Below are 58537 nucleotides of genomic sequence, written 5' to 3'. Positions count from 1 at the left end.
CTCTTCCTCTTACTTTTTTTTCACGTTTTTTTACGTTTTTCTCCTTTTCGCCTCTTTTCTGGGCGTATTATTCTTCTTTTTCTTCTTTTTTTTCGTCTAATGCATACCCCATCAGTGCAGCAATGCTTATTCAATACCGCCAGCAGATGGAGACACTGGGGGATAATTTTCTAAGGATTTATACTGATTTTTCCTGTCTGAATTTGTCGCACAGAAAGTTGCAGGCCAAATATGTGTGACATTTCTGCGACTTTAGCTTCTAGAGCATTTTTACAACATTATACATAGGTGCTGAATACATAAAAAGCGACTGTTCAGCGACAGACAAGTCGCATCGGCTGAAAGTAGGCCAGAATGTCAGTCCATGTTGGAGCAGGTTTAGATACAGTCTAAAGTATAGATCTCAAAGTCTGTGCACAGAATTTAGCAAGGGCCTCGCACCTTCTGATGCATCAGGTAGGTGCACAATAGCATAGCCTAACCCTCTGTACTTTGGTCTATATTGATGCGGGACATAGACAGCCAGCTGATGACCAATCCATTAGTGCAATGGATGGCTGGAAGCATTTGTCTTTGCCTTTGCAATACCACAGAAGCAATGCATGGTCAATGTACAGCAATGACACACCTGTGTGAACAGCCAGGAGACCCCCCCCCCCCCATGTTATGTTACATAGTTACATAGTTAGTACGGTCGAAAAAAGACATATGTCCATCACGTTCAACCAGGGAATTAAGGGGTAGGGGTGTGGCGCGATATTGGGGAAGGGATGAGATTTTATATTTCTTCATAAGCATTAATCTTATTTTGTCAATTAGGAACATTCAGCACCCACCCGCTATCAAGGCAGCTGCCTATCATGTCATGCCCTACCTGCACAGGTGTGCTGGCTACTCAAATGATCCAATTAAGGAGGCCATTTAGTCAGCAGCAGCAGAAGTCCTGTGCCTGGACGCTCCAACAGGGGCCAGACACAAGCAGAAGCAGAAGCAGCAGAAGCAGCAGCAGCACCACCTTTTGTTTTTTGGCTGCAGCAGCAGCAAGGCCCACAGGGCTGGCTAGCTGGCTAGCCAGCAAGCAGGTAGCAATGAAAGTAGGAATCTTTCTTTTTAACCCTGTAAGGGGGTGGTGCACTGTACCCGAAGATACTGCCATATCGGTCAATGCATAGGCGACGGAAGCAAGCTTGCTACGGTTAGCGCTCGAAATCGGCCCCCGTTCTCAAAAATCCATTTAATATATGGTCCCCAGATAGGGGACGTATCAGATATTAAACTGATAAGAACAGATACTACACTTGATCTTAGCCAAAAGGCCGAGAAGCGATAACCGTGAAAGGGGCGGGCCCAACAAGGTCCCCTTCATGGGCACTATCACTGCTTGCTGTCAGGGAGGCTGCCAGACAATTTTCCATGCACACTCTGGGCTGGGGGGCAGTCAACCACCAGTACACACAGCAGAACCTAAACCCATACCATTATTGCTAAGCAGCAAGACAGGGGCCCATTGCACTCCCACGGGGCCTTTTTAAATGCAATCCATAACCCGGATTTGCCAGGAACCCTTCTTACTCCTCCTACTTGCATGTGACACTGGGCTTAGGATCTGCATAGGAAACACACACACAAGCACACACCTACCTTTGTTGCCTGCAGATGCCTCCTTGGCTGTCCCCAAACGGTATCAAACCAACACCCACGGGAAGCTGTAAGCATAGAGGACATGCCTGCACCCCATTGGACTTACCTGTGTGGGTTAAATCCGGGTTATTTGACAACCTATGGCGGTGATGGTTCTGCTCAGGCAGAGCAGTGCTGATGCTCCTCATAAAGCTGTCGCTGCTGTGAAGGTTCTAGGTGACATCACAAATCCCTATGGTTACATACACAACAAAGCTGGGTTGTTGTTGTTTACACTCTGCAAGGCCTGTGGAAGTGAGTGACATCATAGCACTGTAGTTCTGAGGGTTCTAGATGGATGCAACAATCTCCTGTTGCTTCTATGAAGGCCATAATAGACGACATCACCAAACAGCTCCATAGTCACATACACAGCAAAGGAGAGATGTTGTTTACACCTAGTGATGTCAGTGGTATTGAGTGACATCACAGCACAGTGCTAAGGCTCCTGGGCCTGGACACAGCAGCGGCTGCAATATCTCAACGGAGAATACGTTTATATATATGTGTGTGTGTGCGCGTATATATATATATATATATATATATATATATATATATATATATATTTCTCCGCCGAAATCACTTTTAAACCCATTTCCACCTTTTTTTCCCTTCTCTTCCTCTTACTTTTTTTTCACGTTTTTTTACGTTTTTCTCCTTTTCGCCTCTTTTCTGGGCGTATTATTCTTCTTTTTCTTCTTTTTTTTCGTCTAATGCATACCCCATCAGTGCAGCAATGCTTATTCAATACCGCCAGCAGATGGAGACACTGGGGGATAATTTTCTAAGGATTTATACTGATTTTTCCTGTCTGAATTTGTCGCACAGAAAGTTGCAGGCCAAATATGTGTGACATTTCTGCGACTTTAGCTTCTAGAGCATTTTTACAACATTATACATAGGTGCTGAATACATAAAAAGCGACTGTTCAGCGACAGACAAGTCGCATCGGCTGAAAGTAGGCCAGAATGTCAGTCCATGTTGGAGCAGGTTTAGATACAGTCTAAAGTATAGATCTCAAAGTCTGTGCACAGAATTTAGCAAGGGCCTCGCACCTTCTGATGCATCAGGTAGGTGCACAATAGCATAGCCTAACCCTCTGTACTTTGGTCTATATTGATGCGGGACATAGACAGCCAGCTGATGACCAATCCATTAGTGCAATGGATGGCTGGAAGCATTTGTCTTTGCCTTTGCAATACCACAGAAGCAATGCATGGTCAATGTACAGCAATGACACACCTGTGTGAACAGCCAGGAGACCCCCCCCCCCCATGTTATGTTACATAGTTACATAGTTAGTACGGTCGAAAAAAGACATATGTCCATCACGTTCAACCAGGGAATTAAGGGGTAGGGGTGTGGCGCGATATTGGGGAAGGGATGAGATTTTATATTTCTTCATAAGCATTAATCTTATTTTGTCAATTAGGAACATTCAGCACCCACCCGCTATCAAGGCAGCTGCCTATCATGTCATGCCCTACCTGCACAGGTGTGCTGGCTACTCAAATGATCCAATTAAGGAGGCCATTTAGTCAGCAGCAGCAGAAGTCCTGTGCCTGGACGCTCCAACAGGGGCCAGACACAAGCAGAAGCAGAAGCAGCAGAAGCAGCAGCAGCACCACCTTTTGTTTTTTGGCTGCAGCAGCAGCAAGGCCCACAGGGCTGGCTAGCTGGCTAGCCAGCAAGCAGGTAGCAATGAAAGTAGGAATCTTTCTTTTTAACCCTGTAAGGGGGTGGTGCACTGTACCCGAAGATACTGCCATATCGGGTCAATGCATAGGGCGACGGAAGCAAGCTTCGAAATCGGCCCCCCGTTCTCAAAAATCCATTTAATATATGGTCCCCAGATAGGGGACGTATCAGATATTAAACTGATAAGAACAGATACTACACTTGATCTTAGCCAAAAGGCCGAGAAGCGATAACCGTGAAAGGGGCGGGCCCAACAAGGTCCCCTTCATGGGCACTATCACTGCTTGCTGTCAGGGAGGCTGCCAGACAATTTTCCATGCACACTCTGGGCTGGGGGGCAGTCAACCACCAGTACACACAGCAGAACCTAAACCCATACCATTATTGCTAAGCAGCAAGACAGGGGCCCATTGCACTCCCACGGGGCCTTTTTAAATGCAATCCATAACCCGGATTTGCCAGGAACCCTTCTTACTCCTCCTACTTGCATGTGACACTGGGCTTAGGATCTGCATAGGAAACACACACACAAGCACACACCTACCTTTGTTGCCTGCAGATGCCTCCTTGGCTGTCCCCAAACGGTATCAAACCAACACCCACGGGAAGCTGTAAGCATAGAGGACATGCCTGCACCCCATTGGACTTACCTGTGTGGGTTAAATCCGGGTTATTTGACAACCTATGGCGGTGATGGTTCTGCTCAGGCAGAGCAGTGCTGATGCTCCTCATAAAGCTGTCGCTGCTGTGAAGGTTCTAGGTGACATCACAAATCCCTATGGTTACATACACAACAAAGCTGGGTTGTTGTTGTTTACACTCTGCAAGGCCTGTGGAAGTGAGTGACATCATAGCACTGTAGTTCTGAGGGTTCTAGATGGATGCAACAATCTCCTGTTGCTTCTATGAAGGCCATAATAGACGACATCACCAAACAGCTCCATAGTCACATACACAGCAAAGGAGAGATGTTGTTTACACCTAGTGATGTCAGTGGTATTGAGTGACATCACAGCACAGTGCTAAGGCTCCTGGGCCTGGACACAGCAGCGGCTGCAATATCTCAACGGAGAATACGTTTATATATATGTGTGTGTGTGCGCGTATATATATATATATATATATATATATATATATATATATATATTTCTCCGCCGAAATCACTTTTAAACCCATTTCCACCTTTTTTTCCCTTCTCTTCCTCTTACTTTTTTTTCACGTTTTTTTACGTTTTTCTCCTTTTCGCCTCTTTTCTGGGCGTATTATTCTTCTTTTTCTTCTTTTTTTTCGTCTAATGCATACCCCATCAGTGCAGCAATGCTTATTCAATACCGCCAGCAGATGGAGACACTGGGGGATAATTTTCTAAGGATTTATACTGATTTTTCCTGTCTGAATTTGTCGCACAGAAAGTTGCAGGCCAAATATGTGTGACATTTCTGCGACTTTAGCTTCTAGAGCATTTTTACAACATTATACATAGGTGCTGAATACATAAAAAGCGACTGTTCAGCGACAGACAAGTCGCATCGGCTGAAAGTAGGCCAGAATGTCAGTCCATGTTGGAGCAGGTTTAGATACAGTCTAAAGTATAGATCTCAAAGTCTGTGCACAGAATTTAGCAAGGGCCTCGCACCTTCTGATGCATCAGGTAGGTGCACAATAGCATAGCCTAACCCTCTGTACTTTGGTCTATATTGATGCGGGACATAGACAGCCAGCTGATGACCAATCCATTAGTGCAATGGATGGCTGGAAGCATTTGTCTTTGCCTTTGCAATACCACAGAAGCAATGCATGGTCAATGTACAGCAATGACACACCTGTGTGAACAGCCAGGAGACCCCCCCCCCCCATGTTATGTTACATAGTTACATAGTTAGTACGGTCGAAAAAAGACATATGTCCATCACGTTCAACCAGGGAATTAAGGGGTAGGGGTGTGGCGCGATATTGGGGAAGGGATGAGATTTTATATTTCTTCATAAGCATTAATCTTATTTTGTCAATTAGGAACATTCAGCACCCACCCGCTATCAAGGCAGCTGCCTATCATGTCATGCCCTACCTGCACAGGTGTGCTGGCTACTCAAATGATCCAATTAAGGAGGCCATTTAGTCAGCAGCAGCAGAAGTCCTGTGCCTGGACGCTCCAACAGGGGCCAGACACAAGCAGAAGCAGAAGCAGCAGAAGCAGCAGCAGCACCACCTTTTGTTTTTTGGCTGCAGCAGCAGCAAGGCCCACAGGGCTGGCTAGCTGGCTAGCCAGCAAGCAGGTAGCAATGAAAGTAGGAATCTTTCTTTTTAACCCTGTAAGGGGGTGGTGCACTGTACCCGAAGATACTGCCATATCGGGTCAATGCATAGGGCGACGGAAGCAAGCTTCGAAATCGGCCCCCGTTCTCAAAAATCCATTTAATATATGGTCCCCAGATAGGGGACGTATCAGATATTAAACTGATAAGAACAGATACTACACTTGATCTTAGCCAAAAGGCCGAGAAGCGATAACCGTGAAAGGGGCGGGCCCAACAAGGTCCCCTTCATGGGCACTATCACTGCTTGCTGTCAGGGAGGCTGCCAGACAATTTTCCATGCACACTCTGGGCTGGGGGGCAGTCAACCACCAGTACACACAGCAGAACCTAAACCCATACCATTATTGCTAAGCAGCAAGACAGGGGCCCATTGCACTCCCACGGGGCCTTTTTAAATGCAATCCATAACCCGGATTTGCCAGGAACCCTTCTTACTCCTCCTACTTGCATGTGACACTGGGCTTAGGATCTGCATAGGAAACACACACACAAGCACACACCTACCTTTGTTGCCTGCAGATGCCTCCTTGGCTGTCCCCAAACGGTATCAAACCAACACCCACGGGAAGCTGTAAGCATAGAGGACATGCCTGCACCCCATTGGACTTACCTGTGTGGGTTAAATCCGGGTTATTTGACAACCTATGGCGGTGATGGTTCTGCTCAGGCAGAGCAGTGCTGATGCTCCTCATAAAGCTGTCGCTGCTGTGAAGGTTCTAGGTGACATCACAAATCCCTATGGTTACATACACAACAAAGCTGGGTTGTTGTTGTTTACACTCTGCAAGGCCTGTGGAAGTGAGTGACATCATAGCACTGTAGTTCTGAGGGTTCTAGATGGATGCAACAATCTCCTGTTGCTTCTATGAAGGCCATAATAGACGACATCACCAAACAGCTCCATAGTCACATACACAGCAAAGGAGAGATGTTGTTTACACCTAGTGATGTCAGTGGTATTGAGTGACATCACAGCACAGTGCTAAGGCTCCTGGGCCTGGACACAGCAGCGGCTGCAATATCTCAACGGAGAATACGTTTATATATATGTGTGTGTGTGCGCGTATATATATATATATATATATATATATATATATATATATATATATATTCTCCGCCGAAATCACTTTTAAACCCATTTCCACCTTTTTTTCCCTTCTCTTCCTCTTACTTTTTTTTCACGTTTTTTTACGTTTTTCTCCTTTTCGCCTCTTTTCTGGGCGTATTATTCTTCTTTTTCTTCTTTTTTTTCGTCTAATGCATACCCCATCAGTGCAGCAATGCTTATTCAATACCGCCAGCAGATGGAGACACTGGGGGATAATTTTCTAAGGATTTATACTGATTTTTCCTGTCTGAATTTGTCGCACAGAAAGTTGCAGGCCAAATATGTGTGACATTTCTGCGACTTTAGCTTCTAGAGCATTTTTACAACATTATACATAGGTGCTGAATACATAAAAAGCGACTGTTCAGCGACAGACAAGTCGCATCGGCTGAAAGTAGGCCAGAATGTCAGTCCATGTTGGAGCAGGTTTAGATACAGTCTAAAGTATAGATCTCAAAGTCTGTGCACAGAATTTAGCAAGGGCCTCGCACCTTCTGATGCATCAGGTAGGTGCACAATAGCATAGCCTAACCCTCTGTACTTTGGTCTATATTGATGCGGGACATAGACAGCCAGCTGATGACCAATCCATTAGTGCAATGGATGGCTGGAAGCATTTGTCTTTGCCTTTGCAATACCACAGAAGCAATGCATGGTCAATGTACAGCAATGACACACCTGTGTGAACAGCCAGGAGACCCCCCCCCCCCCATGTTATGTTACATAGTTACATAGTTAGTACGGTCGAAAAAAGACATATGTCCATCACGTTCAACCAGGGAATTAAGGGGTAGGGGTGTGGCGCGATATTGGGGAAGGGATGAGATTTTATATTTCTTCATAAGCATTAATCTTATTTTGTCAATTAGGAACATTCAGCACCCACCCGCTATCAAGGCAGCTGCCTATCATGTCATGCCCTACCTGCACAGGTGTGCTGGCTACTCAAATGATCCAATTAAGGAGGCCATTTAGTCAGCAGCAGCAGAAGTCCTGTGCCTGGACGCTCCAACAGGGGCCAGACACAAGCAGAAGCAGAAGCAGCAGAAGCAGCAGCAGCACCACCTTTTGTTTTTTGGCTGCAGCAGCAGCAAGGCCCACAGGGCTGGCTAGCTGGCTAGCCAGCAAGCAGGTAGCAATGAAAGTAGGAATCTTTCTTTTTAACCCTGTAAGGGGGTGGTGCACTGTACCCGAAGATACTGCCATATCGGGTCAATGCATAGGGCGACGGAAGCAAGCTTCGAAATCGGCCCCCGTTCTCAAAAATCCATTTAATATATGGTCCCCAGATAGGGGACGTATCAGATATTAAACTGATAAGAACAGATACTACACTTGATCTTAGCCAAAAGGCCGAGAAGCGATAACCGTGAAAGGGGCGGGCCCAACAAGGTCCCCTTCATGGGCACTATCACTGCTTGCTGTCAGGGAGGCTGCCAGACAATTTTCCATGCACACTCTGGGCTGGGGGGCAGTCAACCACCAGTACACACAGCAGAACCTAAACCCATACCATTATTGCTAAGCAGCAAGACAGGGGCCCATTGCACTCCCACGGGGCCTTTTTAAATGCAATCCATAACCCGGATTTGCCAGGAACCCTTCTTACTCCTCCTACTTGCATGTGACACTGGGCTTAGGATCTGCATAGGAAACACACACACAAGCACACACCTACCTTTGTTGCCTGCAGATGCCTCCTTGGCTGTCCCCAAACGGTATCAAACCAACACCCACGGGAAGCTGTAAGCATAGAGGACATGCCTGCACCCCATTGGACTTACCTGTGTGGGTTAAATCCGGGTTATTTGACAACCTATGGCGGTGATGGTTCTGCTCAGGCAGAGCAGTGCTGATGCTCCTCATAAAGCTGTCGCTGCTGTGAAGGTTCTAGGTGACATCACAAATCCCTATGGTTACATACACAACAAAGCTGGGTTGTTGTTGTTTACACTCTGCAAGGCCTGTGGAAGTGAGTGACATCATAGCACTGTAGTTCTGAGGGTTCTAGATGGATGCAACAATCTCCTGTTGCTTCTATGAAGGCCATAATAGACGACATCACCAAACAGCTCCATAGTCCATACACAGCAAAGGAGAGATGTTGTTTACACCTAGTGATGTCAGTGGTATTGAGTGACATCACAGCACAGTGCTAAGGCTCGCTCCTGGGCCTGGACACAGCAGCGGCTGCAATATCTCAACGGAGAATACGTTTATATATATGTGTGTGTGTGCGCGTATATATATATATATATATATATATATATATATATATATATATATATATATATATATTTCTCCGCCGAAATCACTTTTAAACCCATTTCCACCTTTTTTTCCCTTCTCTTCCTCTTACTTTTTTTTCACGTTTTTTTACGTTTTTCTCCTTTTCGCCTCTTTTCTGGGCGTATTATTCTTCTTTTTCTTCTTTTTTTTCGTCTAATGCATACCCCATCAGTGCAGCAATGCTTATTCAATACCGCCAGCAGATGGAGACACTGGGGGATAATTTTCTAAGGATTTATACTGATTTTTCCTGTCTGAATTTGTCGCACAGAAAGTTGCAGGCCAAATATGTGTGACATTTCTGCGACTTTAGCTTCTAGAGCATTTTTACAACATTATACATAGGTGCTGAATACATAAAAAGCGACTGTTCAGCGACAGACAAGTCGCATCGGCTGAAAGTAGGCCAGAATGTCAGTCCATGTTGGAGCAGGTTTAGATACAGTCTAAAGTATAGATCTCAAAGTCTGTGCACAGAATTTAGCAAGGGCCTCGCACCTTCTGATGCATCAGGTAGGTGCACAATAGCATAGCCTAACCCTCTGTACTTTGGTCTATATTGATGCGGGACATAGACAGCCAGCTGATGACCAATCCATTAGTGCAATGGATGGCTGGAAGCATTTGTCTTTGCCTTTGCAATACCACAGAAGCAATGCATGGTCAATGTACAGCAATGACACACCTGTGTGAACAGCCAGGAGACCCCCCCCCCCCATGTTATGTTACATAGTTACATAGTTAGTACGGTCGAAAAAAGACATATGTCCATCACGTTCAACCAGGGAATTAAGGGGTAGGGGTGTGGCGCGATATTGGGGAAGGGATGAGATTTTATATTTCTTCATAAGCATTAATCTTATTTTGTCAATTAGGAACATTCAGCACCCACCCGCTATCAAGGCAGCTGCCTATCATGTCATGCCCTACCTGCACAGGTGTGCTGGCTACTCAAATGATCCAATTAAGGAGGCCATTTAGTCAGCAGCAGCAGAAGTCCTGTGCCTGGACGCTCCAACAGGGGCCAGACACAAGCAGAAGCAGAAGCAGCAGAAGCAGCAGCAGCACCACCTTTTGTTTTTTGGCTGCAGCAGCAGCAAGGCCCACAGGGCTGGCTAGCTGGCTAGCCAGCAAGCAGGTAGCAATGAAAGTAGGAATCTTTCTTTTTAACCCTGTAAGGGGGTGGTGCACTGTACCCGAAGATACTGCCATATCGGGTCAATGCATAGGGCGACGGAAGCAAGCTTCGAAATCGGCCCCCGTTCTCAAAAATCCATTTAATATATGGTCCCCAGATAGGGGACGTATCAGATATTAAACTGATAAGAACAGATACTACACTTGATCTTAGCCAAAAGGCCGAGAAGCGATAACCGTGAAAGGGGCGGGCCCAACAAGGTCCCCTTCATGGGCACTATCACTGCTTGCTGTCAGGGAGGCTGCCAGACAATTTTCCATGCACACTCTGGGCTGGGGGGCAGTCAACCACCAGTACACACAGCAGAACCTAAACCCATACCATTATTGCTAAGCAGCAAGACAGGGGCCCATTGCACTCCCACGGGGCCTTTTTAAATGCAATCCATAACCCGGATTTGCCAGGAACCCTTCTTACTCCTCCTACTTGCATGTGACACTGGGCTTAGGATCTGCATAGGAAACACACACACAAGCACACACCTACCTTTGTTGCCTGCAGATGCCTCCTTGGCTGTCCCCAAACGGTATCAAACCAACACCCACGGGAAGCTGTAAGCATAGAGGACATGCCTGCACCCCATTGGACTTACCTGTGTGGGTTAAATCCGGGTTATTTGACAACCTATGGCGGTGATGGTTCTGCTCAGGCAGAGCAGTGCTGATGCTCCTCATAAAGCTGTCGCTGCTGTGAAGGTTCTAGGTGACATCACAAATCCCTATGGTTACATACACAACAAAGCTGGGTTGTTGTTGTTTACACTCTGCAAGGCCTGTGGAAGTGAGTGACATCATAGCACTGTAGTTCTGAGGGTTCTAGATGGATGCAACAATCTCCTGTTGCTTCTATGAAGGCCATAATAGACGACATCACCAAACAGCTCCATAGTCACATACACAGCAAAGGAGAGATGTTGTTTACACCTAGTGATGTCAGTGGTATTGAGTGACATCACAGCACAGTGCTAAGGCTCCTGGGCCTGGACACAGCAGCGGCTGCAATATCTCAACGGAGAATACGTTTATATATATGTGTGTGTGTGCGCGTATATATATATATATATATATATATATATATATATATATATATATATATATCTCCGCCGAAATCACTTTTAAACCCATTTCCACCTTTTTTTCCCTTCTCTTCCTCTTACTTTTTTTTCACGTTTTTTTTACGTTTTTCTCCTTTTCGCCTCTTTTCTGGGCGTATTATTCTTCTTTTTCTTCTTTTTTTTCGTCTAATGCATACCCCATCAGTGCAGCAATGCTTATTCAATACCGCCAGCAGATGGAGACACTGGGGGATAATTTTCTAAGGATTTATACTGATTTTTCCTGTCTGAATTTGTCGCACAGAAAGTTGCAGGCCAAATATGTGTGACATTTCTGCGACTTTAGCTTCTAGAGCATTTTTACAACATTATACATAGGTGCTGAATACATAAAAAGCGACTGTTCAGCGACAGACAAGTCGCATCGGCTGAAAGTAGGCCAGAATGTCAGTCCATGTTGGAGCAGGTTTAGATACAGTCTAAAGTATAGATCTCAAAGTCTGTGCACAGAATTTAGCAAGGGCCTCGCACCTTCTGATGCATCAGGTAGGTGCACAATAGCATAGCCTAACCCTCTGTACTTTGGTCTATATTGATGCGGGACATAGACAGCCAGCTGATGACCAATCCATTAGTGCAATGGATGGCTGGAAGCATTTGTCTTTGCCTTTGCAATACCACAGAAGCAATGCATGGTCAATGTACAGCAATGACACACCTGTGTGAACAGCCAGGAGACCCCCCCCCCCCATGTTATGTTACATAGTTACATAGTTAGTACGGTCGAAAAAAGACATATGTCCATCACGTTCAACCAGGGAATTAAGGGGTAGGGGTGTGGCGCGATATTGGGGAAGGGATGAGATTTTATATTTCTTCATAAGCATTAATCTTATTTTGTCAATTAGGAACATTCAGCACCCACCCGCTATCAAGGCAGCTGCCTATCATGTCATGCCCTACCTGCACAGGTGTGCTGGCTACTCAAATGATCCAATTAAGGAGGCCATTTAGTCAGCAGCAGCAGAAGTCCTGTGCCTGGACGCTCCAACAGGGGCCAGACACAAGCAGAAGCAGAAGCAGCAGAAGCAGCAGCAGCACCACCTTTTGTTTTTTGGCTGCAGCAGCAGCAAGGCCCACAGGGCTGGCTAGCTGGCTAGCCAGCAAGCAGGTAGCAATGAAAGTAGGAATCTTTCTTTTTAACCCTGTAAGGGGGTGGTGCACTGTACCCGAAGATACTGCCATATCGGGTCAATGCATAGGGCGACGGAAGCAAGCTTCGAAATCGGCCCCCGTTCTCAAAAATCCATTTAATATATGGTCCCCAGATAGGGGACGTATCAGATATTAAACTGATAAGAACAGATACTACACTTGATCTTAGCCAAAAGGCCGAGAAGCGATAACCGTGAAAGGGGCGGGCCCAACAAGGTCCCCTTCATGGGCACTATCACTGCTTGCTGTCAGGGAGGCTGCCAGACAATTTTCCATGCACACTCTGGGCTGGGGGGCAGTCAACCACCAGTACACACAGCAGAACCTAAACCCATACCATTATTGCTAAGCAGCAAGACAGGGGCCCATTGCACTCCCACGGGGCCTTTTTAAATGCAATCCATAACCCGGATTTGCCAGGAACCCTTCTTACTCCTCCTACTTGCATGTGACACTGGGCTTAGGATCTGCATAGGAAACACACACACAAGCACACACCTACCTTTGTTGCCTGCAGATGCCTCCTTGGCTGTCCCCAAACGGTATCAAACCAACACCCACGGGAAGCTGTAAGCATAGAGGACATGCCTGCACCCCATTGGACTTACCTGTGTGGGTTAAATCCGGGTTATTTGACAACCTATGGCGGTGATGGTTCTGCTCAGGCAGAGCAGTGCTGATGCTCCTCATAAAGCTGTCGCTGCTGTGAAGGTTCTAGGTGACATCACAAATCCCTATGGTTACATACACAACAAAGCTGGGTTGTTGTTGTTTACACTCTGCAAGGCCTGTGGAAGTGAGTGACATCATAGCACTGTAGTTCTGAGGGTTCTAGATGGATGCAACAATCTCCTGTTGCTTCTATGAAGGCCATAATAGACGACATCACCAAACAGCTCCATAGTCACATACACAGCAAAGGAGAGATGTTGTTTACACCTAGTGATGTCAGTGGTATTGAGTGACATCACAGCACAGTGCTAAGGCTCCTGGGCCTGGACACAGCAGCGGCTGCAATATCTCAACGGAGAATACGTTTATATATATGTGTGTGTGTGCGCGTATATATATATATATATATATATATATATATATATATATATATATATTTCTCCGCCGAAATCACTTTTAAACCCATTTCCACCTTTTTTTCCCTTCTCTTCCTCTTACTTTTTTTTCACGTTTTTTTACGTTTTTCTCCTTTTCGCCTCTTTTCTGGGCGTATTATTCTTCTTTTTCTTCTTTTTTTTCGTCTAATGCATACCCCATCAGTGCAGCAATGCTTATTCAATACCGCCAGCAGATGGAGACACTGGGGGATAATTTTCTAAGGATTTATACTGATTTTTCCTGTCTGAATTTGTCGCACAGAAAGTTGCAGGCCAAATATGTGTGACATTTCTGCGACTTTAGCTTCTAGAGCATTTTTACAACATTATACATAGGTGCTGAATACATAAAAAGCGACTGTTCAGCGACAGACAAGTCGCATCGGCTGAAAGTAGGCCAGAATGTCAGTCCATGTTGGAGCAGGTTTAGATACAGTCTAAAGTATAGATCTCAAAGTCTGTGCACAGAATTTAGCAAGGGCCTCGCACCTTCTGATGCATCAGGTAGGTGCACAATAGCATAGCCTAACCCTCTGTACTTTGGTCTATATTGATGCGGGACATAGACAGCCAGCTGATGACCAATCCATTAGTGCAATGGATGGCTGGAAGCATTTGTCTTTGCCTTTGCAATACCACAGAAGCAATGCATGGTCAATGTACAGCAATGACACACCTGTGTGAACAGCCAGGAGACCCCCCCCCCCCCATGTTATGTTACATAGTTACATAGTTAGTACGGTCGAAAAAAGACATATGTCCATCACGTTCAACCAGGGAATTAAGGGGTAGGGGTGTGGCGCGATATTGGGGAAGGGATGAGATTTTATATTTCTTCATAAGCATTAATCTTATTTTGTCAATTAGGAACATTCAGCACCCACCCGCTATCAAGGCAGCTGCCTATCATGTCATGCCCTACCTGCACAGGTGTGCTGGCTACTCAAATGATCCAATTAAGGAGGCCATTTAGTCAGCAGCAGCAGAAGTCCTGTGCCTGGACGCTCCAACAGGGGCCAGACACAAGCAGAAGCAGAAGCAGCAGAAGCAGCAGCAGCACCACCTTTTGTTTTTTGGCTGCAGCAGCAGCAAGGCCCACAGGGCTGGCTAGCTGGCTAGCCAGCAAGCAGGTAGCAATGAAAGTAGGAATCTTTCTTTTTAACCCTGTAAGGGGGTGGTGCACTGTACCCGAAGATACTGCCATATCGGGTCAATGCATAGGGCGACGGAAGCAAGCTTCGAAATCGGCCCCCGTTCTCAAAAATCCATTTAATATATGGTCCCCAGATAGGGGACGTATCAGATATTAAACTGATAAGAACAGATACTACACTTGATCTTAGCCAAAAGGCCGAGAAGCGATAACCGTGAAAGGGGCGGGCCCAACAAGGTCCCCTTCATGGGCACTATCACTGCTTGCTGTCAGGGAGGCTGCCAGACAATTTTCCATGCACACTCTGGGCTGGGGGGCAGTCAACCACCAGTACACACAGCAGAACCTAAACCCATACCATTATTGCTAAGCAGCAAGACAGGGGCCCATTGCACTCCCACGGGGCCTTTTTAAATGCAATCCATAACCCGGATTTGCCAGGAACCCTTCTTACTCCTCCTACTTGCATGTGACACTGGGCTTAGGATCTGCATAGGAAACACACACACAAGCACACACCTACCTTTGTTGCCTGCAGATGCCTCCTTGGCTGTCCCCAAACGGTATCAAACCAACACCCACGGGAAGCTGTAAGCATAGAGGACATGCCTGCACCCCATTGGACTTACCTGTGTGGGTTAAATCCGGGTTATTTGACAACCTATGGCGGTGATGGTTCTGCTCAGGCAGAGCAGTGCTGATGCTCCTCATAAAGCTGTCGCTGCTGTGAAGGTTCTAGGTGACATCACAAATCCCTATGGTTACATACACAACAAAGCTGGGTTGTTGTTGTTTACACTCTGCAAGGCCTGTGGAAGTGAGTGACATCATAGCACTGTAGTTCTGAGGGTTCTAGATGGATGCAACAATCTCCTGTTGCTTCTATGAAGGCCATAATAGACGACATCACCAAACAGCTCCATAGTCACATACACAGCAAAGGAGAGATGTTGTTTACACCTAGTGATGTCAGTGGTATTGAGTGACATCACAGCACAGTGCTAAGGCTCCTGGGCCTGGACACAGCAGCGGCTGCAATATCTCAACGGAGAATACGTTTATATATATGTGTGTGTGTGCGCGTATATATATATATATATATATATATATATATATATATATATATATATTTCTCCGCCGAAATCACTTTTAAACCCATTTCCACCTTTTTTTCCCTTCTCTTCCTCTTACTTTTTTTTCACGTTTTTTTACGTTTTTCTCCTTTTCGCCTCTTTTCTGGGCGTATTATTCTTCTTTTTCTTCTTTTTTTTCGTCTAATGCATACCCCATCAGTGCAGCAATGCTTATTCAATACCGCCAGCAGATGGAGACACTGGGGGATAATTTTCTAAGGATTTATACTGATTTTTCCTGTCTGAATTTGTCGCACAGAAAGTTGCAGGCCAAATATGTGTGACATTTCTGCGACTTTAGCTTCTAGAGCATTTTTACAACATTATACATAGGTGCTGAATACATAAAAAGCGACTGTTCAGCGACAGACAAGTCGCATCGGCTGAAAGTAGGCCAGAATGTCAGTCCATGTTGGAGCAGGTTTAGATACAGTCTAAAGTATAGATCTCAAAGTCTGTGCACAGAATTTAGCAAGGGCCTCGCACCTTCTGATGCATCAGGTAGGTGCACAATAGCATAGCCTAACCCTCTGTACTTTGGTCTATATTGATGCGGGACATAGACAGCCAGCTGATGACCAATCCATTAGTGCAATGGATGGCTGGAAGCATTTGTCTTTGCCTTTGCAATACCACAGAAGCAATGCATGGTCAATGTACAGCAATGACACACCTGTGTGAACAGCCAGGAGACCCCCCCCCCCCCATGTTATGTTACATAGTTACATAGTTAGTACGGTCGAAAAAAGACATATGTCCATCACGTTCAACCAGGGAATTAAGGGGTAGGGGTGTGGCGCGATATTGGGGAAGGGATGAGATTTTATATTTCTTCATAAGCATTAATCTTATTTTGTCAATTAGGAACATTCAGCACCCACCCGCTATCAAGGCAGCTGCCTATCATGTCATGCCCTACCTGCACAGGTGTGCTGGCTACTCAAATGATCCAATTAAGGAGGCCATTTAGTCAGCAGCAGCAGAAGTCCTGTGCCTGGACGCTCCAACAGGGGCCAGACACAAGCAGAAGCAGAAGCAGCAGAAGCAGCAGCAGCACCACCTTTTGTTTTTTGGCTGCAGCAGCAGCAAGGCCCACAGGGCTGGCTAGCTGGCTAGCCAGCAAGCAGGTAGCAATGAAAGTAGGAATCTTTCTTTTTAACCCTGTAAGGGGGTGGTGCACTGTACCCGAAGATACTGCCATATCGGGTCAATGCATAGGGCGACGGAAGCAAGCTTCGAAATCGGCCCCCGTTCTCAAAAATCCATTTAATATATGGTCCCCAGATAGGGGACGTATCAGATATTAAACTGATAAGAACAGATACTACACTTGATCTTAGCCAAAAGGCCGAGAAGCGATAACCGTGAAAGGGGCGGGCCCAACAAGGTCCCCTTCATGGGCACTATCACTGCTTGCTGTCAGGGAGGCTGCCAGACAATTTTCCATGCACACTCTGGGCTGGGGGGCAGTCAACCACCAGTACACACAGCAGAACCTAAACCCATACCATTATTGCTAAGCAGCAAGACAGGGGCCCATTGCACTCCCACGGGGCCTTTTTAAATGCAATCCATAACCCGGATTTGCCAGGAACCCTTCTTACTCCTCCTACTTGCATGTGACACTGGGCTTAGGATCTGCATAGGAAACACACACACAAGCACACACCTACCTTTGTTGCCTGCAGATGCCTCCTTGGCTGTCCCCAAACGGTATCAAACCAACACCCACGGGAAGCTGTAAGCATAGAGGACATGCCTGCACCCCATTGGACTTACCTGTGTGGGTTAAATCCGGGTTATTTGACAACCTATGGCGGTGATGGTTCTGCTCAGGCAGAGCAGTACTGATGCTCCTCATAAAGCTGTCGCTGCTGTGAAGGTTCTAGGTGACATCACAAATCCCTATGGTTACATACACAACAAAGCTGGGTTGTTGTTGTTTACACTCTGCAAGGCCTGTGGAAGTGAGTGACATCATAGCACTGTAGTTCTGAGGGTTCTAGATGGATGCAACAATCTCCTGTTGCTTCTATGAAGGCCATAATAGACGACATCACCAAACAGCTCCATAGTCACATACACAGCAAAGGAGAGATGTTGTTTACACCTAGTGATGTCAGTGGTATTGAGTGACATCACAGCACAGTGCTAAGGCTCCTGGGCCTGGACACAGCAGCGGCTGCAATATCTCAACGGAGAATACGTTTATATATATGTGTGTGTGTGCGCGTATATATATATATATATATATATATATATATATATATATATATATATTTCTCCGCCGAAATCACTTTTAAACCCATTTCCACCTTTTTTTCCCTTCTCTTCCTCTTACTTTTTTTTCACGTTTTTTTACGTTTTTCTCCTTTTCGCCTCTTTTCTGGGCGTATTATTCTTCTTTTTCTTCTTTTTTTTCGTCTAATGCATACCCCATCAGTGCAGCAATGCTTATTCAATACCGCCAGCAGATGGAGACACTGGGGGATAATTTTCTAAGGATTTATACTGATTTTTCCTGTCTGAATTTGTCGCACAGAAAGTTGCAGGCCAAATATGTGTGACATTTCTGCGACTTTAGCTTCTAGAGCATTTTTACAACATTATACATAGGTGCTGAATACATAAAAAGCGACTGTTCAGCGACAGACAAGTCGCATCGGCTGAAAGTAGGCCAGAATGTCAGTCCATGTTGGAGCAGGTTTAGATACAGTCTAAAGTATAGATCTCAAAGTCTGTGCACAGAATTTAGCAAGGGCCTCGCACCTTCTGATGCATCAGGTAGGTGCACAATAGCATAGCCTAACCCTCTGTACTTTGGTCTATATTGATGCGGGACATAGACAGCCAGCTGATGACCAATCCATTAGTGCAATGGATGGCTGGAAGCATTTGTCTTTGCCTTTGCAATACCACAGAAGCAATGCATGGTCAATGTACAGCAATGACACACCTGTGTGAACAGCCAGGAGACCCCCCCCCCCCATGTTATGTTACATAGTTACATAGTTAGTACGGTCGAAAAAAGACATATGTCCATCACGTTCAACCAGGGAATTAAGGGGTAGGGGTGTGGCGCGATATTGGGGAAGGGATGAGATTTTATATTTCTTCATAAGCATTAATCTTATTTTGTCAATTAGGAACATTCAGCACCCACCCGCTATCAAGGCAGCTGCCTATCATGTCATGCCCTACCTGCACAGGTGTGCTGGCTACTCAAATGATCCAATTAAGGAGGCCATTTAGTCAGCAGCAGCAGAAGTCCTGTGCCTGGACGCTCCAACAGGGGCCAGACACAAGCAGAAGCAGAAGCAGCAGAAGCAGCAGCAGCACCACCTTTTGTTTTTTGGCTGCAGCAGCAGCAAGGCCCACAGGGCTGGCTAGCTGGCTAGCCAGCAAGCAGGTAGCAATGAAAGTAGGAATCTTTCTTTTTAACCCTGTAAGGGGGTGGTGCACTGTACCCGAAGATACTGCCATATCGGGTCAATGCATAGGGCGACGGAAGCAAGCTTCGAAATCGGCCCCCGTTCTCAAAAATCCATTTAATATATGGTCCCCAGATAGGGGACGTATCAGATATTAAACTGATAAGAACAGATACTACACTTGATCTTAGCCAAAAGGCCGAGAAGCGATAACCGTGAAAGGGGCGGGCCCAACAAGGTCCCCTTCATGGGCACTATCACTGCTTGCTGTCAGGGAGGCTGCCAGACAATTTTCCATGCACACTCTGGGCTGGGGGGCAGTCAACCACCAGTACACACAGCAGAACCTAAACCCATACCATTATTGCTAAGCAGCAAGACAGGGGCCCATTGCACTCCCACGGGGCCTTTTTAAATGCAATCCATAACCCGGATTTGCCAGGAACCCTTCTTACTCCTCCTACTTGCATGTGACACTGGGCTTAGGATCTGCATAGGAATGCATAGGAAACACACACACAAGCACACACCTACCTTTGTTGCCTGCAGATGCCTCCTTGGCTGTCCCCAAACGGTATCAAACCAACACCCACGGGAAGCTGTAAGCATAGAGGACATGCCTGCACCCCATTGGACTTACCTGTGTGGGTTAAATCCGGGTTATTTGACAACCTATGGCGGTGATGGTTCTGCTCAGGCAGAGCAGTGCTGATGCTCCTCATAAAGCTGTCGCTGCTGTGAAGGTTCTAGGTGACATCACAAATCCCTATGGTTACATACACAACAAAGCTGGGTTGTTGTTGTTTACACTCTGCAAGGCCTGTGGAAGTGAGTGACATCATAGCACTGTAGTTCTGAGGGTTCTAGATGGATGCAACAATCTCCTGTTGCTTCTATGAAGGCCATAATAGACGACATCACCAAACAGCTCCATAGTCACATACACAGCAAAGGAGAGATGTTGTTTACACCTAGTGATGTCAGTGGTATTGAGTGACATCACAGCACAGTGCTAAGGCTCCTGGGCCTGGACACAGCAGCGGCTGCAATATCTCAACGGAGAATACGTTTATATATATGTGTGTGTGTGCGCGTATATATATATATATATATATATATATATATATATATATATATATATTTCTCCGCCGAAATCACTTTTAAACCCATTTCCACCTTTTTTTCCCTTCTCTTCCTCTTACTTTTTTTTCACGTTTTTTTACGTTTTTCTCCTTTTCGCCTCTTTTCTGGGCGTATTATTCTTCTTTTTCTTCTTTTTTTTCGTCTAATGCATACCCCATCAGTGCAGCAATGCTTATTCAATACCGCCAGCAGATGGAGACACTGGGGGATAATTTTCTAAGGATTTATACTGATTTTTCCTGTCTGAATTTGTCGCACAGAAAGTTGCAGGCCAAATATGTGTGACATTTCTGCGACTTTAGCTTCTAGAGCATTTTTACAACATTATACATAGGTGCTGAATACATAAAAAGCGACTGTTCAGCGACAGACAAGTCGCATCGGCTGAAAGTAGGCCAGAATGTCAGTCCATGTTGGAGCAGGTTTAGATACAGTCTAAAGTATAGATCTCAAAGTCTGTGCACAGAATTTAGCAAGGGCCTCGCACCTTCTGATGCATCAGGTAGGTGCACAATAGCATAGCCTAACCCTCTGTACTTTGGTCTATATTGATGCGGGACATAGACAGCCAGCTGATGACCAATCCATTAGTGCAATGGATGGCTGGAAGCATTTGTCTTTGCCTTTGCAATACCACAGAAGCAATGCATGGTCAATGTACAGCAATGACACACCTGTGTGAACAGCCAGGAGACCCCCCCCCCCCATGTTATGTTACATAGTTACATAGTTAGTACGGTCGAAAAAAGACATATGTCCATCACGTTCAACCAGGGAATTAAGGGGTAGGGGTGTGGCGCGATATTGGGGAAGGGATGAGATTTTATATTTCTTCATAAGCATTAATCTTATTTTGTCAATTAGGAACATTCAGCACCCACCCGCTATCAAGGCAGCTGCCTATCATGTCATGCCCTACCTGCACAGGTGTGCTGGCTACTCAAATGATCCAATTAAGGAGGCCATTTAGTCAGCAGCAGCAGAAGTCCTGTGCCTGGACGCTCCAACAGGGGCCAGACACAAGCAGAAGCAGAAGCAGCAGAAGCAGCAGCAGCACCACCTTTTGTTTTTTGGCTGCAGCAGCAGCAAGGCCCACAGGGCTGGCTAGCTGGCTAGCCAGCAAGCAGGTAGCAATGAAAGTAGGAATCTTTCTTTTTAACCCTGTAAGGGGGTGGTGCACTGTACCCGAAGATACTGCCATATCGGGTCAATGCATAGGGCGACGGAAGCAAGCTTCGAAATCGGCCCCCGTTCTCAAAAATCCATTTAATATATGGTCCCCAGATAGGGGACGTATCAGATATTAAACTGATAAGAACAGATACTACACTTGATCTTAGCCAAAAGGCCGAGAAGCGATAACCGTGAAAGGGGCGGGCCCAACAAGGTCCCCTTCATGGGCACTATCACTGCTTGCTGTCAGGGAGGCTGCCAGACAATTTTCCATGCACACTCTGGGCTGGGGGGCAGTCAACCACCAGTACACACAGCAGAACCTAAACCCATACCATTATTGCTAAGCAGCAAGACAGGGGCCCATTGCACTCCCACGGGGCCTTTTTAAATGCAATCCATAACCCGGATTTGCCAGGAACCCTTCTTACTCCTCCTACTTGCATGTGACACTGGGCTTAGGATCTGCATAGGAAACACACACACAAGCACACACCTACCTTTGTTGCCTGCAGATGCCTCCTTGGCTGTCCCCAAACGGTATCAAACCAACACCCACGGGAAGCTGTAAGCATAGAGGACATGCCTGCACCCCATTGGACTTACCTGTGTGGGTTAAATCCGGGTTATTTGACAACCTATGGCGGTGATGGTTCTGCTCAGGCAGAGCAGTGCTGATGCTCCTCATAAAGCTGTCGCTGCTGTGAAGGTTCTAGGTGACATCACAAATCCCTATGGTTACATACACAACAAAGCTGGGTTGTTGTTGTTTACACTCTGCAAGGCCTGTGGAAGTGAGTGACATCATAGCACTGTAGTTCTGAGGGTTCTAGATGGATGCAACAATCTCCTGTTGCTTCTATGAAGGCCATAATAGACGACATCACCAAACAGCTCCATAGTCACATACACAGCAAAGGAGAGATGTTGTTTACACCTAGTGATGTCAGTGGTATTGAGTGACATCACAGCACAGTGCTAAGGCTCCTGGGCCTGGACACAGCAGCGGCTGCAATATCTCAACGGAGAATACGTTTATATATATGTGTGTGTGTGCGCGTATATATATATATATATATATATATATATATATATATATATATATTTCTCCGCCGAAATCACTTTTAAACCCATTTCCACCTTTTTTTCCCTTCTCTTCCTCTTACTTTTTTTTCACGTTTTTTTACGTTTTTCTCCTTTTCGCCTCTTTTCTGGGCGTATTATTCTTCTTTTTCTTCTTTTTTTTCGTCTAATGCATACCCCATCAGTGCAGCAATGCTTATTCAATACCGCCAGCAGATGGAGACACTGGGGGATAATTTTCTAAGGATTTATACTGATTTTTCCTGTCTGAATTTGTCGCACAGAAAGTTGCAGGCCAAATATGTGTGACATTTCTGCGACTTTAGCTTCTAGAGCATTTTTACAACATTATACATAGGTGCTGAATACATAAAAAGCGACTGTTCAGCGACAGACAAGTCGCATCGGCTGAAAGTAGGCCAGAATGTCAGTCCATGTTGGAGCAGGTTTAGATACAGTCTAAAGTATAGATCTCAAAGTCTGTGCACAGAATTTAGCAAGGGCCTCGCACCTTCTGATGCATCAGGTAGGTGCACAATAGCATAGCCTAACCCTCTGTACTTTGGTCTATATTGATGCGGGACATAGACAGCCAGCTGATGACCAATCCATTAGTGCAATGGATGGCTGGAAGCATTTGTCTTTGCCTTTGCAATACCACAGAAGCAATGCATGGTCAATGTACAGCAATGACACACCTGTGTGAACAGCCAGGAGACCCCCCCCCCCCATGTTATGTTACATAGTTACATAGTTAGTACGGTCGAAAAAAGACATATGTCCATCACGTTCAACCAGGGAATTAAGGGGTAGGGGTGTGGCGCGATATTGGGGAAGGGATGAGATTTTATATTTCTTCATAAGCATTAATCTTATTTTGTCAATTAGGAACATTCAGCACCCACCCGCTATCAAGGCAGCTGCCTATCATGTCATGCCCTACCTGCACAGGTGTGCTGGCTACTCAAATGATCCAATTAAGGAGGCCATTTAGTCAGCAGCAGCAGAAGTCCTGTGCCTGGACGCTCCAACAGGGGCCAGACACAAGCAGAAGCAGAAGCAGCAGAAGCAGCAGCAGCACCACCTTTTGTTTTTTGGCTGCAGCAGCAGCAAGGCCCACAGGGCTGGCTAGCTGGCTAGCCAGCAAGCAGGTAGCAATGAAAGTAGGAATCTTTCTTTTTAACCCTGTAAGGGGGTGGTGCACTGTACCCGAAGATACTGCCATATCGGGTCAATGCATAGGGCGACGGAAGCAAGCTTCGAAATCGGCCCCCGTTCTCAAAAATCCATTTAATATATGGTCCCCAGATAGGGGACGTATCAGATATTAAACTGATAAGAACAGATACTACACTTGATCTTAGCCAAAAGGCCGAGAAGCGATAACCGTGAAAGGGGCGGGCCCAACAAGGTCCCCTTCATGGGCACTATCACTGCTTGCTGTCAGGGAGGCTGCCAGACAATTTTCCATGCACACTCTGGGCTGGGGGGCAGTCAACCACCAGTACACACAGCAGAACCTAAACCCATACCATTATTGCTAAGCAGCAAGACAGGGGCCCATTGCACTCCCACGGGGCCTTTTTAAATGCAATCCATAACCCGGATTTGCCAGGAACCCTTCTTACTCCTCCTACTTGCATGTGACACTGGGCTTAGGATCTGCATAGGAAACACACACACAAGCACACACCTACCTTTGTTGCCTGCAGATGCCTCCTTGGCTGTCCCCAAACGGTATCAAACCAACACCCACGGGAAGCTGTAAGCATAGAGGACATGCCTGCACCCCATTGGACTTACCTGTGTGGGTTAAATCCGGGTTATTTGACAACCTATGGCGGTGATGGTTCTGCTCAGGCAGAGCAGTGCTGATGCTCCTCATAAAGCTGTCGCTGCTGTGAAGGTTCTAGGTGACATCACAAATCCCTATGGTTACATACACAACAAAGCTGGGTTGTTGTTGTTTACACTCTGCAAGGCCTGTGGAAGTGAGTGACATCATAGCACTGTAGTTCTGAGGGTTCTAGATGGATGCAACAATCTCCTGTTGCTTCTATGAAGGCCATAATAGACGACATCACCAAACAGCTCCATAGTCACATACACAGCAAAGGAGAGATGTTGTTTACACCTAGTGATGTCAGTGGTATTGAGTGACATCACAGCACAGTGCTAAGGCTCCTGGGCCTGGACACAGCAGCGGCTGCAATATCTCAACGGAGAATACGTTTATATATATGTGTGTGTGTGCGCGTATATATATATATATATATATATATATATATATATATATATATATATTCTCCGCCGAAATCACTTTTAAACCCATTTCCACCTTTTTTTCCCTTCTCTTCCTCTTACTTTTTTTTCACGTTTTTTTACGTTTTTCTCCTTTTCGCCTCTTTTCTGGGCGTATTATTCTTCTTTTTCTTCTTTTTTTTCGTCTAATGCATACCCCATCAGTGCAGCAATGCTTATTCAATACCGCCAGCAGATGGAGACACTGGGGGATAATTTTCTAAGGATTTATACTGATTTTTCCTGTCTGAATTTGTCGCACAGAAAGTTGCAGGCCAAATATGTGTGACATTTCTGCGACTTTAGCTTCTAGAGCATTTTTACAACATTATACATAGGTGCTGAATACATAAAAAGCGACTGTTCAGCGACAGACAAGTCGCATCGGCTGAAAGTAGGCCAGAATGTCAGTCCATGTTGGAGCAGGTTTAGATACAGTCTAAAGTATAGATCTCAAAGTCTGTGCACAGAATTTAGCAAGGGCCTCGCACCTTCTGATGCATCAGGTAGGTGCACAATAGCATAGCCTAACCCTCTGTACTTTGGTCTATATTGATGCGGGACATAGACAGCCAGCTGATGACCAATCCATTAGTGCAATGGATGGCTGGAAGCATTTGTCTTTGCCTTTGCAATACCACAGAAGCAATGCATGGTCAATGTACAGCAATGACACACCTGTGTGAACAGCCAGGAGACCCCCCCCCCCCATGTTATGTTACATAGTTACATAGTTAGTACGGTCGAAAAAAGACATATGTCCATCACGTTCAACCAGGGAATTAAGGGGTAGGGGTGTGGCGCGATATTGGGGAAGGGATGAGATTTTATATTTCTTCATAAGCATTAATCTTATTTTGTCAATTAGGAACATTCAGCACCCACCCGCTATCAAGGCAGCTGCCTATCATGTCATGCCCTACCTGCACAGGTGTGCTGGCTACTCAAATGATCCAATTAAGGAGGCCATTTAGTCAGCAGCAGCAGAAGTCCTGTGCCTGGACGCTCCAACAGGGGCCAGACACAAGCAGAAGCAGAAGCAGCAGAAGCAGCAGCAGCACCACCTTTTGTTTTTTGGCTGCAGCAGCAGCAAGGCCCACAGGGCTGGCTAGCTGGCTAGCCAGCAAGCAGGTAGCAATGAAAGTAGGAATCTTTCTTTTTAACCCTGTAAGGGGGTGGTGCACTGTACCCGAAGATACTGCCATATCGGGTCAATGCATAGGGCGACGGAAGCAAGCTTCGAAATCGGCCCCCGTTCTCAAAAATCCATTTAATATATGGTCCCCAGATAGGGGACGTATCAGATATTAAACTGATAAGAACAGATACTACACTTGATCTTAGCCAAAAGGCCGAGAAGCGATAACCGTGAAAGGGGCGGGCCCAACAAGGTCCCCTTCATGGGCACTATCACTGCTTGCTGTCAGGGAGGCTGCCAGACAATTTTCCATGCACACTCTGGGCTGGGGGGCAGTCAACCACCAGTACACACAGCAGAACCTAAACCCATACCATTATTGCTAAGCAGCAAGACAGGGGCCCATTGCACTCCCACGGGGCCTTTTTAAATGCAATCCATAACCCGGATTTGCCAGGAACCCTTCTTACTCCTCCTACTTGCATGTGACACTGGGCTTAGGATCTGCATAGGAAACACACACACAAGCACACACCTACCTTTGTTGCCTGCAGATGCCTCCTTGGCTGTCCCCAAACGGTATCAAACCAACACCCACGGGAAGCTGTAAGCATAGAGGACATGCCTGCACCCCATTGGACTTACCTGTGTGGGTTAAATCCGGGTTATTTGACAACCTATGGCGGTGATGGTTCTGCTCAGGCAGAGCAGTGCTGATGCTCCTCATAAAGCTGTCGCTGCTGTGAAGGTTCTAGGTGACATCACAAATCCCTATGGTTACATACACAACAAAGCTGGGTTGTTGTTGTTTACACTCTGCAAGGCCTGTGGAAGTGAGTGACATCATAGCACTGTAGTTCTGAGGGTTCTAGATGGATGCAACAATCTCCTGTTGCTTCTATGAAGGCCATAATAGACGACATCACCAAACAGCTCCATAGTCACATACACAGCAAAGGAGAGATGTTGTTTACACCTAGTGATGTCAGTGGTATTGAGTGACATCACAGCACAGTGCTAAGGCTCCTGGGCCTGGACACAGCAGCGGCTGCAATATCTCAACGGAGAATACGTTTATATATATGTGTGTGTGTGCGCGTATATATATATATATATATATATATATATATATATATATATATATATTCTCCGCCGAAATCACTTTTAAACCCATTTCCACCTTTTTTTCCCTTCTCTTCCTCTTACTTTTTTTTCACGTTTTTTTACGTTTTTCTCCTTTTCGCCTCTTTTCTGGGCGTATTATTCTTCTTTTTCTTCTTTTTTTTCGTCTAATGCATACCCCATCAGTGCAGCAATGCTTATTCAATACCGCCAGCAGATGGAGACACTGGGGGATAATTTTCTAAGGATTTATACTGATTTTTCCTGTCTGAATTTGTCGCACAGAAAGTTGCAGGCCAAATATGTGTGACATTTCTGCGACTTTAGCTTCTAGAGCATTTTTACAACATTATACATAGGTGCTGAATACATAAAAAGCGACTGTTCAGCGACAGACAAGTCGCATCGGCTGAAAGTAGGCCAGAATGTCAGTCCATGTTGGAGCAGGTTTAGATACAGTCTAAAGTATAGATCTCAAAGTCTGTGCACAGAATTTAGCAAGGGCCTCGCACCTTCTGATGCATCAGGTAGGTGCACAATAGCATAGCCTAACCCTCTGTACTTTGGTCTATATTGATGCGGGACATAGACAGCCAGCTGATGACCAATCCATTAGTGCAATGGATGGCTGGAAGCATTTGTCTTTGCCTTTGCAATACCACAGAAGCAATGCATGGTCAATGTACAGCAATGACACACCTGTGTGAACAGCCAGGAGACCCCCCCCCCCCATGTTATGTTACATAGTTACATAGTTAGTACGGTCGAAAAAAGACATATGTCCATCACGTTCAACCAGGGAATTAAGGGGTAGGGGTGTGTGGCGCGATATTGGGGAAGGGATGAGATTTTATATTTCTTCATAAGCATTAATCTTATTTTGTCAATTAGGAACATTCAGCACCCACCCGCTATCAAGGCAGCTGCCTATCATGTCATGCCCTACCTGCACAGGTGTGCTGGCTACTCAAATGATCCAATTAAGGAGGCCATTTAGTCAGCAGCAGCAGAAGTCCTGTGCCTGGACGCTCCAACAGGGGCCAGACACAAGCAGAAGCAGAAGCAGCAGAAGCAGCAGCAGCACCACCTTTTGTTTTTTGGCTGCAGCAGCAGCAAGGCCCACAGGGCTGGCTAGCTGGCTAGCCAGCAAGCAGGTAGCAATGAAAGTAGGAATCTTTCTTTTTAACCCTGTAAGGGGGTGGTGCACTGTACCCGAAGATACTGCCATATCGGGTCAATGCATAGGGCGACGGAAGCAAGCTTCGAAATCGGCCCCCGTTCTCAAAAATCCATTTAATATATGGTCCCCAGATAGGGGACGTATCAGATATTAAACTGATAAGAACAGATACTACACTTGATCTTAGCCAAAAGGCCGAGAAGCGATAACCGTGAAAGGGGCGGGCCCAACAAGGTCCCCTTCATGGGCACTATCACTGCTTGCTGTCAGGGAGGCTGCCAGACAATTTTCCATGCACACTCTGGGCTGGGGGGCAGTCAACCACCAGTACACACAGCAGAACCTAAACCCATACCATTATTGCTAAGCAGCAAGACAGGGGCCCATTGCACTCCCACGGGGCCTTTTTAAATGCAATCCATAACCCGGATTTGCCAGGAACCCTTCTTACTCCTCCTACTTGCATGTGACACTGGGCTTAGGATCTGCATAGGAAACACACACACAAGCACACACCTACCTTTGTTGCCTGCAGATGCCTCCTTGGCTGTCCCCAAACGGTATCAAACCAACACCCACGGGAAGCTGTAAGCATAGAGGACATGCCTGCACCCCATTGGACTTACCTGTGTGGGTTAAATCCGGGTTATTTGACAACCTATGGCGGTGATGGTTCTGCTCAGGCAGAGCAGTGCTGATGCTCCTCATAAAGCTGTCGCTGCTGTGAAGGTTCTAGGTGACATCACAAATCCCTATGGTTACATACACAACAAAGCTGGGTTGTTGTTGTTTACACTCTGCAAGGCCTGTGGAAGTGAGTGACATCATAGCACTGTAGTTCTGAGGGTTCTAGATGGATGCAACAATCTCCTGTTGCTTCTATGAAGGCCATAATAGACGACATCACCAAACAGCTCCATAGTCACATACACAGCAAAGGAGAGATGTTGTTTACACCTAGTGATGTCAGTGGTATTGAGTGACATCACAGCACAGTGCTAAGGCTCCTGGGCCTGGACACAGCAGCGGCTGCAATATCTCAACGGAGAATACGTTTATATATATGTGTGTGTGTGCGCGTATATATATATATATATATATATATATATATATATATATATATATATTTCTCCGCCGAAATCACTTTTAAACCCATTTCCACCTTTTTTTCCCTTCTCTTCCTCTTACTTTTTTTTCACGTTTTTTTACGTTTTTCTCCTTTTCGCCTCTTTTCTGGGCGTATTATTCTTCTTTTTCTTCTTTTTTTTCGTCTAATGCATACCCCATCAGTGCAGCAATGCTTATTCAATACCGCCAGCAGATGGAGACACTGGGGGATAATTTTCTAAGGATTTATACTGATTTTTCCTGTCTGAATTTGTCGCACAGAAAGTTGCAGGCCAAATATGTGTGACATTTCTGCGACTTTAGCTTCTAGAGCATTTTTACAACATTATACATAGGTGCTGAATACATAAAAAGCGACTGTTCAGCGACAGACAAGTCGCATCGGCTGAAAGTAGGCCAGAATGTCAGTCCATGTTGGAGCAGGTTTAGATACAGTCTAAAGTATAGATCTCAAAGTCTGTGCACAGAATTTAGCAAGGGCCTCGCACCTTCTGATGCATCAGGTAGGTGCACAATAGCATAGCCTAACCCTCTGTACTTTGGTCTATATTGATGCGGGACATAGACAGCCAGCTGATGACCAATCCATTAGTGCAATGGATGGCTGGAAGCATTTGTCTTTGCCTTTGCAATACCACAGAAGCAATGCATGGTCAATGTACAGCAATGACACACCTGTGTGAACAGCCAGGAGACCCCCCCCCCCCCATGTTATGTTACATAGTTACATAGTTAGTACGGTCGAAAAAAGACATATGTCCATCACGTTCAACCAGGGAATTAAGGGGTAGGGGTGTGGCGCGATATTGGGGAAGGGATGAGATTTTATATTTCTTCATAAGCATTAATCTTATTTTGTCAATTAGGAACATTCAGCACCCACCCGCTATCAAGGCAGCTGCCTATCATGTCATGCCCTACCTGCACAGGTGTGCTGGCTACTCAAATGATCCAATTAAGGAGGCCATTTAGTCAGCAGCAGCAGAAGTCCTGTGCCTGGACGCTCCAACAGGGGCCAGACACAAGCAGAAGCAGAAGCAGCAGAAGCAGCAGCAGCACCACCTTTTGTTTTTTGGCTGCAGCAGCAGCAAGGCCCACAGGGCTGGCTAGCTGGCTAGCCAGCAAGCAGGTAGCAATGAAAGTAGGAATCTTTCTTTTTAACCCTGTAAGGGGGTGGTGCACTGTACCCGAAGATACTGCCATATCGGGTCAATGCATAGGGCGACGGAAGCAAGCTTCGAAATCGGCCCCCGTTCTCAAAAATCCATTTAATATATGGTCCCCAGATAGGGGACGTATCAGATATTAAACTGATAAGAACAGATACTACACTTGATCTTAGCCAAAAGGCCGAGAAGCGATAACCGTGAAAGGGGCGGGCCCAACAAGGTCCCCTTCATGGGCACTATCACTGCTTGCTGTCAGGGAGGCTGCCAGACAATTTTCCATGCACACTCTGGGCTGGGGGGCAGTCAACCACCAGTACACACAGCAGAACCTAAACCCATACCATTATTGCTAAGCAGCAAGACAGGGGCCCATTGCACTCCCACGGGGCCTTTTTAAATGCAATCCATAACCCGGATTTGCCAGGAACCCTTCTTACTCCTCCTACTTGCATGTGACACTGGGCTTAGGATCTGCATAGGAAACACACACACAAGCACACACCTACCTTTGTTGCCTGCAGATGCCTCCTTGGCTGTCCCCAAACGGTATCAAACCAACACCCACGGGAAGCTGTAAGCATAGAGGACATGCCTGCACCCCATTGGACTTACCTGTGTGGGTTAAATCCGGGTTATTTGACAACCTATGGCGGTGATGGTTCTGCTCAGGCAGAGCAGTGCTGATGCTCCTCATAAAGCTGTCGCTGCTGTGAAGGTTCTAGGTGACATCACAAATCCCTATGGTTACATACACAACAAAGCTGGGTTGTTGTTGTTTACACTCTGCAAGGCCTGTGGAAGTGAGTGACATCATAGCACTGTAGTTCTGAGGGTTCTAGATGGATGCAACAATCTCCTGTTGCTTCTATGAAGGCCATAATAGACGACATCACCAAACAGCTCCATAGTCACATACACAGCAAAGGAGAGATGTTGTTTACACCTAGTGATGTCAGTGGTATTGAGTGACATCACAGCACAGTGCTAAGGCTCCTGGGCCTGGACACAGCAGCGGCTGCAATATCTCAACGGAGAATACGTTTATATATATGTGTGTGTGTGCGCGTATATATATATATATATATATATATATATATATATATATATATATATTCTCCGCCGAAATCACTTTTAAACCCATTTCCACCTTTTTTTCCCTTCTCTTCCTCTTACTTTTTTTTCACGTTTTTTTACGTTTTTCTCCTTTTCGCCTCTTTTCTGGGCGTATTATTCTTCTTTTTCTTCTTTTTTTTCGTCTAATGCATACCCCATCAGTGCAGCAATGCTTATTCAATACCGCCAGCAGATGGAGACACTGGGGGATAATTTTCTAAGGATTTATACTGATTTTTCCTGTCTGAATTTGTCGCACAGAAAGTTGCAGGCCAAATATGTGTGACATTTCTGCGACTTTAGCTTCTAGAGCATTTTTACAACATTATACATAGGTGCTGAATACATAAAAAGCGACTGTTCAGCGACAGACAAGTCGCATCGGCTGAAAGTAGGCCAGAATGTCAGTCCATGTTGGAGCAGGTTTAGATACAGTCTAAAGTATAGATCTCAAAGTCTGTGCACAGAATTTAGCAAGGGCCTCGCACCTTCTGATGCATCAGGTAGGTGCACAATAGCATAGCCTAACCCTCTGTACTTTGGTCTATATTGATGCGGGACATAGACAGCCAGCTGATGACCAATCCATTAGTGCAATGGATGGCTGGAAGCATTTGTCTTTGCCTTTGCAATACCACAGAAGCAATGCATGGTCAATGTACAGCAATGACACACCTGTGTGAACAGCCAGGAGACCCCCCCCCCCCATGTTATGTTACATAGTTACATAGTTAGTACGGTCGAAAAAAGACATATGTCCATCACGTTCAACCAGGGAATTAAGGGGTAGGGGTGTGGCGCGATATTGGGGAAGGGATGAGATTTTATATTTCTTCATAAGCATTAATCTTATTTTGTCAATTAGGAACATTCAGCACCCACCCGCTATCAAGGCAGCTGCCTATCATGTCATGCCCTACCTGCACAGGTGTGCTGGCTACTCAAATGATCCAATTAAGGAGGCCATTTAGTCAGCAGCAGCAGAAGTCCTGTGCCTGGACGCTCCAACAGGGGCCAGACACAAGCAGAAGCAGAAGCAGCAGAAGCAGCAGCAGCACCACCTTTTGTTTTTTGGCTGCAGCAGCAGCAAGGCCCACAGGGCTGGCTAGCTGGCTAGCCAGCAAGCAGGTAGCAATGAAAGTAGGAATCTTTCTTTTTAACCCTGTAAGGGGGTGGTGCACTGTACCCGAAGATACTGCCATATCGGGTCAATGCATAGGGCGACGGAAGCAAGCTTCGAAATCGGCCCCCGTTCTCAAAAATCCATTTAATATATGGTCCCCAGATAGGGGACGTATCAGATATTAAACTGATAAGAACAGATACTACACTTGATCTTAGCCAAAAGGCCGAGAAGCGATAACCGTGAAAGGGGCGGGCCCAACAAGGTCCCCTTCATGGGCACTATCACTGCTTGCTGTCAGGGAGGCTGCCAGACAATTTTCCATGCACACTCTGGGCTGGGGGGCAGTCAACCACCAGTACACACAGCAGAACCTAAACCCATACCATTATTGCTAAGCAGCAAGACAGGGGCCCATTGCACTCCCACGGGGCCTTTTTAAATGCAATCCATAACCCGGATTTGCCAGGAACCCTTCTTACTCCTCCTACTTGCATGTGACACTGGGCTTAGGATCTGCATAGGAAACACACACACAAGCACACACCTACCTTTGTTGCCTGCAGATGCCTCCTTGGCTGTCCCCAAACGGTATCAAACCAACACCCACGGGAAGCTGTAAGCATAGAGGACATGCCTGCACCCCATTGGACTTACCTGTGTGGGTTAAATCCGGGTTATTTGACAACCTATGGCGGTGATGGTTCTGCTCAGGCAGAGCAGTGCTGATGCTCCTCATAAAGCTGTCGCTGCTGTGAAGGTTCTAGGTGACATCACAAATCCCTATGGTTACATACACAACAAAGCTGGGTTGTTGTTGTTTACACTCTGCAAGGCCTGTGGAAGTGAGTGACATCATAGCACTGTAGTTCTGAGGGTTCTAGATGGATGCAACAATCTCCTGTTGCTTCTATGAAGGCCATAATAGACGACATCACCAAACAGCTCCATAGTCACATACACAGCAAAGGAGAGATGTTGTTTACACCTAGTGATGTCAGTGGTATTGAGTGACATCACAGCACAGTGCTAAGGCTCCTGGGCCTGGACACAGCAGCGGCTGCAATATCTCAACGGAGAATACGTTTATATATATGTGTGTGTGTGCGCGTATATATATATATATATATATATATATATATATATATATATATATATTTCTCCGCCGAAATCACTTTTAAACCCATTTCCACCTTTTTTTCCCTTCTCTTCCTCTTACTTTTTTTTCACGTTTTTTTACGTTTTTCTCCTTTTCGCCTCTTTTCTGGGCGTATTATTCTTCTTTTTCTTCTTTTTTTTCGTCTAATGCATACCCCATCAGTGCAGCAATGCTTATTCAATACCGCCAGCAGATGGAGACACTGGGGGATAATTTTCTAAGGATTTATACTGATTTTTCCTGTCTGAATTTGTCGCACAGAAAGTTGCAGGCCAAATATGTGTGACATTTCTGCGACTTTAGCTTCTAGAGCATTTTTACAACATTATACATAGGTGCTGAATACATAAAAAGCGACTGTTCAGCGACAGACAAGTCGCATCGGCTGAAAGTAGGCCAGAATGTCAGTCCATGTTGGAGCAGGTTTAGATACAGTCTAAAGTATAGATCTCAAAGTCTGTGCACAGAATTTAGCAAGGGCCTCGCACCTTCTGATGCATCAGGTAGGTGCACAATAGCATAGCCTAACCCTCTGTACTTTGGTCTATATTGATGCGGGACATAGACAGCCAGCTGATGACCAATCCATTAGTGCAATGGATGGCTGGAAGCATTTGTCTTTGCCTTTGCAATACCACAGAAGCAATGCATGGTCAATGTACAGCAATGACACACCTGTGTGAACAGCCAGGAGACCCCCCCCCCCCATGTTATGTTACATAGTTACATAGTTAGTACGGTCGAAAAAAGACATATGTCCATCACGTTCAACCAGGGAATTAAGGGGTAGGGGTGTGGCGCGATATTGGGGAAGGGATGAGATTTTATATTTCTTCATAAGCATTAATCTTATTTTGTCAATTAGGAACATTCAGCACCCACCCGCTATCAAGGCAGCTGCCTATCATGTCATGCCCTACCTGCACAGGTGTGCTGGCTACTCAAATGATCCAATTAAGGAGGCCATTTAGTCAGCAGCAGCAGAAGTCCTGTGCCTGGACGCTCCAACAGGGGCCAGACACAAGCAGAAGCAGAAGCAGCAGAAGCAGCAGCAGCACCACCTTTTGTTTTTTGGCTGCAGCAGCAGCAAGGCCCACAGGGCTGGCTAGCTGGCTAGCCAGCAAGCAGGTAGCAATGAAAGTAGGAATCTTTCTTTTTAACCCTGTAAGGGGGTGGTGCACTGTACCCGAAGATACTGCCATATCGGGTCAATGCATAGGGCGACGGAAGCAAGCTTCGAAATCGGCCCCCGTTCTCAAAAATCCATTTAATATATGGTCCCCAGATAGGGGACGTATCAGATATTAAACTGATAAGAACAGATACTACACTTGATCTTAGCCAAAAGGCCGAGAAGCGATAACCGTGAAAGGGGCGGGCCCAACAAGGTCCCCTTCATGGGCACTATCACTGCTTGCTGTCAGGGAGGCTGCCAGACAATTTTCCATGCACACTCTGGGCTGGGGGGCAGTCAACCACCAGACCAGTACACACAGCAGAACCTAAACCCATACCATTATTGCTAAGCAGCAAGACAGGGGCCCATTGCACTCCCACGGGGCCTTTTTAAATGCAATCCATAACCCGGATTTGCCAGGAACCCTTCTTACTCCTCCTACTTGCATGTGACACTGGGCTTAGGATCTGCATAGGAAACACACACACAAGCACACACCTACCTTTGTTGCCTGCAGATGCCTCCTTGGCTGTCCCCAAACGGTATCAAACCAACACCCACGGGAAGCTGTAAGCATAGAGGACATGCCTGCACCCCATTGGACTTACCTGTGTGGGTTAAATCCGGGTTATTTGACAACCTATGGCGGTGATGGTTCTGCTCAGGCAGAGCAGTGCTGATGCTCCTCATAAAGCTGTCGCTGCTGTGAAGGTTCTAGGTGACATCACAAATCCCTATGGTTACATACACAACAAAGCTGGGTTGTTGTTGTTTACACTCTGCAAGGCCTGTGGAAGTGAGTGACATCATAGCACTGTAGTTCTGAGGGTTCTAGATGGATGCAACAATCTCCTGTTGCTTCTATGAAGGCCATAATAGACGACATCACCAAACAGCTCCATAGTCACATACACAGCAAAGGAGAGATGTTGTTTACACCTAGTGATGTCAGTGGTATTGAGTGACATCACAGCACAGTGCTAAGGCTCCTGGGCCTGGACACAGCAGCGGCTGCAATATCTCAACGGAGAATACGTTTATATATATGTGTGTGTGTGCGCGTATATATATATATATATATATATATATATATATATATATATATATATATTTCTCCGCCGAAATCACTTTTAAACCCATTTCCACCTTTTTTTCCCTTCTCTTCCTCTTACTTTTTTTTCACGTTTTTTTACGTTTTTCTCCTTTTCGCCTCTTTTCTGGGCGTATTATTCTTCTTTTTCTTCTTTTTTTTCGTCTAATGCATACCCCATCAGTGCAGCAATGCTTATTCAATACCGCCAGCAGATGGAGACACTGGGGGATAATTTTCTAAGGATTTATACTGATTTTTCCTGTCTGAATTTGTCGCACAGAAAGTTGCAGGCCAAATATGTGTGACATTTCTGCGACTTTAGCTTCTAGAGCATTTTTACAACATTATACATAGGTGCTGAATACATAAAAAGCGACTGTTCAGCGACAGACAAGTCGCATCGGCTGAAAGTAGGCCAGAATGTCAGTCCATGTTGGAGCAGGTTTAGATACAGTCTAAAGTATAGATCTCAAAGTCTGTGCACAGAATTTAGCAAGGGCCTCGCACCTTCTGATGCATCAGGTAGGTGCACAATAGCATAGCCTAACCCTCTGTACTTTGGTCTATATTGATGCGGGACATAGACAGCCAGCTGATGACCAATCCATTAGTGCAATGGATGGCTGGAAGCATTTGTCTTTGCCTTTGCAATACCACAGAAGCAATGCATGGTCAATGTACAGCAATGACACACCTGTGTGAACAGCCAGGAGACCCCCCCCCCCCATGTTATGTTACATAGTTACATAGTTAGTACGGTCGAAAAAAGACATATGTCCATCACGTTCAACCAGGGAATTAAGGGGTAGGGGTGTGGCGCGATATTGGGGAAGGGATGAGATTTTATATTTCTTCATAAGCATTAATCTTATTTTGTCAATTAGGAACATTCAGCACCCACCCGCTATCAAGGCAGCTGCCTATCATGTCATGCCCTACCTGCACAGGTGTGCTGGCTACTCAAATGATCCAATTAAGGAGGCCATTTAGTCAGCAGCAGCAGAAGTCCTGTGCCTGGACGCTCCAACAGGGGCCAGACACAAGCAGAAGCAGAAGCAGCAGAAGCAGCAGCAGCACCACCTTTTGTTTTTTGGCTGCAGCAGCAGCAAGGCCCACAGGGCTGGCTAGCTGGCTAGCCAGCAAGCAGGTAGCAATGAAAGTAGGAATCTTTCTTTTTAACCCTGTAAGGGGGTGGTGCACTGTACCCGAAGATACTGCCATATCGGGTCAATGCATAGGGCGACGGAAGCAAGCTTCGAAATCGGCCCCCGTTCTCAAAAATCCATTTAATATATGGTCCCCAGATAGGGGACGTATCAGATATTAAACTGATAAGAACAGATACTACACTTGATCTTAGCCAAAAGGCCGAGAAGCGATAACCGTGAAAGGGGCGGGCCCAACAAGGTCCCCTTCATGGGCACTATCACTGCTTGCTGTCAGGGAGGCTGCCAGACAATTTTCCATGCACACTCTGGGCTGGGGGGCAGTCAACCACCAGTACACACAGCAGAACCTAAACCCATACCATTATTGCTAAGCAGCAAGACAGGGGCCCATTGCACTCCCACGGGGCCTTTTTAAATGCAATCCATAACCCGGATTTGCCAGGAACCCTTCTTACTCCTCCTACTTGCATGTGACACTGGGCTTAGGATCTGCATAGGAAACACACACACAAGCACACACCTACCTTTGTTGCCTGCAGATGCCTCCTTGGCTGTCCCCAAACGGTATCAAACCAACACCCACGGGAAGCTGTAAGCATAGAGGACATGCCTGCACCCCATTGGACTTACCTGTGTGGGTTAAATCCGGGTTATTTGACAACCTATGGCGGTGATGGTTCTGCTCAGGCAGAGCAGTGCTGATGCTCCTCATAAAGCTGTCGCTGCTGTGAAGGTTCTAGGTGACATCACAAATCCCTATGGTTACATACACAACAAAGCTGGGTTGTTGTTGTTTACACTCTGCAAGGCCTGTGGAAGTGAGTGACATCATAGCACTGTAGTTCTGAGGGTTCTAGATGGATGCAACAATCTCCTGTTGCTTCTATGAAGGCCATAATAGACGACATCACCAAACAGCTCCATAGTCACATACACAGCAAAGGAGAGATGTTGTTTACACCTAGTGATGTCAGTGGTATTGAGTGACATCACAGCACAGTGCTAAGGCTCCTGGGCCTGGACACAGCAGCGGCTGCAATATCTCAACGGAGAATACGTTTATATATATGTGTGTGTGTGCGCGTATATATATATATATATATATATATATATATATATATTTCTCCGCCGAAATCACTTTTAAACCCATTTCCACCTTTTTTTCCCTTCTCTTCCTCTTACTTTTTTTTCACGTTTTTTTACGTTTTTCTCCTTTTCGCCTCTTTTCTGGGCGTATTATTCTTCTTTTTCTTCTTTTTTTTCGTCTAATGCATACCCCATCAGTGCAGCAATGCTTATTCAATACCGCCAGCAGATGGAGACACTGGGGGATAATTTTCTAAGGATTTATACTGATTTTTCCTGTCTGAATTTGTCGCACAGAAAGTTGCAGGCCAAATATGTGTGACATTTCTGCGACTTTAGCTTCTAGAGCATTTTTACAACATTATACATAGGTGCTGAATACATAAAAAGCGACTGTTCAGCGACAGACAAGTCGCATCGGCTGAAAGTAGGCCAGAATGTCAGTCCATGTTGGAGCAGGTTTAGATACAGTCTAAAGTATAGATCTCAAAGTCTGTGCACAGAATTTAGCAAGGGCCTCGCACCTTCTGATGCATCAGGTAGGTGCACAATAGCATAGCCTAACCCTCTGTACTTTGGTCTATATTGATGCGGGACATAGACAGCCAGCTGATGACCAATCCATTAGTGCAATGGATGGCTGGAAGCATTTGTCTTTGCCTTTGCAATACCACAGAAGCAATGCATGGTCAATGTACAGCAATGACACACCTGTGTGAACAGCCAGGAGACCCCCCCCCCCCATGTTATGTTACATAGTTACATAGTTAGTACGGTCGAAAAAAGACATATGTCCATCACGTTCAACCAGGGAATTAAGGGGTAGGGGTGTGGCGCGATATTGGGGAAGGGATGAGATTTTATATTTCTTCATAAGCATTAATCTTATTTTGTCAATTAGGAACATTCAGCACCCACCCGCTATCAAGGCAGCTGCCTATCATGTCATGCCCTACCTGCACAGGTGTGCTGGCTACTCAAATGATCCAATTAAGGAGGCCATTTAGTCAGCAGCAGCAGAAGTCCTGTGCCTGGACGCTCCAACAGGGGCCAGACACAAGCAGAAGCAGAAGCAGCAGAAGCAGCAGCAGCACCACCTTTTGTTTTTTGGCTGCAGCAGCAGCAAGGCCCACAGGGCTGGCTAGCTGGCTAGCCAGCAAGCAGGTAGCAATGAAAGTAGGAATCTTTCTTTTTAACCCTGTAAGGGGGTGGTGCACTGTACCCGAAGATACTGCCATATCGGGTCAATGCATAGGGCGACGGAAGCAAGCTTCGAAATCGGCCCCCGTTCTCAAAAATCCATTTAATATATGGTCCCCAGATAGGGGACGTATCAGATATTAAACTGATAAGAACAGATACTACACTTGATCTTAGCCAAAAGGCCGAGAAGCGATAACCGTGAAAGGGGCGGGCCCAACAAGGTCCCCTTCATGGGCACTATCACTGCTTGCTGTCAGGGAGGCTGCCAGACAATTTTCCATGCACACTCTGGGCTGGGGGGCAGTCAACCACCAGTACACACAGCAGAACCTAAACCCATACCATTATTGCTAAGCAGCAAGACAGGGGCCCATTGCACTCCCACGGGGCCTTTTTAAATGCAATCCATAACCCGGATTTGCCAGGAACCCTTCTTACTCCTCCTACTTGCATGTGACACTGGGCTTAGGATCTGCATAGGAAACACACACACAAGCACACACCTACCTTTGTTGCCTGCAGATGCCTCCTTGGCTGTCCCCAAACGGTATCAAACCAACACCCACGGGAAGCTGTAAGCATAGAGGACATGCCTGCACCCCATTGGACTTACCTGTGTGGGTTAAATCCGGGTTATTTGACAACCTATGGCGGTGATGGTTCTGCTCAGGCAGAGCAGTGCTGATGCTCCTCATAAAGCTGTCGCTGCTGTGAAGGTTCTAGGTGACATCACAAATCCCTATGGTTACATACACAACAAAGCTGGGTTGTTGTTGTTTACACTCTGCAAGGCCTGTGGAAGTGAGTGACATCATAGCACTGTAGTTCTGAGGGTTCTAGATGGATGCAACAATCTCCTGTTGCTTCTATGAAGGCCATAATAGACGACATCACCAAACAGCTCCATAGTCACATACACAGCAAAGGAGAGATGTTGTTTACACCTAGTGATGTCAGTGGTATTGAGTGACATCACAGCACAGTGCTAAGGCTCCTGGGCCTGGACACAGCAGCGGCTGCAATATCTCAACGGAGAATACGTTTATATATATGTGTGTGTGTGCGCGTATATATATATATATATATATATATATATATATATATATATATATATATATTTCTCCGCCGAAATCACTTTTAAACCCATTTCCACCTTTTTTTCCCTTCTCTTCCTCTTACTTTTTTTTCACGTTTTTTTACGTTTTTCTCCTTTTCGCCTCTTTTCTGGGCGTATTATTCTTCTTTTTCTTCTTTTTTTTCGTCTAATGCATACCCCATCAGTGCAGCAATGCTTATTCAATACCGCCAGCAGATGGAGACACTGGGGGATAATTTTCTAAGGATTTATACTGATTTTTCCTGTCTGAATTTGTCGCACAGAAAGTTGCAGGCCAAATATGTGTGACATTTCTGCGACTTTAGCTTCTAGAGCATTTTTACAACATTATACATAGGTGCTGAATACATAAAAAGCGACTGTTCAGCGACAGACAAGTCGCATCGGCTGAAAGTAGGCCAGAATGTCAGTCCATGTTGGAGCAGGTTTAGATACAGTCTAAAGTATAGATCTCAAAGTCTGTGCACAGAATTTAGCAAGGGCCTCGCACCTTCTGATGCATCAGGTAGGTGCACAATAGCATAGCCTAACCCTCTGTACTTTGGTCTATATTGATGCGGGACATAGACAGCCAGCTGATGACCAATCCATTAGTGCAATGGATGGCTGGAAGCATTTGTCTTTGCCTTTGCAATACCACAGAAGCAATGCATGGTCAATGTACAGCAATGACACACCTGTGTGAACAGCCAGGAGACCCCCCCCCCCCCATGTTATGTTACATAGTTACATAGTTAGTACGGTCGAAAAAAGACATATGTCCATCACGTTCAACCAGGGAATTAAGGGGTAGGGGTGTGGCGCGATATTGGGGAAGGGATGAGATTTTATATTTCTTCATAAGCATTAATCTTATTTTGTCAATTAGGAACATTCAGCACCCACCCGCTATCAAGGCAGCTGCCTATCATGTCATGCCCTACCTGCACAGGTGTGCTGGCTACTCAAATGATCCAATTAAGGAGGCCATTTAGTCAGCAGCAGCAGAAGTCCTGTGCCTGGACGCTCCAACAGGGGCCAGACACAAGCAGAAGCAGAAGCAGCAGAAGCAGCAGCAGCACCACCTTTTGTTTTTTGGCTGCAGCAGCAGCAAGGCCCACAGGGCTGGCTAGCTGGCTAGCCAGCAAGCAGGTAGCAATGAAAGTAGGAATCTTTCTTTTTAACCCTGTAAGGGGGTGGTGCACTGTACCCGAAGATACTGCCATATCGGGTCAATGCATAGGGCGACGGAAGCAAGCTTCGAAATCGGCCCCCGTTCTCAAAAATCCATTTAATATATGGTCCCCAGATAGGGGACGTATCAGATATTAAACTGATAAGAACAGATTTTTTTTTTTTTTTTTTTTTATCTAAAGCCGAGGAACGTGCTTTCGATTCACCCAAAGTGCAAGAAAAAGTGCAAACGTGTTACACTAAAAAAAACGTGCACAAAGGATGCGGTCTATCGCAAGCCCTTCTCCGATAGGAGAGAGGCCCCCCAACAAACCTTACCCTTCGCCTCCGGACCAAAAGGTACCTGCGAGGTTCCAGGTTCGATATCCCTTTTCGCCAAAGCTACTAGGGGACCACAAATGCTCCCGGCATCCCCCTTGGCGTTGGCCAAGGTATCTGCCCGCAGAGCCGATTACGGTAGGTACCCTGCCAAAGCAGGGGTACCCGGGGTGTTTGCAGGGAGGTGCGGAACCTAATGGCCACACACACCTCCCCTAGACCGCCAGGAGGGACACCCAGAAGGGCTACCGCATCCTGACAAATCCTGTGAACACACAACACGCAAAAAGTGACACAGTGAGACAAAAAATAAATAAATAAGTGAATGTGTGCAGATATACTGCCCGGACATCCGGCCGGATCTATAAAAATTTCTCTGATCCTAGCCAGAAGGCCGGGAATCAAGAGGTGAGTGCCACAAGGTGAAGAGATTATGGTGCCCGTGCTTCAACTCAGTGAGCCTATTCTCCCAGTGAGTTTCGGCACCTCGGGGTCACCACTCCCCGAGGCACAAAAGTACCTCGGCTCTAGACCCTCTCAGCCTCATGGCGAGACCCGGAGGGAACAGGTCACATCGGGGCAGCCGTCGAGCTGATTCCTCAGAACCAGCCCCGGAAAGCCCTGGTACACCTGCATCCTCCATGCAGCACCCATCCCCACCAGCATGAAAACTGATAAGAACAGATACTACACTTGATCTTAGCCAAAAGGCCGAGAAGCGATAACCGTGAAAGGGGCGGGCCCAACAAGGTCCCCTTCATGGGCACTATCACTGCTTGCTGTCAGGGAGGCTGCCAGACAATTTTCCATGCACACTCTGGGCTGGGGGGCAGTCAACCACCAGTACACACAGCAGAACCTAAACCCATACCATTATTGCTAAGCAGCAAGACAGGGGCCCATTGCACTCCCACGGGGCCTTTTTAAATGCAATCCATAACCCGGATTTGCCAGGAACCCTTCTTACTCCTCCTACTTGCATGTGACACTGGGCTTAGGATCTGCATAGGAAACACACACACAAGCACACACCTACCTTTGTTGCCTGCAGATGCCTCCTTGGCTGTCCCCAAACGGTATCAAACCAACACCCACGGGAAGCTGTAAGCATAGAGGACATGCCTGCACCCCATTGGACTTACCTGTGTGGGTTAAATCCGGGTTATTTGACAACCTATGGCGGTGATGGTTCTGCTCAGGCAGAGCAGTGCTGATGCTCCTCATAAAGCTGTCGCTGCTGTGAAGGTTCTAGGTGACATCACAAATCCCTATGGTTACATACACAACAAAGCTGGGTTGTTGTTGTTTACACTCTGCAAGGCCTGTGGAAGTGAGTGACATCATAGCACTGTAGTTCTGAGGGTTCTAGATGGATGCAACAATCTCCTGTTGCTTCTATGAAGGCCATAATAGACGACATCACCAAACAGCTCCATAGTCACATACACAGCAAAGGAGAGATGTTGTTTACACCTAGTGATGTCAGTGGTATTGAGTGACATCACAGCACAGTGCTAAGGCTCCTGGGCCTGGACACAGCAGCGGCTGCAATATCTCAACGGAGAATACGTTTATATATATGTGTGTGTGTGCGCGTATATATATATATATATATATATATATATATATATATATATATATATATTTCTCCGCCGAAATCACTTTTAAACCCATTTCCACCTTTTTTTCCCTTCTCTTCCTCTTACTTTTTTTTCACGTTTTTTTACGTTTTTCTCCTTTTCGCCTCTTTTCTGGGCGTATTATTCTTCTTTTTCTTCTTTTTTTTCGTCTAATGCATACCCCATCAGTGCAGCAATGCTTATTCAATACCGCCAGCAGATGGAGACACTGGGGGATAATTTTCTAAGGATTTATACTGATTTTTCCTGTCTGAATTTGTCGCACAGAAAGTTGCAGGCCAAATATGTGTGACATTTCTGCGACTTTAGCTTCTAGAGCATTTTTACAACATTATACATAGGTGCTGAATACATAAAAAGCGACTGTTCAGCGACAGACAAGTCGCATCGGCTGAAAGTAGGCCAGAATGTCAGTCCATGTTGGAGCAGGTTTAGATACAGTCTAAAGTATAGATCTCAAAGTCTGTGCACAGAATTTAGCAAGGGCCTCGCACCTTCTGATGCATCAGGTAGGTGCACAATAGCATAGCCTAACCCTCTGTACTTTGGTCTATATTGATGCGGGACATAGACAGCCAGCTGATGACCAATCCATTAGTGCAATGGATGGCTGGAAGCATTTGTCTTTGCCTTTGCAATACCACAGAAGCAATGCATGGTCAATGTACAGCAATGACACACCTGTGTGAACAGCCAGGAGACCCCCCCCCCCCATGTTATGTTACATAGTTACATAGTTAGTACGGTCGAAAAAAGACATATGTCCATCACGTTCAACCAGGGAATTAAGGGGTAGGGGTGTGGCGCGATATTGGGGAAGGGATGAGATTTTATATTTCTTCATAAGCATTAATCTTATTTTGTCAATTAGGAACATTCAGCACCCACCCGCTATCAAGGCAGCTGCCTATCATGTCATGCCCTACCTGCACAGGTGTGCTGGCTACTCAAATGATCCAATTAAGGAGGCCATTTAGTCAGCAGCAGCAGAAGTCCTGTGCCTGGACGCTCCAACAGGGGCCAGACACAAGCAGAAGCAGAAGCAGCAGAAGCAGCAGCAGCACCACCTTTTGTTTTTTGGCTGCAGCAGCAGCAAGGCCCACAGGGCTGGCTAGCTGGCTAGCCAGCAAGCAGGTAGCAATGAAAGTAGGAATCTTTCTTTTTAACCCTGTAAGGGGGTGGTGCACTGTACCCGAAGATACTGCCATATCGGGTCAATGCATAGGGCGACGGAAGCAAGCTTCGAAATCGGCCCCCGTTCTCAAAAATCCATTTAATATATGGTCCCCAGATAGGGGACGTATCAGATATTAAACTGATAAGAACAGATACTACACTTGATCTTAGCCAAAAGGCCGAGAAGCGATAACCGTGAAAGGGGCGGGCCCAACAAGGTCCCCTTCATGGGCACTATCACTGCTTGCTGTCAGGGAGGCTGCCAGACAATTTTCCATGCACACTCTGGGCTGGGGGGCAGTCAACCACCAGTACACACAGCAGAACCTAAACCCATACCATTATTGCTAAGCAGCAAGACAGGGGCCCATTGCACTCCCACGGGGCCTTTTTAAATGCAATCCATAACCCGGATTTGCCAGGAACCCTTCTTACTCCTCCTACTTGCATGTGACACTGGGCTTAGGATCTGCATAGGAAACACACACACAAGCACACACCTACCTTTGTTGCCTGCAGATGCCTCCTTGGCTGTCCCCAAACGGTATCAAACCAACACCCACGGGAAGCTGTAAGCATAGAGGACATGCCTGCACCCCATTGGACTTACCTGTGTGGGTTAAATCCGGGTTATTTGACAACCTATGGCGGTGATGGTTCTGCTCAGGCAGAGCAGTGCTGATGCTCCTCATAAAGCTGTCGCTGCTGTGAAGGTTCTAGGTGACATCACAAATCCCTATGGTTACATACACAACAAAGCTGGGTTGTTGTTGTTTACACTCTGCAAGGCCTGTGGAAGTGAGTGACATCATAGCACTGTAGTTCTGAGGGTTCTAGATGGATGCAACAATCTCCTGTTGCTTCTATGAAGGCCATAATAGACGACATCACCAAACAGCTCCATAGTCACATACACAGCAAAGGAGAGATGTTGTTTACACCTAGTGATGTCAGTGGTATTGAGTGACATCACAGCACAGTGCTAAGGCTCCTGGGCCTGGACACAGCAGCGGCTGCAATATCTCAACGGAGAATACGTTTATATATATGTGTGTGTGTGCGCGTATATATATATATATATATATATATATATATATATATATATATATTTCTCCGCCGAAATCACTTTTAAACCCATTTCCACCTTTTTTTCCCTTCTCTTCCTCTTACTTTTTTTTCACGTTTTTTTACGTTTTTCTCCTTTTCGCCTCTTTTCTGGGCGTATTATTCTTCTTTTTCTTCTTTTTTTTCGTCTAATGCATACCCCATCAGTGCAGCAATGCTTATTCAATACCGCCAGCAGATGGAGACACTGGGGGATAATTTTCTAAGGATTTATACTGATTTTTCCTGTCTGAATTTGTCGCACAGAAAGTTGCAGGCCAAATATGTGTGACATTTCTGCGACTTTAGCTTCTAGAGCATTTTTACAACATTATACATAGGTGCTGAATACATAAAAAGCGACTGTTCAGCGACAGACAAGTCGCATCGGCTGAAAGTAGGCCAGAATGTCAGTCCATGTTGGAGCAGGTTTAGATACAGTCTAAAGTATAGATCTCAAAGTCTGTGCACAGAATTTAGCAAGGGCCTCGCACCTTCTGATGCATCAGGTAGGTGCACAATAGCATAGCCTAACCCTCTGTACTTTGGTCTATATTGATGCGGGACATAGACAGCCAGCTGATGACCAATCCATTAGTGCAATGGATGGCTGGAAGCATTTGTCTTTGCCTTTGCAATACCACAGAAGCAATGCATGGTCAATGTACAGCAATGACACACCTGTGTGAACAGCCAGGAGACCCCCCCCCCCCATGTTATGTTACATAGTTACATAGTTAGTACGGTCGAAAAAAGACATATGTCCATCACGTTCAACCAGGGAATTAAGGGGTAGGGGTGTGGCGCGATATTGGGGAAGGGATGAGATTTTATATTTCTTCATAAGCATTAATCTTATTTTGTCAATTAGGAACATTCAGCACCCACCCGCTATCAAGGCAGCTGCCTATCATGTCATGCCCTACCTGCACAGGTGTGCTGGCTACTCAAATGATCCAATTAAGGAGGCCATTTAGTCAGCAGCAGCAGAAGTCCTGTGCCTGGACGCTCCAACAGGGGCCAGACACAAGCAGAAGCAGAAGCAGCAGAAGCAGCAGCAGCACCACCTTTTGTTTTTTGGCTGCAGCAGCAGCAAGGCCCACAGGGCTGGCTAGCTGGCTAGCCAGCAAGCAGGTAGCAATGAAAGTAGGAATCTTTCTTTTTAACCCTGTAAGGGGGTGGTGCACTGTACCCGAAGATACTGCCATATCGGGTCAATGCATAGGGCGACGGAAGCAAGCTTCGAAATCGGCCCCCGTTCTCAAAAATCCATTTAATATATGGTCCCCAGATAGGGGACGTATCAGATATTAAACTGATAAGAACAGATACTACACTTGATCTTAGCCAAAAGGCCGAGAAGCGATAACCGTGAAAGGGGCGGGCCCAACAAGGTCCCCTTCATGGGCACTATCACTGCTTGCTGTCAGGGAGGCTGCCAGACAATTTTCCATGCACACTCTGGGCTGGGGGGCAGTCAACCACCAGTACACACAGCAGAACCTAAACCCATACCATTATTGCTAAGCAGCAAGACAGGGGCCCATTGCACTCCCACGGGGCCTTTTTAAATGCAATCCATAACCCGGATTTGCCAGGAACCCTTCTTACTCCTCCTACTTGCATGTGACACTGGGCTTAGGATCTGCATAGGAAACACACACACAAGCACACACCTACCTTTGTTGCCTGCAGATGCCTCCTTGGCTGTCCCCAAACGGTATCAAACCAACACCCACGGGAAGCTGTAAGCATAGAGGACATGCCTGCACCCCATTGGACTTACCTGTGTGGGTTAAATCCGGGTTATTTGACAACCTATGGCGGTGATGGTTCTGCTCAGGCAGAGCAGTGCTGATGCTCCTCATAAAGCTGTCGCTGCTGTGAAGGTTCTAGGTGACATCACAAATCCCTATGGTTACATACACAACAAAGCTGGGTTGTTGTTGTTTACACTCTGCAAGGCCTGTGGAAGTGAGTGACATCATAGCACTGTAGTTCTGAGGGTTCTAGATGGATGCAACAATCTCCTGTTGCTTCTATGAAGGCCATAATAGACGACATCACCAAACAGCTCCATAGTCACATACACAGCAAAGGAGAGATGTTGTTTACACCTAGTGATGTCAGTGGTATTGAGTGACATCACAGCACAGTGCTAAGGCTCCTGGGCCTGGACACAGCAGCGGCTGCAATATCTCAACGGAGAATACGTTTATATATATGTGTGTGTGTGCGCGTATATATATATATATATATATATATATATATATATATATATATATATTTCTCCGCCGAAATCACTTTTAAACCCATTTCCACCTTTTTTTCCCTTCTCTTCCTCTTACTTTTTTTTCACGTTTTTTTACGTTTTTCTCCTTTTCGCCTCTTTTCTGGGCGTATTATTCTTCTTTTTCTTCTTTTTTTTCGTCTAATGCATACCCCATCAGTGCAGCAATGCTTATTCAATACCGCCAGCAGATGGAGACACTGGGGGATAATTTTCTAAGGATTTATACTGATTTTTCCTGTCTGAATTTGTCGCACAGAAAGTTGCAGGCCAAATATGTGTGACATTTCTGCGACTTTAGCTTCTAGAGCATTTTTACAACATTATACATAGGTGCTGAATACATAAAAAGCGACTGTTCAGCGACAGACAAGTCGCATCGGCTGAAAGTAGGCCAGAATGTCAGTCCATGTTGGAGCAGGTTTAGATACAGTCTAAAGTATAGATCTCAAAGTCTGTGCACAGAATTTAGCAAGGGCCTCGCACCTTCTGATGCATCAGGTAGGTGCACAATAGCATAGCCTAACCCTCTGTACTTTGGTCTATATTGATGCGGGACATAGACAGCCAGCTGATGACCAATCCATTAGTGCAATGGATGGCTGGAAGCATTTGTCTTTGCCTTTGCAATACCACAGAAGCAATGCATGGTCAATGTACAGCAATGACACACCTGTGTGAACAGCCAGGAGACCCCCCCCCCCCCATGTTATGTTACATAGTTACATAGTTAGTACGGTCGAAAAAAGACATATGTCCATCACGTTCAACCAGGGAATTAAGGGGTAGGGGTGTGGCGCGATATTGGGGAAGGGATGAGATTTTATATTTCTTCATAAGCATTAATCTTATTTTGTCAATTAGGAACATTCAGCACCCACCCGCTATCAAGGCAGCTGCCTATCATGTCATGCCCTACCTGCACAGGTGTGCTGGCTACTCAAATGATCCAATTAAGGAGGCCATTTAGTCAGCAGCAGCAGAAGTCCTGTGCCTGGACGCTCCAACAGGGGCCAGACACAAGCAGAAGCAGAAGCAGCAGAAGCAGCAGCAGCACCACCTTTTGTTTTTTGGCTGCAGCAGCAGCAAGGCCCACAGGGCTGGCTAGCTGGCTAGCCAGCAAGCAGGTAGCACAATGAAAGTAGGAATCTTTCTTTTTAACCCTGTAAGGGGTGGTGCACTGTACCCGAAGATACTGCCATATCGGGTCAATGCATAGGGCGACGGAAGCAAGCTTCGAAATCGGCCCCCGTTCTCAAAAATCCATTTAATATATGGTCCCCAGATAGGGGACGTATCAGATATTAAACTGATAAGAACAGATACTACACTTGATCTTAGCCAAAAGGCCGAGAAGCGATAACCGTGAAAGGGGCGGGCCCAACAAGGTCCCCTTCATGGGCACTATCACTGCTTGCTGTCAGGGAGGCTGCCAGACAATTTTCCATGCACACTCTGGGCTGGGGGGCAGTCAACCACCAGTACACACAGCAGAACCTAAACCCATACCATTATTGCTAAGCAGCAAGACAGGGGCCCATTGCACTCCCACGGGGCCTTTTTAAATGCAATCCATAACCGGATTTGCCAGGAACCCTTCTTACTCCTCCTACTTGCATGTGACACTGGGCTTAGGATCTGCATAGGAAACACACACACAAGCACACACCTACCTTTGTTGCCTGCAGATGCCTCCTTGGCTGTCCCCAAACGGTATCAAACCAACACCCACGGGAAGCTGTAAGCATAGAGGACATGCCTGCACCCCATTGGACTTACCTGTGTGGGTTAAATCCGGGTTATTTGACAACCTATGGCGGTGATGGTTCTGCTCAGGCAGAGCAGTGCTGATGCTCCTCATAAAGCTGTCGCTGCTGTGAAGTTCTAGGTGACATCACAAATCCCTATGGTTACATACACAACAAAGCTGGGTTGTTGTTGTTTACACTCTGCAAGGCCTGTGGAAGTGAGTGACATCATAGCACTGTAGTTCTGAGGGTTCTAGATGGATGCAACAATCTCCTGTTGCTTCTATGAAGGCCATAATAGACGACATCACCAAACAGCTCCATAGTCACATACACAGCAAAGGAGAGATGTTGTTTACACCTAGTGATGTCAGTGGTATTGAGTGACATCACAGCACAGTGCTAAGGCTCCTGGGCCTGGACACAGCAGCGGCTGCAATATCTCAACGGAGAATACGTTTATATATATGTGTGTGTGTGCGCGTATATATATATATATATATATATATATATATATATATATATATATATATATATATTTCTCCGCCGAAATCACTTTTAAACCCATTTCCACCTTTTTTTCCCTTCTCTTCCTCTTACTTTTTTTTCACGTTTTTTTACGTTTTTCTCCTTTTCGCCTCTTTTCTGGGCGTATTATTCTTCTTTTTTCTTCTTTTTTTCGTCTAATGCATACCCCATCAGTGCAGCAATGCTTATTCAATACCGCCAGCAGATGGAGACACTGGGGGATAATTTTCTAAGGATTTATACTGATTTTTCCTGTCTGAATTTGTCGCACAGAAAGTTGCAGGCCAAATATGTGTGACATTTCTGCGACTTTAGCTTCTAGAGCATTTTTACAACATTATACATAGGTGCTGAATACATAAAAAGCGACTGTTCAGCGACAGACAAGTCGCATCGGCTGAAAGTAGGCCAGAATGTCAGTCCATGTTGGAGCAGGTTTAGATACAGTCTAAAGTATAGATCTCAAAGTCTGTGCACAGAATTTAGCAAGGGCCTCGCACCTTCTGATGCATCAGGTAGGTGCACAATAGCATAGCCTAACCCTCTGTACTTTGGTCTATATTGATGCGGGACATAGACAGCCAGCTGATGACCAATCCATTAGTGCAATGGATGGCTGGAAGCATTTGTCTTTGCCTTTGCAATACCACAGAAGCAATGCATGGTCAATGTACAGCAATGACACACCTGTGTGAACAGCCAGGAGACCCCCCCCCCCATGTTATGTTACATAGTTACATAGTTAGTACGGTCGAAAAAAGACATATGTCCATCACGTTCAACCAGGGAATTAAGGGGTAGGGGTGTGGCGCGATATTGGGGAAGGGATGAGATTTTATATTTCTTCATAAGCATTATCTTATTTTGTCAATTAGGAACATTCAGCACCCACCCGCTATCAAGGCAGCTGCCTATCATGTCATGCCCTACCTGCACAGGTGTGCTGGCTACTCAAATGATCCAATTAAGGAGGCCATTTAGTCAGCAGCAGCAGAAGTCCTGTGCCTGGACGCTCCAACAGGGGCCAGACACAAGCAGAAGCAGAAGCAGCAGAAGCAGCAGCAGCACCACCTTTTGTTTTTTGGCTGCAGCAGCAGCAAGGCCCACAGGGCTGGCTAGCTGGCTAGCCAGCAAGCAGGTAGCAATGAAAGTAGGAATCTTTCTTTTTAACCCTGTAAGGGGGTGGTGCACTGTACCCGAAGATACTGCCATATCGGGTCAATGCATAGGGCGACGGAAGCAAGCTTCGAAATCGGCCCCCGTTCTCAAAAATCCATTTAATATATGGTCCCCAGATAGGGGACGTATCAGATATTAAACTGATAAGAACAGATACTACACTTGATCTTAGCCAAAAGGCCGAGAAGCGATAACCGTGAAAGGGGCGGGCCCAACAAGGTCCCCTTCATGGGCACTATCACTGCTTGCTGTCAGGGAGGCTGCCAGACAATTTTCCATGCACACTCTGGGCTGGGGGGCAGTCAACCACCAGTACACACAGCAGACCTAAACCCATACCATTATTGCTAAGCAGCAAGACAGGGGCCCATTGCACTCCCACGGGGCCTTTTTAAATGCAATCCATAACCCGGATTTGCCAGGAACCCTTCTTACTCCTCCTACTTGCATGTGACACTGGGCTTAGGATCTGCATAGGAAACACACACACAAGCACACACCTACCTTTGTTGCCTGCAGATGCCTCCTTGGCTGTCCCCAAACGGTATCAAACCAACACCCACGGGAAGCTGTAAGCATAGAGGACATGCCTGCACCCCATTGGACTTACCTGTGTGGGTTAAATCCGGGTTATTTGACAACCTATGGCGGTGATGGTTCTGCTCAGGCAGAGCAGTGCTGATGCTCCTCATAAAGCTGTCGCTGCTGTGAAGGTTCTAGGTGACATCACAAATCCCTATGGTTACATACACAACAAAGCTGGGTTGTTGTTGTTTACACTCTGCAAGGCCTGTGGAAGTGAGTGACATCATAGCACTGTAGTTCTGAGGGTTCTAGATGGATGCAACAATCTCCTGTTGCTTCTATGAAGGCCATAATAGACGACATCACCAAACAGCTCCATAGTCACATACACAGCAAAGGAGAGATGTTGTTTACACCCTAGTGATGTCAGTGGTATTGAGTGACATCACAGCACAGTGCTAAGGCTCCTGGGCCTGGACACAGCAGCGGCTGCAATATCTCAACGGAGAATACGTTTATATATATGTGTGTGTGTGCGCGTATATATATATATATATATATATATATATATATATATATATATATTTCTCCGCCGAAATCACTTTTAAACCCATTTCCACCTTTTTTTCCCTTCTCTTCCTCTTACTTTTTTTTCACGTTTTTTTTACGTTTTTCTCCTTTTCGCCTCTTTTCTGGGCGTATTATTCTTCTTTTTCTTCTTTTTTTTCGTCTAATGCATACCCCATCAGTGCAGCAATGCTTATTCAATACCGCCAGCAGATGGAGACACTGGGGATAATTTTCTAAGGATTTATACTGATTTTTCCTGTCTGAATTTGTCGCACAGAAAGTTGCAGGCCAAATATGTGTGACATTTCTGCGACTTTAGCTTCTAGAGCATTTTTACAACATTATACATAGGTGCTGAATACATAAAAAGCGACTGTTCAGCGACAGACAAGTCGCATCGGCTGAAAGTAGGCCAGAATGTCAGTCCATGTTGGAGCAGGTTTAGATACAGTCTAAAGTATAGATCTCAAAGTCTGTGCACAGAATTTAGCAAGGCCTCGCACCTTCTGATGCATCAGGTAGGTGCACAATAGCATAGCCTAACCCTCTGTACTTTGGTCTATATTGATGCGGGACATAGACAGCCAGCTGATGACCAATCCATTAGTGCAATGGATGGCTGGAAGCATTTGTCTTTGCCTTTGCAATACCACAGAAGCAATGCATGGTCAATGTACAGCAATGACACACCTGTGTGAACAGCCAGGAGACCCCCCCCCCCATGTTATGTTACATAGTTACATAGTTAGTACGGTCGAAAAAAGACATATGTCCATCACGTTCAACCAGGGAATTAAGGGGTAGGGGTGTGGCGCGATATTGGGGAAGGGATGAGATTTTATATTTCTTCATAAGCATTAATCTTATTTTGTCAATTAGGAACATTCAGCACCCACCCGCTATCAAGGCAGCTGCCTATCATGTCATGCCCTACCTGCACAGGTGTGCTGGCTACTCAAATGATCCAATTAAGGAGGCCATTTAGTCAGCAGCAGCAGAAGTCCTGTGCCTGGACGCTCCAACAGGGGCCAGACACAAGCAGAAGCAGAAGCAGCAGAAGCAGCAGCAGCACCACCTTTTGTTTTTTGGCTGCAGCAGCAGCAAGGCCCACAGGGCTGGCTAGCTGGCTAGCAGCAAGCAGGTAGCAATGAAAGTAGGAATCTTTCTTTTTAACCTGTAAGGGGGTGGTGCACTGTACCCGAAGATACTGCCATATCGGGTCAATGCATAGGGCGACGGAAGCAAGCTTCGAAATCGGCCCCCGTTCTCAAAAATCCATTTAATATATGGTCCCCAGATAGGGGACGGTATCAGATATTAAACTGATAAGAACAGATACTACACTTGATCTAGCCAAAAGGCCGAGAAGCGATAACCGTGAAAGGGGCGGGCCCAACAAGGTCCCCTTCATGGGCACTATCACTGCTTGCTGTCAGGGAGGCTGCCAGACAATTTTCCATGCACACTCTGGGCTGGGGGGCAGTCAACCACCAGTACACACAGCAGAACCTAAACCCATACCATTATTGCTAAGCAGCAAGACAGGGGCCCATTGCACTCCCACGGGGCCTTTTTAAATGCAATCCATAACCCGGATTTGCCAGGAACCCTTCTTACTCCTCCTACTTGCATGTGACACTGGGCTTAGGATCTGCATAGGAAACACACACACAAGCGACACACCTACCTTTGTTGCCTGCAGATGCCTCCTTGGCTGTCCCCAAACGGGTATCAAACCAACACCCACGGGAAGCTGTAAGCATAGAGGACATGCCTGCACCCCATTGGACTTACCTGTGTGGGTTAAATCCGGGTTATTTGACAACCTATGGCGGTGATGGTTCTGCTCAGGCAGAGCAGTGCTGATGCTCCTCATAAAGCTGTCGCTGCTGTGAAGGTTCTAGGTGACATCACAAATCCCTATGGTTACATACACAACAAAGCTGGGTTGTTGTTGTTTACACTCTGCAAGGCCTGTGGAAGTGAGTGACATCATAGCACTGTAGTTCTGAGGGTTCTAGATGGATGCAACAATCTCCTGTTGCTTCTATGAAGGCCATAATAGACGACATCACCAAACAGCTCCATAGTCACATACACAGCAAAGGAGAGATGTTGTTTACACCTAGTGATGTCAGTGGTATTGAGTGACATCACAGCACAGTGCTAAGGCTCCTGGGCCTGACACAGCAGCGGCTGCAATATCTCAACGGAGAATACGTTTATATATATGTGTGTGTGTGCGCGTATATATATATATATATATATATATATATATATATATATATATTTCTCCGCCGAAATCACTTTTAAACCCATTTCCACCTTTTTTCCCTTCTCTTCCTCTTACTTTTTTTTCACGTTTTTTTACGTTTTTCTCCTTTTCGCCTCTTTTCTGGCGTATTATTCTTCTTTTTCTTCTTTTTTTCGTCTAATGCATACCCCATCAGTGCAGCAATGCTTATTCAATACCGCCAGCAGATGGAGACACTGGGGGATAATTTTCTAAGGATTTATACTGATTTTTCCTGTCTGAATTTGTCGCACAGAAAGTTGCAGGCCAAATATGTGTGACATTTCTGCGACTTTAGCTTCTAGAGCATTTTTACAACATTATACATAGGTGCTGAATACATAAAAAGCGACTGTTCAGCGACAGACAAGTCGCATCGGCTGAAAGTAGGCCAGAATGTCAGTCCATGTTGGAGCAGGTTTAGATACAGTCTAAAGTATAGATCTCAAAGTCTGTGCACAGAATTTAGCAAGGGCCTCGCACCTTCTGATGCATCAGGTAGGTGCACAATAGCATAGCCTAACCCTCTGTACTTTGGTCTATATTGATGCGGGACATAGACAGCCAGCTGATGACCAATCCATTAGTGCAATGGATGGCTGGAAGCATTTGTCTTTGCCTTTGCAATACCACAGAAGCAATGCATGGTCAATGTACAGCAATGACACACCTGTGTGAACAGCCAGGAGACCCCCCCCCCCATGTTATGTTACATAGTTACATAGTTAGTACGGTCGAAAAAAGACATATGTCCATCACGTTCAACCAGGGAATTAAGGGGTAGGGGTGTGGCGCGATATTGGGGAAGGGATGAGATTTTATATTTCTTCATAAGCATTAATCTTATTTTGTCAATTAGGAACATTCAGCACCCACCCGCTATCAAGGCAGCTGCCTATCATGTCATGCCCTACCTGCACAGGTGTGCTGGCTACTCAAATGATCCAATTAAGGAGGCCATTTAGTCAGCAGCAGCAGAAGTCCTGTGCCTGGACGCTCCAACAGGGGCCAGACACAAGCAGAAGCAGAAGCAGCAGAAGCAGCAGCAGCACCACCTTTTGTTTTTTGGCTGCAGCAGCAGCAAGGCCCACAGGGCTGGCTAGCTGGCTAGCCAGCAAGCAGGTAGCAATGAAAGTAGGAATCTTTCTTTTTAACCCTGTAAGGGGGTGGTGCACTGTACCCGAAGATACTGCCATATCGGGTCAATGCATAGGGCGACGGAAGCAAGCTTCGAAATCGGCCCCCGTTCTCAAAAATGCCATTTAATATATGGTCCCCAGATAGGGACGTATCAGATATTAAACTGATAAGAACAGATACTACACTTGATCTTAGCCAAAAGGCCGAGAAGCGATAACCGTGAAAGGGGCGGGCCCAACAAGGTCCCCTTCATGGGCACTATCACTGCTTGCTGTCAGGGAGGCTGCCAGACAATTTTCCATGCACACTCTGGGCTGGGGGGCAGTCAACCACCAGTACACACAGCAGAACCTAAACCCATACCATTATTGCTAAGCAGCAAGACAGGGGCCCATTGCACTCCCACGGGCCTTTTTAAATGCAATCCATAACCCGGATTTGCCAGGAACCCTTCTTACTCCTCCTACTTGCATGTGACACTGGGCTTAGGATCTGCATAGGAAACACACACACAAGCACACACCTACCTTTGTTGCCTGCAGATGCCTCCTTGGCTGTCCCCAAACGGTATCAAACCAACACCCACGGGAAGCTGTAAGCATAGAGGACATGCCTGCACCCCATTGGACTTACCTGTGTGGGTTAAATCCGGGTTATTTGACAACCTATGGCGGTGATGGTTCTGCTCAGGCAGAGCAGTGCTGATGCTCCTCATAAAGCTGTCGCTGCTGTGAAGGTTCTAGGTGACATCACAAATCCCTATGGTTACATACACAACAAAGCTGGGTTGTTGTTGTTTACACTCTGCAAGGCCTGTGGAAAGTGAGTGACATCATAGCACTGTAGTTCTGAGGGTTCTAGATGGATGCAACAATCTCCTGTTGCTTCTATGAAGGCCATAATAGACGACATCACCAAACAGCTCCATAGTCACATACACAGCAAAGGAGAGATGTTGTTTACACCTAGTGATGTCAGTGGTATTGAGTGACATCACAGCACAGTGCTAAGGCTCCTGGGCCTGGACACAGCAGCGGCTGCAATATCTCAACGGAGAATACGTTTATATATATGTGTGTGTGTGCGCGTATATATATATATATATATATATATATATATATATATATATATATTTCTCCGCCGAAATCACTTTTAAACCCATTTCCACCTTTTTTTCCCTTCTCTTCCTCTTACTTTTTTTTCACGTTTTTTACGTTTTTCTCCTTTTCGCCTCTTTTCTGGGCGTATTATTCTTCTTTTTCTTCTTTTTTTTCGTCTAATGCATACCCCATCAGTGCAGCAATGCTTATTCAATACCGCCAGCAGATGGAGACACTGGGGGATAATTTTCTAAGGATTTATACTGATTTTTCCTGTCTGAATTTGTCGCACAGAAAGTTGCAGGCCAAATATGTGTGACATTTCTGCGACTTTAGCTTCTAGAGCATTTTTACAACATTATACATAGGTGCTGAATACATAAAAAGCGACTGTTCAGCGACAGACAAGTCGCATCGGCTGAAAGTAGGCCAGAATGTCAGTCCATGTTGGAGCAGGTTTAGATACAGTCTAAAGTATAGATCTCAAAGTCTGTGCACAGAATTTAGCAAGGGCCTCGCACCTTCTGATGCATCAGGTAGGTGCACAATAGCATAGCCTAACCCTCTGTACTTTGGTCTATATTGATGCGGGACATAGACAGCCAGCTGATGACCAATCCATTAGTGCAATGGATGGCTGGAAGCATTTGTCTTTTGCCTTTGCAATACCACAGAAGCAATGCATGGTCA

General features: G+C 46.0%; 24 non-coding genes and 2 pseudogenes across 24 annotated transcripts; all 26 read right to left on the bottom strand.

Moving 5' to 3' along the window:
* Positions 1–1124: 1124 nt before the first annotated feature.
* Positions 1125–1328, bottom strand: LOC130317409 (U2 spliceosomal RNA; annotated as a pseudogene).
* Positions 1329–3417: 2089 nt separating this feature from the next.
* On the bottom strand, positions 3418–3609 carry LOC130317406 (U2 spliceosomal RNA). The gene has a single exon (XR_008864528.1). It is a non-coding gene; the product is annotated as a U2 spliceosomal RNA (small nuclear RNA).
* A 2087-nt stretch (positions 3610–5696) lies between these two features.
* Positions 5697–5887, bottom strand: LOC130317405 (U2 spliceosomal RNA). Its single transcript, XR_008864527.1, has one exon. It is a non-coding gene; the product is annotated as a U2 spliceosomal RNA (small nuclear RNA).
* Positions 5888–7978: 2091 nt separating this feature from the next.
* On the bottom strand, positions 7979–8169 carry LOC130317404 (U2 spliceosomal RNA). Its single transcript, XR_008864526.1, has one exon. It is a non-coding gene; the product is annotated as a U2 spliceosomal RNA (small nuclear RNA).
* A 2104-nt stretch (positions 8170–10273) lies between these two features.
* LOC130317403 (U2 spliceosomal RNA) lies at positions 10274–10464 on the bottom strand. The gene has a single exon (XR_008864525.1). It is a non-coding gene; the product is annotated as a U2 spliceosomal RNA (small nuclear RNA).
* A 2094-nt stretch (positions 10465–12558) lies between these two features.
* On the bottom strand, positions 12559–12749 carry LOC130317402 (U2 spliceosomal RNA). The gene has a single exon (XR_008864524.1). It is a non-coding gene; the product is annotated as a U2 spliceosomal RNA (small nuclear RNA).
* A 2092-nt stretch (positions 12750–14841) lies between these two features.
* LOC130317400 (U2 spliceosomal RNA) lies at positions 14842–15032 on the bottom strand. The gene has a single exon (XR_008864523.1). It is a non-coding gene; the product is annotated as a U2 spliceosomal RNA (small nuclear RNA).
* Positions 15033–17124: 2092 nt separating this feature from the next.
* On the bottom strand, positions 17125–17315 carry LOC130317398 (U2 spliceosomal RNA). Its single transcript, XR_008864521.1, has one exon. It is a non-coding gene; the product is annotated as a U2 spliceosomal RNA (small nuclear RNA).
* Positions 17316–19406: 2091 nt separating this feature from the next.
* On the bottom strand, positions 19407–19597 carry LOC130317397 (U2 spliceosomal RNA). The gene has a single exon (XR_008864520.1). It is a non-coding gene; the product is annotated as a U2 spliceosomal RNA (small nuclear RNA).
* Positions 19598–21698: 2101 nt separating this feature from the next.
* LOC130317396 (U2 spliceosomal RNA) lies at positions 21699–21889 on the bottom strand. Its single transcript, XR_008864519.1, has one exon. It is a non-coding gene; the product is annotated as a U2 spliceosomal RNA (small nuclear RNA).
* Positions 21890–23978: 2089 nt separating this feature from the next.
* Positions 23979–24169, bottom strand: LOC130317395 (U2 spliceosomal RNA). Its single transcript, XR_008864518.1, has one exon. It is a non-coding gene; the product is annotated as a U2 spliceosomal RNA (small nuclear RNA).
* A 2090-nt stretch (positions 24170–26259) lies between these two features.
* LOC130317394 (U2 spliceosomal RNA) lies at positions 26260–26450 on the bottom strand. Its single transcript, XR_008864517.1, has one exon. It is a non-coding gene; the product is annotated as a U2 spliceosomal RNA (small nuclear RNA).
* Positions 26451–28542: 2092 nt separating this feature from the next.
* LOC130317393 (U2 spliceosomal RNA) lies at positions 28543–28733 on the bottom strand. The gene has a single exon (XR_008864516.1). It is a non-coding gene; the product is annotated as a U2 spliceosomal RNA (small nuclear RNA).
* A 2092-nt stretch (positions 28734–30825) lies between these two features.
* On the bottom strand, positions 30826–31016 carry LOC130317392 (U2 spliceosomal RNA). The gene has a single exon (XR_008864515.1). It is a non-coding gene; the product is annotated as a U2 spliceosomal RNA (small nuclear RNA).
* Positions 31017–33106: 2090 nt separating this feature from the next.
* LOC130317391 (U2 spliceosomal RNA) lies at positions 33107–33297 on the bottom strand. The gene has a single exon (XR_008864514.1). It is a non-coding gene; the product is annotated as a U2 spliceosomal RNA (small nuclear RNA).
* Positions 33298–35388: 2091 nt separating this feature from the next.
* LOC130317389 (U2 spliceosomal RNA) lies at positions 35389–35579 on the bottom strand. Its single transcript, XR_008864513.1, has one exon. It is a non-coding gene; the product is annotated as a U2 spliceosomal RNA (small nuclear RNA).
* Positions 35580–37677: 2098 nt separating this feature from the next.
* Positions 37678–37868, bottom strand: LOC130317388 (U2 spliceosomal RNA). Its single transcript, XR_008864512.1, has one exon. It is a non-coding gene; the product is annotated as a U2 spliceosomal RNA (small nuclear RNA).
* Positions 37869–39949: 2081 nt separating this feature from the next.
* Positions 39950–40140, bottom strand: LOC130317415 (U2 spliceosomal RNA). Its single transcript, XR_008864534.1, has one exon. It is a non-coding gene; the product is annotated as a U2 spliceosomal RNA (small nuclear RNA).
* A 2096-nt stretch (positions 40141–42236) lies between these two features.
* On the bottom strand, positions 42237–42423 carry LOC130317410 (U2 spliceosomal RNA). Its single transcript, XR_008864531.1, has one exon. It is a non-coding gene; the product is annotated as a U2 spliceosomal RNA (small nuclear RNA).
* A 694-nt stretch (positions 42424–43117) lies between these two features.
* Positions 43118–43277, bottom strand: LOC130317413 (U2 spliceosomal RNA; annotated as a pseudogene).
* Positions 43278–45370: 2093 nt separating this feature from the next.
* Positions 45371–45561, bottom strand: LOC130317414 (U2 spliceosomal RNA). The gene has a single exon (XR_008864533.1). It is a non-coding gene; the product is annotated as a U2 spliceosomal RNA (small nuclear RNA).
* A 2089-nt stretch (positions 45562–47650) lies between these two features.
* On the bottom strand, positions 47651–47841 carry LOC130317411 (U2 spliceosomal RNA). The gene has a single exon (XR_008864532.1). It is a non-coding gene; the product is annotated as a U2 spliceosomal RNA (small nuclear RNA).
* A 2093-nt stretch (positions 47842–49934) lies between these two features.
* LOC130317399 (U2 spliceosomal RNA) lies at positions 49935–50125 on the bottom strand. Its single transcript, XR_008864522.1, has one exon. It is a non-coding gene; the product is annotated as a U2 spliceosomal RNA (small nuclear RNA).
* Positions 50126–52220: 2095 nt separating this feature from the next.
* Positions 52221–52411, bottom strand: LOC130317387 (U2 spliceosomal RNA). Its single transcript, XR_008864511.1, has one exon. It is a non-coding gene; the product is annotated as a U2 spliceosomal RNA (small nuclear RNA).
* Positions 52412–54496: 2085 nt separating this feature from the next.
* Positions 54497–54687, bottom strand: LOC130317408 (U2 spliceosomal RNA). The gene has a single exon (XR_008864530.1). It is a non-coding gene; the product is annotated as a U2 spliceosomal RNA (small nuclear RNA).
* Positions 54688–56771: 2084 nt separating this feature from the next.
* Positions 56772–56962, bottom strand: LOC130317407 (U2 spliceosomal RNA). Its single transcript, XR_008864529.1, has one exon. It is a non-coding gene; the product is annotated as a U2 spliceosomal RNA (small nuclear RNA).
* Positions 56963–58537: the final 1575 nt, after the last annotated feature.

This window comes from Hyla sarda, unplaced genomic scaffold, assembly GCF_029499605.1.
Source record: "Hyla sarda isolate aHylSar1 unplaced genomic scaffold, aHylSar1.hap1 scaffold_1997, whole genome shotgun sequence".
Classification (NCBI taxonomy): Eukaryota; Metazoa; Chordata; class Amphibia; order Anura; family Hylidae; genus Hyla; species Hyla sarda.
Note: the sequence above shows the minus strand (reverse complement) of the source record. Positions and strands in the feature narration are given on the sequence as shown.